Consider the following 62,078-nt stretch of genomic DNA (forward strand, 5'->3'; position numbering starts at 1 on the left):
AAACGGTGCCCCTTCTTGATCCTAGCCACCAGATCTGGATCTGACTGGTCCAGATCTGAGCGTACCGCTTCGCCCTGCTCATTTTGTTAAAGAGACCCTGGCTTTTATTGAAATAAACCCGCAGTCCTAGCGCGTTGAAAAATAATTAGGTTTAGGTCCAGGTTTTAACACTTAGCCCCCTGAGCTCTTTGGAAATTGAACCCGCTATCCAGGCTTAGTCTTTTTGCGAGTTAGACCCTGGAGCTAATGTTTATTTATGTTTTAGCCCTCGGTTTTAGCAGAAAAGCCCCTGGAACCCTGTTTTTGTTACAAATAAGCCCCTGAACCTTGTTTTTTGCCTAGAATATGCGTTTTAGCTCCGTTTTTAGCGTTCTTTATGTCCACGCGATCGTTGTAACACGTAGAATAACTTTAGACTAGTTTAGTGTGCTGTTTTTATGTATTGATGTACTGTTTCTTAGTTTTTGCTAGTGTTTGCTTATATGCTTATTATCGTGCATTGTTTTGGCCATGTGTTCGTGAGTAGACGTTGATCCATCTGAGGAGCCCCAGTACCAGTACCAGGAGCAGCCGTCTTCCGAGCAGTTTGAGCAGCAGCTAGAGCAGTACGAGGAAGGCAAGTGTAACATGAACAACCTATCATTTTAAATACAATTTCATACTGCATTTTAATACTGTATGCCTATAAGGATTTCCTAGCCACTTTATATCCTTTATATATACCTTTGGGTTGCATTTTGGTTAGTTGTGCTAGGTTGCTGCGCTATAACACACTCTGGTCCTTTTTAATTAAATTGATTAATGGTTTACTTGAACTTAATTCTGAGAGTGGCCCTCTGTGTGGAAGAGTGGCTCACGTCTCGTTAAAATATGTTTTTGTAGAAACATGGTTTAGGGGGCCAGCATGGTGCTTAGTGCTTGGTTGGCCACTCTCCATAAGGACCGGTTCATAGAGCGACAACCTGGGACAACAGCGCTACCACAAGGCTAGAATGGGATAGACTTGGCTTACTAATTAGGTCTTTTTGGTTTGGAGTAACTTACCTGCGGGGCAAGAGCAGTAAGCTTCAATGGTCCCTGCTCCTCCGGCTTGGTCTGTGCTTGGATTGCGCTCCTGTGCTTGTACCCCCGGAGGTGGGCCCCATCGTCACTGACCTGACTCTCGCGGTTACGCCTTACCAACGAGATTCTTTGTAACGGCCTCATAGTGAGTCGCTAGTCATCTCACCTAAGGAAGTGTGATGAACCTCTAGCGTAGCTCACGACTTGTGTGTAAAGATGTGCAACCTCTGCAGAGTGTAAAACTGGTATACTAGCCGTGCTCACGGTTATGAGCGGCCCAGATCCTCCTTTTGATTAGTGGAGTTATCTCCTTCCGACGAGGGAGGTGCTTCTCGGGGTTTACCTTGGTGGCTTGGTTTCGGTTTGGTTCTCAGTAGTAACATGTTTAATCTTGATTAATTACTATGTAACTGGGTTAATGGTAATTCATCAACTCGTAGTAAATAGCTTAAATAAAATTTTGCCAAGACTTAAAAGCTAATGCAGTTGAGTCAGCCAACCTTAGAGCCTCATAGTTTGTGTTATACTTGTTGAGTACAAGTTGTGTACTCACTCTTGCCTCTTCTCTACTTTTTCCTCTTGGCTACGTTACTGCTGCTCAGTTCCTGCCGACACGAGGGAGTTCGTCCAGCGCTTCCAGGACTACGAGGACTTCTAGGCGTTCGTCTCCCAGTCGACGTCCCTGTGGCGCCCTGCTTTAGCTTCGGAGAGCTTTTATCGTATTTTGTACTTCGCTTCCGCTGTATCAGACATTTTGTCATTAATGTAATAAATAACATTCGTATTCGCTTTATTATATCTTTTATGTGATATGTGCTATGATATACTGTTCATTCTGTTGTATATACGTGTGACTTGATCCTGGCACAGTATATGATTGCTCGGTTTATGTTCTTTTATAAACCGGGTGTTACAGAGTGGTATCAGAGCCATATCGACTGTAGGACGAAGCCTAGATAGAACTGGTCGAGTTTTAGGACTCCTTCTCTCCAATCCTTGTCTGCTGAAACTATTTTACCATTATACCCCTTGACTTCTATGACTTTTACCCGTCTTGCCTTGATTTCTCTCTCTGAAGAATAGTTTTCGTAGATTTTGGCCTAAATCAGTCATCTGACCACCATGAGTAAGCTAGGTGACCCTTTTACAATAATACGGTAGTACGTTCTGCGACGCGTTGTGTTAGTCGAGTCGTATGCTAAACTCGGCTAAGTTGTGAAAATTGTCTGCTTGTTATTATGCTACATGCTTGATTTGGATTTTTAAATGATTGCATAGCTTAGTAGTTTAATTGGTTTAAAGAAAATCACCCTTATGCTAAAGTTAATTGATCAATAAAATGAGTTAGATCGTTGGGGGTAAAACAGTCCACTCTATCCTAGTCTACTTTATCATGGCTGAGTCTTTTTCCGCAAAGAGTTATCATATCCATCTGAGTTTATTCCTGCAATATCCTTACTCGTGAAATCTTTTGTTCAAATCAGATGGTGAACACCAGGAGCACCGGTTCCGGTTCTGGCCAGCAGCAGGGTCAGAACAACCAGAGTACCGGGATCCCGATGCCTCCGCCTTTGACTCCGGAGCAGTACTTCCAGCTCCAGATGCAGATGATGGCTACCCTGAACAACACTGTTTAGGCTCTTCAGCAGGCTCACACTCAGCCTCCGCCTCCTCCACCGCCGCAGCCTCGCGACAGGCGTGCTGAGTTCCTGAGGGGTCACCCGCCGACGTTCTCTCACACGTCCGACCCTCTTCAGGCTGACGACTGGCTCCGTGCAGTGGAGCGTCAGCTGGACATCGCCCAGTGCGATGATCGTGAGCGCGTCTTGTACGCAGCAGGACAGCTGCGAGGGGCAGCTTTGGACTGGTGGGAGTCCCACCCAGTTCACGACCACGAGGCTCTCACTTGGCTCCAGTTCCGAGAGCGTTTCCGCAGCCACAACGTCCCCGCGGGCGTTATGAAGATGAAGCAGAAGGAGTTCCTTGCACTGAAGCAGGGGACTATGTCGGTCACGGAGTATCGTGATCACTTTCTTCAGCTGGCTCGCTACGCCCCTGCCGATGTTGCGGATGACCGCAAGAAGCAGGAGCACTTCATGGAGGGCCTTGAGGACTACCTCCAGTACGCGCTGCTCAACCTCCGCTTCGACGACTTCAACCATCTGGTTGACAGCGCGCTCAACACTGAGCGCAAGCACCTGGAGATGGAGGACAAGAAGAGGAAGATTGTCCCCGTTGCTTCCGGCAGCAACACTCGTCCTCGCCTCCAGCAGCCCCAGCAGTACCAGCAGCCTCAGTACCGGCCTCCTCAGCAGTACCAGCAGAGGCCCCCGCAGCAGTACCCGCCTCGACAGCAGCAGCAGGCGGGGCAGGGCCAGAGGTTACCGGCACCTCCGGCTCGTGCTGCTCCACCGGCACCGCAGGCTCCACGTCCGGCAGCTCCTACCGGACAGCAGGCACAGGGATCCTCCTCGCACCTGCTTTCACTGCGGCCAGCCGGGGCACTACGCCAACGCTTGCCCCCGGAAGGCGCAGGCGGGACAGCAGGGGCGCCCAGCTCAGCCCAGGGTGCCACTTCAGGGCAGAGTGAACCACGTGACGGCTGAGTCAGCAGCCGAGGCTCCCAACGTGGTTATTGGTACGTTCATGGTTAATTCATATCCAGCTACAGTGCTTTTTGATACTGGTGCTACGCATTCCTTCATTACTCAGTCTTTTGTCGAGCATCATGGTATTCATACTAGCACATTAAAGAGGTGCCTGTTAGTATCTTCACTGGGAGGACAGTTGAGGTCTCACACTTACTGCCCGAGAGTCAGTGTTTCTTTGAGGGGAGTAGAGTTCTGTACTGATCTGATGGTGCTAGACACCAAGGGCATTGATGTCATTCTGGGAATGGAGACTCTGGCCAAGTGGGGAGTTCGGATAGATTGTGCTCAGAGGACAGTCTTGCTATCAGCTTCCAGTGGCCAAGAGGTTGTTATCAGTGCAGTAGAGCCTTCTGGATTTCTTCATCAGATGGAGGCTAGACCCACGGACGGTATTCGCGTGGTGTCTGAATTCCCGGATGTCTTTCCGGATGACCTGCCAGGTATGCCGCCTGAACGTGCCATTGAGTTTTGTATTGATCTCTTGCCTGGCACAGCTCCTATTGCAAAGCGGCCCTACCGTATGGCACCTATAGAGCATGAAGAAGTCAAGAAGACTATTGATGAGTTGCTAGCCAAGGGCTATATCCGTCGCAGCTTCTCTCCTTGGGCTTTTCCATTATTGCTGGTAGATAAGAAGGATGGCTCGAAGAGAATGTGTGTTGATTATCGGGAGCTGAATGCAGTTACTATCAAGAACAAGCATCCACTGCCCCGTATTGAGGATCTCTTCGATCTGCTTCGAGGTGCTCGTATATTCTCGAAGATTGATCTTCGTTCGGGTTATTTTCAGCTAAGGATCCGTCCTGGGGATATTCCGAAGACGGCATTCACCTGCAAGTACGGGCTATATGAGTATACGGTCATGTCCTTCGGCTTGACTAATGCCCCGGCTTACTTCATGCATCTGATGAACATGGTCTTCATGGATTATCTGGATGTCTTTGTGGTGATTTTCATTGATGATATTCTGATCTTCTCCAAGACAGAGGAAGAGCATGAAGAGCATCTGAGGCTCGTGTTGCAGAGATTGAGAGAGCATCAGTTGTATGCCAAGTTCAGCAAGTGCGAGTTCTGGATTGACGAGGTGCCATTCCTCGGTCATGTTATCTCTCAGGGAGGCATTGCTGTTGATCCGAGCAAGGTGAAGGATGTGCTCGAGTGGGAGACACCGCAGACAGTGAAGGAAGTCAGGTCTTTCTTGGGCTTAGCTGGATATTATCGGAGGTTCATTGAGAATTTCTCCAAGATCGCGAAGCCTTTGACTTCTTTGCTGGAGAAGAATGTGGCTTTTGTATGGACTGATGAGCGTCAGAGGGCCTTTGATGAGCTGAAGAAGAGGTTGACTACGGCGCCAGTCCTGACTCTGCCAGACCAGACGAAGAGGTTCACGGTATATTGTGATGCTTCGAAGGATGGTCTTGGGTGTGTTCTGATGCAGGAGGGCAGAGTGATTGCTTATGCTTCACGGCAGTTACGTCGGCATGAGCTGAACTATCCCACTCATGATCTTGAGTTAGCCGCAGTTGTGCATGCTCTGAAGATTTGGAGGCACTACTTGTATGGGCAGCGTTGTGATATCTACACTGATCACAAGAGCCTCAAGTACATTTTCACGCAGAATGAGCTGAACATGCGGCAGAGAAGATGGCTAGAGTTGGTCAAGGATTATGATCTGGAGATTCACTATCATCCGGGCAAGGCCAATGTTGTAGCAGATGCTTTGAGCAGAAGAAGTTATGTCAACATGGCCGTGGCTTTCTAGATGCCTCCAGAGCTATGCGAGGAGTTTGAGCAGTTGAGTCTGGGCTTCTTGCATCATACTTCGAGTGCAGTGTTTGAGACAGTACCGACTCTAGAGTCAGAGATCAGGCAGCATAAGAAAGATGATGAGAAGCTGCAGGAGATCCGTGAGTTGCTCAAGAAAGGCAAGGCTCCTCATTTCAGAGAGGATGATCAGGGTACCTTGTGGTACAAGAACCGGATCTGTGTGCCAGATGTGAAGGATCTTCGGAAGTTGATTCTGAGTGAGGCCCATGATACAGCTTACTCTATTCATCCAGGCAGCACGAAGATGTATTATGATCTGAAGGAACATTTCTTGTGGTATGGGATGAAGCGTTCAGTGGCAGAGTACGTGGCTATTTGTGACACCTGTCAGCGTGTCAAGGCTGAGCATCAGAGGCCAGCAGGTCTGTTACAGCCTTTGAAGATTCCAGAGTGGAAATGGGAGGAGATCACGATGGATTTCATAGTTGGATTGCCTCGTACTCAGAAAGGGTACAACTCCATTTGGGTAGTAGTGGATCGTCTGACGAAGGTTGCTCACTTCATTCCAGTGAACACTACTTACTCCGGTGCTAGACTTGCAGAGTTGTACATCTCTCGGATTGTCTGCTTGCATGGTGTGCCCAAGAAGATTATATCTGACAGAGGGTCTCAGTTCACTTCTCGGTTCTGGGAGCAGCTTCATGACTCTTTGGATACGAAGCTATGATTCAGCACCGCTTATCACCCTCAGATAGATGGGCAGACAGAGAGAACCAACCAAGTGTCGGAGGATATGCTGAGAGCTTGTGCTATTCAGTATGGTACTAGTTGGGATAAGTGCCTGTCATATGCTGAGTTCTCATATAACAACAGTTATCAGGCCAGTCTGAAGAAGTCCCCCTTCGAGGCATTGTATGGCAGAAAGTGTAGAACTCCTCTCTATTGGGATCAGATTGGTGAGAAGCAGCTCTTTGGCCCTGAGATCATAGATGATGCAGAGCAGATGGTTCAGGCTGTGCGAGAAAATCTGAGGATTGCACAGAGCAGACAGAAGAGCTATGCTGATGCCAAACGGAGAGATCTGACCTTCAGTGTCGGTGACTATGTATACCTGAAGGTGTCTCCGATGAGAGGAATCCGCAGATTCAATGTCAAAGGGAAGTTAGCACCTCGTTATGTGGGGCCATTCAAGGTGCTAGAGCGGAAAGGCGAAGTTGCTTATCGCCTGGAGTTACCTCTCAGCCTCTCGGGAGTTCATGATGTCTTCCATATATCTCAGCTGAAGAGGTGTTTGCCAGTGCCCGAGGAGCACGCACCACTGGATGGAGTAGATGTGCAGGAGGACCTGATTTATACTGAGCATCCGGTGAAGATTCTGGAGACATCAGAGAGGGTTACTCGGAACAAGCGCATCAAGATGTGCAGAGTTCAGTGGAGTCACCACAGTGAAGCTGAGGCTACATGGGAACGAGAAGATGAGTTGAAGAAGACATATCCAGATCTCTTTGCTAGCCAGCCCAGCTAAATCTCGAGGACGAGATTTCTTTAAGGGGGTAGGGTATGTAACACCCTAATTTAAATTTCAGCATTTATCAATAAATTTAATTGGCTTTATTTAATTTTATAAGGTTTATTGTGTTTAGACTTGCATTTAATCTAATTTTGTTCCTTAATGATTAAAATTTATCATAGGTTTAATTTTTGTGTTGCATTCATGCTGGTGCATGTTTTTATTTGAGTGTGGTTTGACTTCAAATTTTTATTTGAATTCAAACTTGTTTGAATTAGAAATAGAAGAGGAAAAGGAGTCCAAAACCCTTTAAGCAAATCTGGCCCAAAACTCCAAATCAACCCGGCCCAAGCTGCCAAACCTCAGCCCAACCCATCTCTTCTCCCTCACTCAGCGGCCCACCCAACACTCCCACTGCGTGGCCCAAACACCCGGTCCGGCCCAACCATTCTCCCCCACCCCGCGCCGCTCGCGCAGCCTCCGGCCCAGCCCGCAGAGGCCAGCGCCTCCTCTCTCTGGCAGCCTGGCCCCGCCTGTCGGCGCCCCCTCCCCTCCCTTTCCTTTCTTCCTCCCCGTGCCGCGCGACTCTGCTCGCCTAGTTCCTCTACCCCGCTCGAGCCTCGCTGCGCCGTAGGCCGCCTGCCTCACCCGAGCCACCCCCGGGCATGAACCCCACCTGCCAGCCCCTCCCGAGCGTCGCCCTCCTTCTAGAAACTTCGCCACCAGAGCCTGGGTCCGCGCACGGCCGTTGCGCGACCCGCCCCGCCCGGCCGAGAATTGCGGCCGCTATCCCCTGCCGGGATCACGCTGGGCACGCACGCCCAGGATCCTCGGCCCCCCCTCCTTTAAACACCCCCCGAGACCCTCTGCGCCCCCCATCTCACCCCGCAGCGCCGCACAACCCTAGCTGCCGCCTTTCTTCTGCTCGGACCGGAGCGACGCCGCGACCTCCACGCCGGTGAGCCCCTGCTCCGCCTCAATTCGTCACCTCCGGTGACCAACGGACTCATTTGGCCCTGGACCACCCTCGCAGGACCCGCACGGACCCTCTCCGGCAGATCCAGCGCCCGGAGCACCCCCGTACCGGCCCCGCCACCGAGCTCATGCGCCGACCCGCCGCTTGGACACCGCCGACGACCACCCTGCGCGACATCCCTGACCCAATCCGAACCTCGATGAGCTTCCACACCCCCTCAGGCCCCTTTTGTGCTAGTTTTGTTAGGCCGTAGCCCTTGGAGAACCCCGAACGCGCCGCGCCGGCGAGCTCCGCCGCGCAGGGCCGCCGTCGACGCAGCGCGCCCCGCTACCAGCCTCCCCGAGGCCCGCAAAAGCCTCAGGTGGACTACGCGTGTCGCATAGTCCCCTCCCGACCCAGATCTCGTCATTTCTGACCCCAGGAAGGCCGAGTATGGCCATCTACGGCCGCGCGCCGCCGCGGGGCTTGCGTTCCCGGCGAGCCGCGCTGCCCCCACGCGCCCGACCCGCTCTGGCCGCCCGATATCGGGTGGACGGCCAAGATTAGAACGGTGCCCCTTCTTGATCCTAGCCACCAGATCTGGATCTGACGGTCCAGATCTGAGCGTACCGCTTCGCCCCGCTCATTTTGTTAAAGAGCCCCTGGCTTTTATAGAAATAAACCCACAGTCCTAGCGCGTTGAAAAATAATTAGGTTTAGGTCCAGGTTTTAACACTTAGCCCCCTGAGCTCTTTGGAAATTGAACCCCGCTATCCAGGCTTAGTCTTTTTGCGAGTTAGACCCTGGAGCTAATGTTTATTTATGTTTTAGCCCTCGGTTTTAGCAGAAAAGCCCCTGGAACCCTGTTTTTGTTACAAATAAGCCCCTGAACCTTGTTTTTTGCCTAGAATATGCGTTTTAGCTCCGTTTTTAGCGTTCTTTATGTCCACGCGATCGTTGTAACGCGTAGAATAACTTTAGACTAGTTTAGTGTGCTGTTTTTATGTATTGATGTACTGTTTCTTAGTTTTTGCTAGTGTTTGCTTATATGCTTATTATCGTGCATTGTTTTGGCCATGTGTTCGTGAGTAGACGTTGATCCATCTGAGGAGCCCCAGTACCAGTACCAGGAGCAGCCGTCTTCCGAGCAGTTTGAGCAGCAGCTAGAGCAGTACGAGGAAGGCAAGTGTAACATGAACAACCTATCATTTTAAATACAATTTCATACTGCATTTTAATACTGTATGCCTATAAGGATTTCCTAGCCACTTTATATCCTTTATATATACCTTTGGGTTGCATTTTGGTTAGTTGTGCTAGGTTGCTGCGCTATAACACACTCTGGTCCTTTTTAATTAAATTGATTAATGGTTTACTTGAACTTAATTCTGAGAGTGGCCCTCTGTGTGGAAGAGTGGCTCACGTCTCGTTAAAATATGTTTTTGTAGAAACATGGTTTAGGGGGCCAGCACGGTGCTTAGTGCTTGGTTGGCCACTCTCCATAAGGACCGGTTCATAGAGCGACAACCTGGGACAACAGCGCTACCACAAGGCTAGAATGGGATAGACTTGGCTTACTAATTAGGTCTTTTTGGTTTGGAGTAACTTACCTGCGGGGCAAGAGCAGTAAGCTTCAATGGTCCCTGCTCCTCCGGCTTGGTCTGTGCTTGGATTGCGCTCCTGTGCTTGTACCCCCGGAGGTGGGCCCCATCGTCACTGACCTGACTCTCGCGGTTACGCCTTACCAACGAGATTCTTTGTAACGGCCTCATAGTGAGTCGCTAGTCATCTCACCTAAGGAAGTGTGATGAACCTGTAGCGTAGCTCACGACTTGTGTGTAAAGATGTGCAACCTCTGCAGAGTGTAAAACTGGTATACTAGCCGTGCTCACGGTTATGAGCGGCCCAGATCCTCCTTTTGATTAGTGGAGTTATCTCCTTCCGACGAGGGAGGTGCTTCTCGGGGTTTACCTTGGTGGCTTGGTTTCGGTTTGGTTCTCAGTAGTAACATGTTTAATCTTGATTAATTACTATGTAACTGGGTTAATGGTAATTCATCAACTCGTAGTAAATAGCTTAAATAAAATTTTGCCAAGACTTAAAAGCTAATGCAGTTGAGTCAGCCAACCTTAGAGCCTCATAGTTTGTGTTATACTTGTTGAGTACAAGTTGTGTACTCACTCTTGCCTCTTCTCTACTTTTTCCTCTTGGCTACGTTACTGCTGCTCAGTTCCTGCCGACACGAGGGAGTTCGTCCAGCGCTTCCAGGACTACGAGGACTTCTAGGCGTTCGTCTCCCAGTCGACGTCCCTGTGGCGCCCTGCTTAGCTTCGGAGAGCTTTTATCGTATTTTGTACTTCGCTTCCGCTGTATCAGACATTTTGTCATTAATGTAATAAATAACATTCGTATTCGCTTTATTATATCTTTTATGTGATATGTGCTATGATATACTGTTCATTCTGTTGTATATACGTGTGACTTGATCCTGGCACGTATATGATTGCTCGGTTTATGTTCTTTTATAAACCGGGTGTTACATAAGCTGAACTACGAATCAATTTAGTTCCAAGGGATTCTTGCAATTGCTCCTAGAAACGTGCAACAAATTGCGCCCCACAATCAGAAATGATCGTCTTTGGAACTCCATGAAGACGAACAATTTGGTCAAGATAGATCTCTGCATACTTCTTGGCAGGATAAGTTGTATTCACAGGAATAAAATGAGCTGTCTTGGTGAGTCTATCAACTATTACCCAAATAGAATCATGCTTCCGAGAAGTGTTGGGTAAGCCAACAATAAAATCCATACTAATGTTCTCCCATTTCCAGGATGGAATGGGTAAAGGTTGGAGAGTACCAGCTACTTTCAATTGACTAGCCTTAACTCTTTGACAGACATCGCACTTAGAAACATATTTGACGATCTCTCTTTTCATTCGAGTCCACCAGAAATTTTTCTTATGATCCTGGTACATCTTGGTACTACCGGGATGAATAGAAAACTTCGATGGATGTGCTTCATCAAGGATTTGTTTTCTAAGCTGGTGATTCTTGGGTACAACAAGACGAAATTCAAACCATAGAACTCATTTATGATCCACTCGGAAACACTTGTACTTTGCTTCTCCTTGGGATAATTTTTCCTTGATGATTTTGATACCTTCATCATGTAATTGTTCCATGATGATGCTATCATGAAGTGTAGGTTCGACAGCTATATGGTTCAGACTTCCTTGAGGTACCATTTCTAAATTTAGTTTCATCATTTCCTGGAATAGAGTTTCGTTGAATGGCTCTACAAATAGACAATGGCATTGTGACTTGAGGCTGAGTGCATCCGCAACCACATTAGCTTTTCTAGATCATAGTCCTTTATCAATTCTAGCCAGCGTCTCTGTCTCATGCTGAGATCAGCTTGGGTGAAGATATACTTGAGACTCTTATGGTTAGTGTAAATGCTACAATGGGTTCCCATAAGATGATGTCTCCAGAGCTTAAGAGCATGTATGACAGCTGCTAATTCCAGATCATGTGTTGGATAGTTCTTTTCATGATTCCGGAGAGCTCTTGATGCATACGCGATCACCCGGTTGTCTTGCATAAGTACACAACCAAGTCCCGTACCAGAAGCATCACAATAGACATCAAAAGGTTTGGTACTGTCCGGTGTAGCCAGCACTGGAGCAGTAGTTAGTCGTGCTTTGAGGGTTTGAAAGGCTTCTTCACATTTATCACCCCAAACAAATTTCACTCCTTTCTTTAATAACTTTGTCATAGGCTTGGCTATTCTAGATAAATCGGGAATGAATCGACGATAGTATCCAGCTAAACGGAGAAAACTGCGAATCTGATGGACTGAAGTAGGAGGTTCCCAATCTATCACTTCTTGCACTTTAGTTGGATCAACCGATATGCCTTCACTGGAGATAGTATGGCCTAAAAATTTCACACTATCCAGCCAAAATTCACACTTGGAGAACTTTGCATAAAGATGATGATCTCGTAATCGCTGAAGAACGATGCGTAAATGCTGAGCATGATCTTCTTCATTCTTGGAGTAGATCAAAATGTCATCGATGAACACAACAACGAATTTATCAAGCTCCGGCATGAATACTGAATTCATCAGGTACATAAAATATGCCGGGGCATTGGTAAGACCAAAAGACATAACCAGATACTCATAGAGTCCATATCTAGTCGAGAAAGCTGTTTTCGGAATATCACAGGGCTTGATCTTTATCTGATGGTAGCCAGAACGAAGATCGATTTTAGAAAAAATCTTGGCTCCAGCTAACTGATCAAACAGGATATCAACGCGGGGAAGAGGATACTTATTTTTAATAGTAACCGCATTGAGTGGTCGATAATCAACACATAGCCTCAAACTGTTGTCCTTCTTCTTCACAAACAGGGCTGGACATCCCCATGGTGAAGCACTTGGATGAATAAAACCCTTGTCAAGAAGGTCTTGAAGTTGGATTTTCAATTCTGCCAACTCATTTGGAGGCATTCGGTACGACCTCTTAGAAATAGGGGCGGTACCGGGTTGAAGCTCGATAATGAACTCGATATCTCTATCAGGGGGCATTCCAGGCAAGTCATCTGGAAATACATCCGCATATTCACACACAACATGAATATCTTCAATTTTAATTTCTTTTGCGGCATAGGCACAAGAGTTGGAACACTCTCGTTGTGGCAGATAGAGTATGGTGTCTCCTTGATATGGTGAATCTATCTCGATAGCTCGGGAAGAGATATCTAACAGTACTTTATGTCTAGTCATCCAATCCATGCCCAGAATAACACCCATGCCTTCTAAGTTCAGTAAGATCAAATTTGTCTTTATCAATTTGCTACCCAACTTAATTGGCACATGTCTAATAATTTGATTGGAAGCTATCTTCCCACCAGGGGTTGCTATCATGAAAGATCCCTTGGTATGACAAAAATCCAATCCTAACCTTGCTCCAAATTTGGCACTTATAAAACTATGAGTTGCACCAGAATCAAATAATATGACTGCGGGTTTATTGTGGATAGAGAAAATACCTGACATTACTGGTGCTCCTTCGGGAAGCTCTGCAAGAGTAGTGAAATTAACTCGACCCTGTCGGACTTGCACCATTTGCTTCTTGCCCTTGCCCTTGTTGTTCTGATTGGAGTTCTGCCCCGGATAAGACTTCTTGGGTGGCGGGCAATTCTTGGCAAAATGGTCAGTACTGCCGCAATTAAATCATCGATTGTTGCCATTCCCACGATTGAATTGTGGGGTATTTGGCCTTGGGCCAAACTGCTACGGCTGCTGAAAGACTGGAGGTCTGAATCCTGCCTGTTGCTGAGGCGGCCTAAAAACAAATCTGCCCGTTGGGGCATTTCTCTGTGGAGGTCTGGGTGGAGTATTCTGCACCAGACGATACATCGGTGGCTGAGTACTCGAGGGTCCTGTTGGTACCTTTCGTTTCTTCTCGGCGCGATGTACTGCGATACAATCTTCTTGAGTAATGGCCATATTGATCAGCTCATTATAAGTATTAGGCTGAACCAGGTTCAGGCGTTCCTTGAACTTTGTATTGAGTCCACGACGAAAACGGTCACGCTTCTTGGTGTCAGTATCCGCATGATGGCCCGCATACTGGCACAAATGATTGAAGGCTTGTGCATACTGAAGAACAGTGCGGGTCCCTTGATTCAAAGCCAAGAATTCATTCAGCTTTCTCTCAATCAGTCCCTCGGGAATATGATGTGTCCGAAAAGCATTCCGGAATTCCTCCCAAGATATAACATGTCCAGCAGGCTGCATAGCACAATAGTGATCCCACCAAATGCGAGCGGTGCCACGAAGCTGTTGGGCGGCAAACTGTGCCTTGTTCGCATCAGCACAAGGTACTGCTAGCAAGGGAAACTTGGACTCAATAGTATGAAGCCAAGCATCAGCATCCAAAGTTTCATCAGTTCGGCTGAACAGCGGAGGTTGGGTACCAAAGAATTCCTGGTAACCCGCTGGTTGTGCATCACGTCCTCCATGTTGCTGGCGTGGCGGATTCTGCTGTCCTTGAAATAGCTGACGAAGCAATTCGGTTTGCATGGCCATTAGCTCGGCCAGATTCGGTGGTGGTGGCAGTAGCTGCTGAGATCCACTGCCAGTATCACGGCCGAAGCCTTCAGGCGATCCACGAGTATGATCAACCATCTGTATTTATGGAAGACATCCATTAGATACATCATTCTTGCTCCCAAAATTAATGGTATGTGCAATGATCATACATTGGACAGCAAAAATCAAATCAAATCAGTAGAATTAACAAAATGCAGTGTAACACAATATGCATAACACATATTTGTTCAACCAACATAACTCAGAATTGGTCAGCTGTTAGATGACTTCATACTCTTTCATTTCGATATGCATCAAACAGCCTAGAAATGCACCAATGAAGAGATAACAATTTGGCAAGCAGAAAGATCAAGATTTCCAAACTGGTAGCTATTATTTATATTACATCCAAGGTAGTCTTTATAGTACAAACCTAGCATCACACTTTCTTACCACTCATGCTACAACAAGTGGCACTCCTTCCTAGGGCTATTTTACAACATTTCCTTTCCTATGTACATATACTACAATAGGAAAATCACATGCTATCTAGGACAAGCCTAAGGTGCCTAGAAGTCGTCGAGGTTGCCCACAGAGGAAGCACTGCCGGAGGAAGAGTCATCCGGCTGAGGGTTGGCTCGGCAAGCGCATGCTCTGAATCTATCTCTGAGACTCCCTCCATCACCTCTAGGTCTTCTTCTTCTGCTGCAGGCTCGGCTAGAACAACTAGGGGTATTGGTTGCTCATGGAGCATACTAATATGGGTCATAGCATCATCCAGATCCACTTGGAGCTCATGAACCTGCTCCTGAAGAAAACCAATCACCGTGTTGCGCTGCACTATCTCAGCACCATGCTCCAGAACCTGAAGCTCAAACTGTGCAATGGCGTGATCTCTCCCAGCAACTGCCTCGTTAAGCCCCTGAATCTGAGTGTCTCTCAAACTAAGACCTCACTGGAAAGTCTGGGCCAAGTCCATTACCTGATCCATGTGCCTCTGCTAAAGAATCTGATAGTGGGACTGGGCATTCATATACCTGATCACCGCCTGGATAGTCTCCTCAGCTACGTCTCCAACTAAGTATCCAAAGTGGGTGGTCCTGAAGAGCCACTCTGCGTTGCCAGCACTGACTGCCGGAAACAAGCCAATAGGATAAGTGGCTACTTCATCGAGATGATGCTCACAGAAGGTAGTGATACCTTTGAGAGCTGTTGTCTCAAAAGCATCCACAAGATGATATCCAACCACCTCAATCTCAATAGGTGACCAAGCCAAGGTGGGGTGCTGAGGAATGGTCATGGTGACTCTGCTCTTCTGAACTCCATCCTCAGAAAATTGCCGTCCCTTGTAGCGGGGTGGGTCTAGGTAGTGGAAAATACGGAGCGTATCCCACAAAATCCTCGGAAAGCCCTCCTAGTATAGGCAATCAGTATGAGCACATCCATCCTCATCCCAAAAGACATTGTGACCGTCCGCCATCTGAATCAAAAAGGATTCAAATGTGAGTTATACGCTTATCTCAAGACTTCTCAAATAAAGCTTTTAAGAAGTCTGCGGAAAAATGTGAGTCTGATTCAAAAGATTATACGGTTTCACAAACTCAAGAAGCAAACAAACCATAATTAGTACTGGTTCACCATTTGAGATTCTATGGAACGAAAAGATCATTATAACATCGTGATGGGGCTAAGGATGAAGGCATGACTCAAATCCATCTTTTCATCCAAGAAAGTCTAAGAGTTCTAACAAACATGCTCCTAAAATCAAGATTTAACTCAACTTATTGTTTAAGCATACTAAGATAGATTCATGAAGATCCATACTAGAAATTCCTTAACAAGGCTCATGTCACAATTTCAAATTCTAGGAATTAAATCAAACATATTCACACTATGCATGCACGTCCAATTCGCCCTCACAAGATAAACAATTGCCAACTATTATTGGGCTTACGCGGTTAGTACGGTGGCATAACATAGATACGTCTCTCCCTAATATATCTAGCTGATAAATTCTAACCGTTCTTAACTTATCGAATCGCGGTTAGTGTACCTGCAGAAGTTTGACAGAACATATATATGCATTGAACCTTTCATGCCAGCACTCATGAAAGTGTTCCCATACATTACCGCTCACTATAGAAGCGGCAGCCATACAATTTCCTCCGTATGGCCAACGTTAACATACGCCACTGAGATAGCGTATTCAAAATTTCCTTTACTCCCAATATAATCGACCGAGGGTCGGTATATTGGCAGCAGCTCAAGTAGGCCACTGCTTGAGCGCAGCGTTCGGTTCGCATCGCCGACGGGAAGGTCAAACTCCCTCAGCTGACTGAGTACACTTTACTTCCAATATAGTCAACTAATAGTTGGTATATTGGGAGTACCTCAAGTAAGCCACTGCTTGAGGGCAGCGTTCGGCTCGCATCACCGATGGGAAGGTCAGACTCCCTCAGCTGACTGAGGATCCTTACCTTCTTACCTTAGCGTTGTTTGTGAGTATGGTCAGACTCCCTCAGCTGACTGAGGATCCTTACCTTCTTACCTTCGTTACAGAAATTAAGGGTTGCTTGTGAGTATGGTTTGACAAAAATGTAAAGTGCTGGAAGTCAGATATAAATAAACCATAAATAGATAGCCACCTAGTAACTCCCGTAAATTCCCTAGGACTTTACGTTCTATGCATAACCCTTAACGAAACCAACGTAGTTTTTAGAAATACCTTGTTGGTCAAATTTTATACGGAAATCGAATTTTAAGGTTCCAACACCTCTGGTGTACGCTTGCAGCTCTGATACCAGCTGTGGTAGAACCACCTGAATTATCCCGGCTCAAGTGCGCTGGCCATCACCATAAGGGCAACACTGACACAAATGCATTTCAAACGGAACAATTCTTGGTCTGTCGGGTAACGTCCCGATACAACCACCGGTTCTTGGATCAAACAAGCATACCCCGCACGAAGGCGAGTCCAGAGATATTACAACCATACATATTTTACAACACAGGCATAGTAGTTATTACACAAGTTCAAAGTAATATTACAGGTCCAAACTTAGTAAAACAGTTATACAAGCCATAAGTTTAATGTTCAGAGTTTAAGCAATGGAAAGAAAACACGACGGCTACAACACATCGCAAAAGTATACCAAGCTAGCCCAAGCAAGGTATCACTCGTCAGTCATTGCTGGCCGAAGACGGATCCCTTTCTACGGACCAGCCAGGAGGCAAAGAGCAGGGCCAAGACAGACTAGCGATCTGGTCCTCAAAACTCATACCTGAAAAAGGTTTCAACAGCAAGGCTGAGTATTCTAATACTCAGCAAGACTTAACCGTCAACGGATATACTTAGTCCACCTAGCTAGACTATGCAGGGTTTTGTAGGCACTGGTTTTTCTTTTGCTGAAAAGCAATAAAGAGTAGGTCCTTACTTTCAAATTTTAGCTTCCAAGATTCTAGTTGATTAACCATTCTATGTAAGCAACTACTCCTATTCAACCATGGTAGAACTTTAAGAAAACATCAAGATTGATCATAATAATGTTACTCTTATTACTCTGTGTGGCAAAGGGATCAAGCAGTCCCAAACCGGGAGAAGCGGACGATTCGAATCGAATTTGCTAACCTGGCCAGGCAGACCTAACACACACATTTGGAACACCGTCGGGTCATTCCCAAACAACCGTTTACCTTTCATTCCGACCTGTGGATAGGGTCACTCTCCCCGACTACAGGGCACCATCTTCCTCCCTAGTAGCCGCGGTGTTGCGCAACATAAACATAAATAAAAACCTATCTCTAAGAGAAAGTGAAAGGTATATCCACTCACCGGTCCGATCGGCTACTAGGCTTACCACGTACCATATTTACAGCATGTGGCTAGTACGTTCAAAAACTTAACCACCGCTACCACATACCGTGACCTTAGCAAGTTCACCAACACAGATGGGGTCTCACACAAGGTCTCGCGATAGTCGCTAACTAGATTAGCCTTGGGCTCTTCCGGACTTTGGTCCGGGGCTTTGATCAGTACAGTGGCGTTCACCTGGGCTTTTTGTTCACCTTCTTCGGACTCCGGGATCAACTCGTACGTCCTGTTCGCTAGAGCAGTCGTATATATATGTGATGCAAGAACAGTATTACATAAACACACTTCACGATAAAGTTGTAGTCCAACATTTAGCAAACAAACATTCATATGGGCAAGCATTTATAGGGTAGTTATTTAATAACGATTACTACACAAAACAACAAGATCAACTTCACAAAACAATTTGATTAAACTTACAAAGTAAGTGTAAGTTAGTTTATATAGCATATAAATCATGGTTTGCAAAGAATTGAGTAACTTAGTATACAAACAGTATCTAACTTCAGTAATATTACTTAAAACAGTAAATATAGAGTGCACTCTACCCTGTAAAATTCATTCCATTTCATGCTACCAATTAATCAGAATAAAACAGTTATTCAGACTACACCTAGAGCAAGATCAAATTCTACAGAACAAACTACAGCACTTATGAAGCTCAAACTTTTTCAGAACAGGTTTAAAATGATTATGAACTCCTCATAAAGTTTTCAAAATGTATATAGACATAAAACTGAAGTAATAATTTTGACAAAATTAAACCACATATGAAAAAACTAATTAGTACAGGAAGTTATATAGTGTTTATGTATCCTAAATTTTACAGACATGAACATATGACCAAAATAGACTTCTACAAAAATTCTCAGAATTTTCTAAGCAAGGAAACTATTTATCACAATTAAAGTTTACTTAACAAGCATTAAATCAAAGATATAGCTAGACAGCTCTAAAATTTCCCAAACTTGCGTAAAAGCAAGTTTGTAGTTATTCATAAGTATGGAAAAAGTTTCAAACTCAGAACTCTAATATTTCTAAAAGCACAAATATATTAGCATAACTAGTAGATCAAGAAATCTTGAAACTTGACCTAGGTAATGATGTCAAATAGGCTTCAAATTTTTACTAGATGCTAATCATGTATATCTTTCACTTAGGACCCTGAAATAGGTCTGGGAAGGTGGTACCGGAGTCCTTGGCCGAGTTAGAACAGAGCAGGGGAGGGCACGGCTTTTCCCGGCGAAGAGAGGCACCGGCGGTGGGGGCCCCGCTGGGGAAAAGCGAGAGGGGACCGAGAGCTACCTCTAGAAGGTCTTGTGGCTCGAGATGGTGGCCTGCAGCGGTGGCTCCACGGAGAGGGGCGGACGGTGGCGGTCTACTCCGGCGCGGCGGCGCTCCGGTGGCGATTGGGATGAAAAGCCAGGCCTAGGAGCTTCACTGGAGGTCTGGGAAGGTGGTAGCGGGGTTCAAACGGGCAATGGGGTGGTGCAGCAGCGGCGCCACGGCGAGCTGGAGTTTGCCAGTGCCAATGGCGGGCAGTGGCGGCTGTGCACGCGCGCAGGGGTTCTACCCCTTTTATAGGCAACCAGCGAGGGGGAGGGCGTTCCTGGGGCACATTGCGATGCCTGGGGAACAGGGATTTGGCCCAGGGGCACTCAACGGTGACGGCGACGGCGAGGTGGCGGCCGTGGAGGCTTCGGGGTTGCGTGGCAGGAGCGGGAGAAGGCCAGCACGAGGAAAAGTGGGCGGCGAGGAGCTCGAGCATGACGCGTGGAAGGCCACGGCAAGCAGGAGGTGGCCAGGGCTGGCCTTGAGCGGCGGGCGGCGCTGGACTGCCGGCGGCGGTGAAGCAGAGAGGCAGGAGGTTGAAGAAGGGTGGACTTCTTTGTGAATTCAGAAAATTTCAAGGACCCTCTTGTAAATCAACAATAACTTTTAAACTGGGGCTCAATTGAAAATGTGTCCAACATGAAAGTTGTTCAACTTTTCAATATCTACAACTTTGATGTTGTGCAAAAAATGATTTGACCAAAGGTTAAAGAGTTATTTTGAAAACAAAGGACGGATTTTGAATTTAATGGACTTTTGTCTTTTCCATTGCAAATTCACCTCAAATTCAGACTTAAGAGTAAAATTTTTTGCCATGTAATGATTACATTGAATTTTTCAAATACACCCTCCACCAAAAAAATAATCACACATCCTATTCAAATAAATAAGAATGACCTTACATCAATTCATATTTACACAAATGGGCCTAATATTTTAAAATAGACCCTTGCTCAAGCAATTTCGCACATGAAGCACAGAAAATAAATGCTAGTCTACTATGCAGACACCTAGGGTGTCACATTTTCTTTCTCATGTTCTTCGGGGCCTCGGTTTTTCAGTTTCTGATTTCTTCCGGGGCCTTCTTCATCTTTGGGGGGGTTCAGGTGCATCACTTGACCCCTAATTCTATTCTTCACATCTCGATCTTTGTTCATCTGTGTGAAACTTTCTTGGGATTGAGCCCCACTTTGATCTTTTCCAATACTTCTTCCATCTGAAATCCCATCCCAACGATTCTAAGGTAGATGTGGTTGGGGGATCCGGGCTGCAGTTTTGCCAAGGGAAGAAAACCAAGTACATCCCTTACGAGTTGAGCGGCAAGGTCATCGACTGGAAGGAGATGTGGTTCTATGTTAGGAATCTTTCCTCTTCCCTTCCCCTTTGTACTCCTGGTCCCCCTGTGAAGAGACTGAGTTGGAATTCCAGGGGAGGTAGGGCGGATGTAACACCCGGTTTATAAAAGTACATAAACCGAGCAATCATATATGTGCCAGGATCAAGTCACACGCATATACAACTGAATGAACAGTATATCACAGCACATTTCACGTAAAAAGATATAATAAAGCGAGTACGAATGTTATTTATTACATTAATGACAAAATATCTGATACAGAGTATGCGGAAGCGTAGAATACATATACGAAGTCTCTCGGAAGCTGGGCGCCACAGGGACGTCGACTAGGAGATGAACGCCAAGAAGTCCTCGTACTCCTGGTAGCTCCGAGTGAACTCCCTCGCGTCGGCAGGAACTGAGCAACAGTAGAGTGTCCCCAAGAGGAAAAAGAGTAGAGTAGGCAAGAGTGAGTACACAACTTGTACTCAACAAGTATAACACAAACTATGAGGCTCTAAGGTTGGCTGACTCAACTGCATTAGCTTTTAATCTTGGCAAAATTTTATTAAAGCTATTTACTACAAGTTGATGATTTACCATACCCCAGTTACATAGTAATTAATCAAAATTAATCATGATACTACTGAGAACCATACCAAACCAAGCCACCCGGGGAAACCTGCCTCGTCAAAGGAAGATAACCCCACTAATCAAAAGGAGGATATGGGCCGCTCATGACCGTGAGAACGGCTAGTATACCAGTTTTACACTCTGCAGAGGTTGCACATCTTTACCCACAAGTCGTGAGCTACACTAGTTGTTCATCACACTTCCTTAGGTGAGATGACTAGCAAGCACACTACAAGGCCTTTACAAAGAATCTCGTTGGTAAGGAGTAACCGCGAGGGTGGATCGGTGACTATGGAGCAGGTCTAGTGGGCGTCAAGACACGAAGCACAGACGAGGCCACTCAGCACGAGGGCCATAGAAGCTTTACCGCCCCTGCCCCGCAGGTAAGTTACTCCAAACCAAAAAGACCTAATTATTATGCCAAGACCGTCCCATTCCAGTCTTGTGGTAGCGCTGTTGTCCCAGGTTGTCGCTCTATAAACCTGTCCTTATGGAGAGTGGCCAACCAAGCACTAAGCACTGTACTGGCCCCCTAAACCAAGTTTTTATCAAAACATATTTTAACGAGACGTGAGCCACCCAAGCACGAAGCACGGAGGGCCACTCCCAGAATTAAGTTGCATAAACCATTAATCAAATTAATTAAAAAGGACCAAGTGTGTTATAGAGCGGCACCTAGCACAACTAAATAGAATGCAACCCAAAGGATATATATAAAGGACATAAAGTGGCTAGGAAAGTCCTTATAGGCGTATAGTATTAAAATGCAGTATGAAAATGTATTTAAAGTGATAGGTGGTGTTCATGTTATACTTGCCTTCCTCGTACTGCTCCTGCTGCTGCTCAAACTGGTCGGAAGACGGCTGCTCCGGGTACTGGTACTGGGGCTCCTCAGATGGATCCCCGTCTACTCACGAACACATGGCCAAAAGCAAGGCACACAATAAGCATACAAGCAAACACTAACAAAAGCTAAGAAACAGTAGATCAATACATAAAAACAGCACACTAAACTAGTCTAAAACTATTCTACGTGTTACAACGATCGCGTGGACAAAAAGAATGCCTAAAACGGAGCTAGAACGTGAAATCTAGAGCTAAAACAAGGTCCAGGGGCTAAACTGTGAGAAAACTGAAAGTTCTAGGGGTTCTGTGCAAAAACCGAGGACCTAAACATAATTAAACAACAACTCTGGGATCTAAGTTGCAAAAACAGCAGCCAAGGACGGCGGGTTCAAATTCTAAAGAGTTCAGGGGGCTGGGCTCTAATTTCTGAACTAAACTGCAATTTCTTTTGAATAGAGGTGGACTGCGGGTTGATATCGGGAAAGTCGGGGGTCTCTTTAGAAAAACTTCCAGTCGAAGGGGTATCTTTGAATCTGGGCGCTTGGATCTGGATCGGATGGCTCGGATTTGATGGGCTTTGGATCTAATCGTGGCCGCACACTCTTGATCGAACGGATCTAGCGGTTTGGGCGCATGGGGCGGCGGCGCGGCCTGCCGGAGCTCTGCTCCGCGGCAGCGACCTCGCCGGTGAAGGCCAACACGGCGCTACCGAGCTAAAAAATGAACGGATCTTGGTCAGGGAGGATCTAAGCGCCACGCGTAATTCACCTGTGCACCTAGAACAGGGCTCCCAGGCTTGGACAGGGCTTGCCATGGTGAGGGGCGGACTGTGCGGTGGCGCATCACCGGCATGTGGCGTGCTGGCAACTAGAGGGTGCTACGGCCTACGGGATCTAGCGAAAAAGGAGTAGGAGGGGGTGCTGAATCTCACCGGGGGCCTGTGGTGGCCAGAGTTGCAGCGTAGAGGAGTCGACGGCGAGTTTAGCGGTGGCGCAGAGGCGGCGCTTGACCGGAGCTCGTGGGGGAGGCGCTGCAGGGCTTGCTCCGGGCCTCGGATCTCCTCAAGAAGGCGCGGGGTCGTGCTGCGAACGAGAACCGGGGGTCAGTGATGCTCGGGACTCGCCGGCGGCGGGTAGACTTACCTGCGGTGGCGTTCAGGGGAAATCCCGGTGCGTGTAGGGCTTCGGGTCGGGGCAGTGTCTTTGGTGATGCCCTTGGAGTCGAGGCGAGGCTTCTGCGCGGCTCCGGTGGGGCTGGGGTGCGGCGGAGTGGCTTGGCCGTGGCGGCGCAGAGCGGCGGCACGGCGAAGCAACGCAGAGGCGGCGGCTAGGGTTTGTTGCGGCGCTGCGGGGCGAGATGGTGGGCGCAGAGGGCCGCAGGGGTCACTTTAAGGAGGCCCGGGCATCTTGGGCGGGCGTGCCCCGGAAGGAAGCTCGCCGGGAATCTAGGCGGGACGGGCGCAGCCGTTGTGCGAGGAAGAAGGAGAGTCTGGCGCGTGGGGTCGCTCGGTCAGCCACAGAGCGGGGGCGAGAGCGCGGGCGCAGGGAGCTGCTGACACGCGGGACCGAGCTGTCAGGGAGAGGGGGCGCGCACAAGCAGGCTGGAGTCTACCTGCTGGCGTCCTGGGCCGGACTGAGCGGGGAGACGGGCTGGCGCGCGGGAGAAAAGAAAGAGAGAGTGGGCCGCCTGTGGGGAAGGGAGAGAGTGGGCCGCCGGGAAGGGCTGGGTTGCTGGTTTGGGCTGGGAAAAAGGAAAGTGGGCCATGGGCCGCTTCGGGTTTTGGTGGGCTGACTGGGTTGGGTTTCTAGGTTTTGGTTTTGGGTTTCTTTCTCTTTTCTAATTCCTTTCCTCTATTCCTTTTCCTATTTCAAACCAAACTAATACTATTTGAATTCAAATTTGAATTTGAATTCAAACCACACTCAATCAAATAAAACTATGCACCAGCATGAATGCACAAACATATTTATCCAAGAAAAATTTTAATTCCTTGTGAAAAAAAATTAGATTAAATGCAAGCTAAACAAAATAAACCTTAGTAAACTAAATAAAGCCAATTAAATTTATTATTAAAAGCTGGAATTTAAATTAGGGTGTTACAGCGGACCAGGTTAACTTTCTCCTTGGGGAGATTGAAGGGTTGAAGGCGGATCACCAGATTACTGGAGCTTTCGTGGTGGCGCATTGGATTATTCAGAGGGTTCAGCCTCTGCAGCGGCGGGTTCATCTTGCCTTTGAGTATACGGGTGAGGAGGATACCACTCGATATACTCGGGAGAAGATTTCCGAGGATGTGTTGGAGGATCGGGTGGCCGTGCTACTGAAGAATGTAGACTGGAGGCCCAGTCTCTCTGGGGCATTCAGGGCCGGCAGGCGTCCTCGGGAGGTACTGCTTCGAGTAGTAGATTGTAGTTTGAATCGAGTACTTTTGTCGAGTAGTTGAGTTGATATGGTGTCTTTCGTGCAGATTAATCCCGAAAATTATCAGAGTAGGCCTCCGCTGCCTGAAGATGTGCCTCCGGTGCATACTGACTCAAGTGTGAATCTGACTACCTCTATTTTTGCTCTTTTTCTTGTTTGAACTGTTGGATCTTCAATTGATCATGGTTGTTTCTTGCTTGCAGGTCCGTCGGCCAATCGAACAGCGTCAGACGTTCATGACAGGGCGGCAGATGAGCCGGCCGTCGAGTCGACAAGGACTCAGAAGCCGAGGGCTGCCTCTGCTGGTAGCAGTGATAGGTGAGTACAAACTGGTACTTTTATGGAGTCTTGCGTTTGTTTTTTATGGCTTTTCTTCTTCTTAGGCCTCGTTCTCCTTCCAAGAGGCAGGCGGTGAGCTCTGTTGTGAGCCCGACTGTCACGACTCCCGTTGTGCCGGCTGAGTCTGTCGGGAGTGGCTCTGCCAAGGGGCAGAGTGCTTCGGGGCTGAGCGGGATCCCAAAGTTTACTAAGCCAAAGAATTTCGTACTGAAACATTCTTCTCAGTAAGTGCAACTGTTGATCGGCTGCTTGTCTTTGCTTTTCTTCTTTTTTTTTGTTGAAGTTTCGAGTACTTCCTTTGTTCTGTAGCAACCCAGACGCTCTTGGAGTTGATGAGTCAGAGAAGGGAATCTTTGGTTCCCTTAAAAGCATTTCCCAGTTGCCCCCTAGCCCAACGAAAGATGGTGATCGGTTGGGCGATACTTCTGCTGGGATGGCGGAGAGTCCTGCAGCCGAGGGGGCGGGCAAGGAGTCTCCTGTCGCTGACACTGGTGAGTGGCTTTATGAGGTGTATTCGACTAGTTTTCTGTCGTGTTTTTGCTGATATTTTTGTGTTTTTCAGAGAAGCAGACTGAAGATTAGCCGAAGAGTTCTGCAATTGCCACCAACATTGATCTGATCCTGCTAGAGACGCCACGGTAGGAGGTGGAGAAGCTAGTCGAGGGGTCGACTGCTGTAGCCCAGGGGATTTTGGGCTACCATTCTTCTCTTGTTGTAAGTATTTTTTGTACTCAAGTACTTTTGTTGAGTTGTCGAGTGCTCTGTCTTGACTGTGTTTTGTTGACAGAATCTGGCTAAGCAAGTCGCTGAGCAGGCCAAGTTCCTTCGGCGGACTGGAGAGGGTCTTCAGTTGACAACTGACCAAACGCAGCAGCTTGGGAAGATGGCTGCTCTTGAGAAGTCTTTTCAGGAGCAGTCAGAAAAGGTCAGGCTTTTGGAGGCCAGGGTCGAAGCTTTGAAGCAGAACAATTCTGTTATGAAAGATAAGGCCTCCAAGCTGCAAGAGAAGGCCAAGGCTGCTGCCAAGGAGAAGAAAGGTATTATTTTCCTTCTTTGATGCTTGTGTTCTTCGAGTAGCTTCTTTTGTGCTCATATTTTCCTTGCTTTGACAGAGCTTAAAGGCTTGTTGTTGCAAAGGGATGAACTGGTGACTAATCTTAAAAATATTATGTATCGTCACACAGATGATGTGGAAAAGCTGACCAAGATCAAGGCATCATACGTAGTTAGACTATAGCAGTAATCAATAGTAGACGTGGTGTCTAGGCTAGGGGTTATCCTTCGTTTGCCTTATATCCCACGGTTTGTTAGAGGTAGGCCGTAGGTGGTGACAGCCCTATTGGTCCTTCGTAATCCTCCACGTTCGGATATAGCGTAGAGTTGTTGGCCGGAGTCGACTGGCAAACCAGTTGTAAGCCGGTGCCCGAAGCGAGTATTGTGCCCGAGAGATCGACCTTTAACTCAGCAGTAGCACTATCTTAGGAATCCTCTCTACCCCTCTACCTATCTTGGTGTGTCCTTGGACCGATAAGAATAGAAGAGAGTGCACACACATTCCCTGTGGATTCGATAACCCTTGGAATACTCTGAGGTGAAAGCTACAACGGTATCCGTGTGCTTGCGAATTTATTCGTGATGCTAAAATACCCAACAGGGGGTACCCGTCCGCCTCCCGCCGCAATGTGGTGGGCGGCGCCGCCTTCTCTCTGCGCCAGGGTGGGACAAGGAGTGGTTCGTGGTGTTGAACCCGGCTCCCTGTCTGCTCATCCGCACCAGCCGTGCACCGGAGTCCCGCGTGTGCTAGGAGGAGCGTCCGACTGAGGAGGAGATGGTCCAAGTGAATCTCCTCCTCAACGAGATTGCCGGCCTGTCGGCCCAGGGACTGACAGGCGCTGTGGTGGCCCTGTCCTTCAGTAAACGGCTGGTGCAGCCGATTCGGGACAGGGTGCACCCCGGCTTCAAGTACTGGGGTCGCCAAGACCCGACCCGGGGGCAGAACCGGAAGGTCCCCCGGGAAGAAGCTTCGAACCGGGTCGCCCGCATGATGCAAGGGGCGATCCGCGACAAGGGGTGCCCGAATGCACATTTCTTGAAGTGGCCGACCAAAGCTGTAAGTATTCTTCTGCCTTTTCGTGTTGTTCTGCTTTTGTTCTGAGTTGTTCTGTTTTTGCCTTGGAGTTGTTTTTGCCCTACTTTCTATATGCAACACACCCGTTGGGTGGTAATCAACTCGGAATATCTTCATCCTTGTAGGCTAAAGTTCTGGAGTTCTGGTCTCCCTCTCCCCTGCCAGAGGGGGATGCAGGGAAGGACACCACCGCCCCGGCTAATCTGAAGGAGCCGGAGGAGGCCGATCTGGACGTGTCGTCTGACTCGTCCGTTGTGGGCGAGTCGGACATTGAAGTTGTAGGGGCCACCGTCCCTCTAACCCGTCCGCACCGGGACAACGAAGGAGGAGGCGGGCCATCCGGAAGATCTCATCCTCGAAGGCCGGCATGTGGGGTGCCCTGCCCAAGGGGGGCCCTATTTCTGCCTCGAGGTCGGGCAGCGAGGAGCCGGGGGTGGTGGATGCACCCGAGTTGTCAGGTGAAGGTGCCGGCGCCGGCGCCGGGCGCGCGGAGGGAGATGCGGCGCTAGGGCTAATGCGCATGGGGGCCATCGGGCCTCCCCTGCTCGAGCCCCGGTCGTAGCCGCCTGCCGCGCCACTGAGACTGTCCTTCATTGCACGCTACAATGGAGGGTAAGTAGAATTGTGATCCTTTTCGCTTTGCTTTGAATCTTGAGTTTCTTCTTGACGATGCAGGAATTTTGACTTCACAGGAAGAGGAAGGCGGAGGAGTCCGCTGATGAGACCCGTCGGGTCAAGACGGCTACATCTCCTCCATCAGTGGGGAGCCCACCGCGGACCCACATTTGCCGAGAGGCGGCGCGGGCTAAAGATGAGGAGGCCGAGGAGGCTGGGCGGTCCGCGGGTCAGAAGGTCGTGCCGCTGGAGGGAATGGAGACGCCACCCGTGTCGCCATCGAGTCCGCCGTAGGAGGACCCATGCTGGGAGCTGTTTCCCACTGGCCGGGATCCCGTCCTGCCTGAGGTCGGCCGCACGGAGCAGCAGGAGGCCGGGTGGGAGGCGTCGGCCGGGCTGGTGGAGGAGCTCCTCGCCGCTGCGCGCCGTGCGAAGGAGTCGACCGAGGTGAGTTTTCACTCTCTGGCCATGTTGTTTCCTATGTCATCTAGGCTGCATTGCTGATTGCCTTGTTCTTGTTAGTTGCTGGCCGGCCTGAGCCAGTGGCCAACCGAGAGAATACGGGTGGTGCCGGCCGCAGATGGCCGGCTGGAGCAGCTCGAGTCCCGGCTAGCCGAACTGGAGGCACATAACCGCCTGCTGGAGAAGCAGCGGGCAGAGACCGAGAAGTCACTCCGATGAGAAGCAGGGTAAGGAACGTGCCGTGTCCCCCACCGACCCCTTTGCGCTTGAGCTAATCAGTACCCTCTCAGGGCTGGAGAAGGAGGTCCGCACCTTGAAGCGCGACCTGGCGGCCTGTGAGAAGGCCAATACCGACCTGCAGAAGGGTTGGGAGGCCGCGGAGGCTAGGGAGGATGCCACCAAGGGCAAGCTCCGCCTGGAGCGCCAAAAGCGCGAAGGTATGGTTCGAAAACCACCCTGTTTTCCTTTCGGACGAACTCGTGTGGAGTTGAAATGAGACCTTGCTAGCAGGTGCGGAAACTCAGCTAGCTGAGGTGCTCGCGGCCCTGGGGCGGCTCGCCAGCAAGGTGGATGCCGTCCTTGCCGCCTTTGAGCCGGAGGGCGTAGCCGTGGCGGAGGATCTGGAGGCGCGGCTAGAGGCGGCGCACGGGCGGCTGGAGGTCTTCAACAGGAAGGTTGCCGAGGATGCGTCCCAGTACACCCTAGGACTTGTGAAGTCCCACTACCCGGAGGCTGACCTGGAGCCGATGGGTGACGGGATGGCGCCGGAGACCTCGGACCTAGCCTGGTCCGACAACCTCATCGACGCCTGGCCGATCGCGGAGCGCGTGGCGGCCGACCTCAACCTGTGAATGTAGAGACTAGGAAAATGGTCAGCGGATGGCCAAAGAACAATATTTATTTTTTACATAAATAAATTTGCATTTGTTTGTGTTTGATTTTGTAATCCGAGAGGCTGTCGAGTTAGCCGAGTAGTTAGGAAAGGCGACCCTGCGATGTGCCTCTACTTGTCGGGTTGAGAGTGCGCGAGTAGTAAGAGGTGACGCTAGGTGGTTCCAGGACTAGCAGGGTTGTGCTCACAACGACTGGTTACGTTGGGGGTGTCTACGCTGGGTAGACTTGGGCCGATCGGGCCGGCTGAGCCCAGCACCCAGTATGGCAGGCAAGTCGGGCTGACCGACACGTAGCCCCCGAGTGTGCTGAACAAGTCGGGAGAAGGATAAAGAACAAGTGCAAGTAACTGAGGACTTTGAACTTTATTAGTAACTGATGAGTTGAGTACATAGCTTTATTTTTCGTTCTTCTATAGGTAGAAGCGACAAAGGTGCTCGATGTTCCATGGGTTGCCCATGTCCGTTCTGTCTTCACGCTAGAGCCTGTAGGATCCTGGGACAACTACACTGCTCACGATGAAAGGGCCTTCCCATGGGGAAGTTAACTTGCCTCCAGGGGACTGGACCCGCCTGAGTACCAGGTCGCGGATGTTGAAGTCGCGCTGCTAGACGTTTTTGTCGTGATAACGACGGAGCTGCTACTCATACCGGGCGTGCTAGAGGGCTGCCGTTAGATGGTGCTCCTTGACCAAGTCGAGATCGGTTCGCCGAGTGGTTTCGGCCTCACCTTGGTCGTAGTTCTAGGAGTGCGGAGCACCAAAGGCGATATCCGTCGGGAGGATGGCCTCGGAACCGTAAACCATGAAGAAGGAGGAGCAGCCGGTGGCCCGACTTCTCTGCGTGTGCAGCCCCCATACTACTCTGTGTAGTTCTTGGATCCATTTGGAGCCATATTTTTTGATCGGATCGAATATTCTGGCTTTGAGCCTCTGAAGGATCAAGCCGTTGGCACGCTCCACCTGGCCGTTGCACCGGGGGTGAGCCACGGAGGCGTAGTATATGTCGATGCAGCTCTGCTAGTAGAAGACCCAGAATTCGGATCCGGTGAAGGAAGAGCCCAAGTCTGTAATGATCCGATTGGGCACTCCGAACCTGTGTGTTATTTCTTCAATGAACTCGGCTGCCTTGGCTGCTGACGTAGATGAGACCGGCTTCACCTCAATCCACTTGGTGAATTTGTCGATGGTGACAAATATATGAGTATAACCGCCTTGTGCCACCCTGAGTGGTCCCACCGAGTCGAGTCCCCAACAGGCAAATGGCCAGGATGGAGGGATAGTCCGCAAGGCTTGGGCCGGGACGTGCTGCTGCTTGGAGAGGAACTAGCACCCTGAGCATCGTCTGATGATGACCTGGGCGTCGGCCAGGGCCGTCGGCCAGTAGAAGCCTGATCTGAAGGCTTTGCCAACCAGGATTGACGCTCCTGCTTGGTTTTCACAGATTCTCGAGTGGATCTCACCAAGGAGTCAGACTCCATCTTGCTGGGAGATGCACTTGGAAAGGGTTCCTAAAGATGCCGAGTGCCTGAACAACTTGGTTCCGATGATGACAAAATTTGCGGCTCGGCGGACGAGTCGCTTGTCTTCTTTGTCCTTCGGGTAGGACTTATTGTTGATGATGAAGTCGAGTATCGAGGCTCGCCAATCTGGATCGGCGACTAATACTTCCTGACCTAGGGCTCGCACAAGGTCAGGCTTAGTTGGGGGTTCCTCCTCGATCTGGACCGTGGGGGAGTTGAGAGCCTGCACGAAGACTCCGGCCGAGACGAGTGCCCACTTGGAGCCCAGCTTGGAGAGCACATCGGCTGCCACGTTGTAGTCCCGGAGGACATGGTGGAATTCCAGGCCGTGGAAGTGGGCTTCTAGCTAGCATATCTCCTTGCAGTAGGGGTCCATCTTCTCCTGAGTGCAGTCCCAATCCTTGTTGACTTGTTGGATGACGTCTTTGGAGTCGCCGTAGGCAAGGAGCCTCTTGATGCGGAGAGAGCCCGCGATCTTGAAACCGTGGATAAGGGCCTCATACTCGGCTGCATTGTTGGTGGCCTTGAAGAGTAGCTGCAGGACATACTTTAGCTGCTCACCTCTCGGAGAGATGAATAGGATGCCTACGCCGGCGCCGACGAGGTTGATGGCGCTGTCGAAGTACATGACCCAATTCTCGGGTCGTTCCTCGGGTGGTGGGTCCTGAATTTCCGTCCATTCAGCAATGAAGTCGGCCAGGGCTTGTGACTTGATAGTGGAGTGGGGGAGGAACTCGATGGATAGGGCCCCTAGTTCCACCAATTACTTGACAACTCGGCCGTTGGCGTCTCTGTTGTGGAGTATGTCGTCGAGTGGGAAGAAGGAGACCACCTTGACATTATGTGCCTGGAAATAGTGGCGCAGCTTCCTGGACGTGATGAGGATCGCGTAGAGGAGTTTCTGCACCTGGGGGTAGCGCAGCTTGGACTCGCCGAGTACTTCACTGATGAAGTAGATAGGTCATTGCACTTTGTAGATGTGGCCTGGCTCGTCTCGTTCGACGACCAGGGCGGTGCTGACCATGTGAGTGGTTGCCGCGATGTAGAGGAGTAGCATCTCCCCGTCTTCTGGAGCTGTGAGCACGGGTGGAGTTGTGAGGAAGTCTTTGAGCAGCTGAAAGGCTGTCACAGCTTCCTCGTTCCACTCGAACTTGTCTGACTTCCTGAGAAGTTTGAAGAAGGGCAGGCCTTTGTCGCCGAGCCGACTGATGAACCGGCTCAGGGCCGCCATGCACCCTATAAGCTTCATCAGATCCTTCTTACACCTGGGTGGCTTCATGAACCTGATGGCGTTGACTTTCGTTGGGTTGGCTTCGATGCCCCGGCTGCTTATGATGAAGCCTAGTAGTTTCCCGGTCGGGACGCCGAACACGCACTTGGTGAGGTTTAGCTTCCATTTGAATCTCCTGAGATTTTCAAATGTTTCTTAGACGTCGACAATGAACTGATCATTGGACCTTGTTTTGATGATGACGTCATCTACATAGGCCTTGGTGTTGCGCCCGATCTGCCCATGGAGGCATTTTTGGATGGCCTTCTGGTAGGTAGCACCTGCGTTCTTGAGGCCAAACATCATGGTGTTGTAGCAGTATGTCCCACAGGGCGTGATGAAGGAGGTCTTCTCTTGATCCGACTTCTTTAGAGTGATCTGGTGGTAGCCGAAGTAGCAGTCAAGAAAAGAGAGGAGCACGCACCCGGCTGTTGAGTCAACAACCTGGTCGATACGTGGGAGACGGAAGGGATCTTTAGGGCAGTGTTTGTTGAGATCTGTATAGTCAACACATATTCTCCATTCACCGTTTTTCTTTTTTACAAGGACTGGGTTTGCCAGCCATTCTTAGTGTGTGACTTATCTAATAAAACCAGCGGCTAGGAGCCGGGTTACTTCTACCCTAATAGCCACCTTCCGATCTTGAGCGAAGCGACGCAACCGTTGCTTGACGGGCCGCGCCTTCTCGTTGAGATCCAAGGAGTGCTCAGCCTCCTCCCTCGGTATGCCTGGCATATCGGAGGGCATCTATGCGAAGATATCCCAGTTGGCGCGGAGGAAAGAGTTGAGCACGAGTTCCTATGCGGAGTCGAGCTCGGCCCCGATCAAGGCGGTCTTGTTGGGGTGGTCGTCCCCGAGGACGACTACCTTTGTCTGGCTATCGGAGTGCAGCTAGGACCCCGATGCCGAGTTGTTGGAGGGAATCTGGAGCTGATCCTTCGGAAGGGCCTTTGCCGCCTGGGCGACCAAGGCCTAGTTGCTGCTCCTCTCCAGGGCTTCGGCGGTGTTGATGTTCTCCGTCTCACATGTGTGAGACGTCTAGATGTCGCCGCGGATGGAGAGGACTCCGTTCGGAGCCGGCATCTTCAAGAGAAGATACGTGTGGTTTGGAATTGACATGAACTTGGCGAGAGCTGGTCTCCCAAGTATGGCATGGTAGGAAGTCTCAAATGGTGCCACCTCAAAGATGATGGACTCGGTTCTGTAGTTTTCCCGAGTGCCAAAGGTGACCGGGAGGGTGACCGTGCCGACTGGAGTCGAGCCAGCACCCAGGATGATGCCGTAGAAGGCCTGGTCCGAGGGTACCAGCTTGGTCATGTCGAAGCCCATGTCTTCGAGGGTCTTGGCGAAGATGATGTTGAGGGCGCTTCCACCGTCGATGAGGACCATGGCCAGACGGATCTGGCGGATCACCGGGTTCACCATGAGGGGGTAAACACTCGGCCTGGGCAGGTGTACCCAGTGGTCGCGTCGATCGAAGGTGATCGGGATCTCCGACAAATGAAGTGGCTCAACCGGGTGCCTGAACACCGAGTTGACATCGCGGTTATGCAGATTGGTGCTACGCCGGCAGGATGGAGCGCTGGAGCCTCCAAAGATGATGTTGACCACCCGTTCTTCCTCCTGAAAGTTGCCGGGTGATCTGTTGGCATGTTCATTGTCGTCGTCTCGCCTGGGCGAGCGATTTCAGCGGCCGCGGCCATGGGAGCTTCTGGAGCCGCCCGGCCTATCGCGATCGTCCAGCCTTGGACGCTTGGGCTCCTCTGGGGCAACACTGTTGGAGAGCACGTGGCACTCGCCTGCCGTGTGTTTGGCGTCCTTGTGCCAGGGGCACTTGGCGTCAAGGAGCTGGTCGAGTTCCTCCTGGTCGAGGGAAGTGCGTTGTTGGGGCCGATCGGTGACGGTGATGGTGTTGTCAGGGCTGCGGTTGCGCTTGCGGGCCTTGGACGACTCGGCACGGTCGCAGTTCTTGCCATGTCATGGAGGACGATCGCGGCCTGGGCGCGCCGAGTCGTCGTCCCTTTGACGAGGACGATCAACGGGGTTGTGGCGGTCCTTGTGGCGGCGGTGTGCACACTTGGCGTCCTCCATGTCGGTGTGCTTGTTGACGACAGCCATCATGTCGGAGACGGGCTTAGGGTTGCTTTCGAACATCTTCCTCCATAGTTCCATACTATGGAGGCCTTGGTGGAAGTGGTAGATCACATCCCTGTCATCAACCTCCGTAATCGTGTTATAGTTAGCAAAGTACCTTTTGATGTATTCACGCAGGGATTCGGAGGGACGCTGCGTGATGCTGCCCAGATCCCATCTGGTTTTGGGACCCGAATAGGCTGCCTGATAGTTTTGCACGAAGGTGGTGCAGAGATCCTGCCAGCAGTTGATCAGGCCGGCAGGAAGAGATTCGAGCCAGTTTTGTGCTTGGCGGCTCATCATCACCGGGAAGTAGGCCACCATGATGTCGTTGTTGTCATTCGCAGCCCGGACGGCGATGGCGTAGGTGCACAACCATGTCTTGGGGTCAGATTCGCCATCGAACTTCCTGATGCCGACCGGCTTGAAGGTCGCAGGCCACTGGATGGCTCACAACTTGTCGGAGAAGGCGGAGAAGCCATCGAGGTCATCCGCCGGGTCGTAGTCATTGGCGCGAAGTTGATGATCGCGGTTATTGCGGTTGGCGCCAGGTGCGCCGTGTTCCTCATCGTAGCGGCGACGTCGTTCCCGCTCGGCGTTGTCCCGCTCACCATGAAGGTTGTCTATGCGGGGTCGGAGATCATGGCGGCCGAGGCGATCACGGAGATCCGCTGGTCGACCTCCTCGTCGTGGCGATGGGGGTGTACCGAGTGGTTAGAGCCTGATTGTGCCCGATAGTTGGAGTACTCCCTCCTCAAGCCCTGAGCCTGGGTTGCTGCAACGTGGAGACGAGCACGGGCTTTTGCGATCTCAGGAGTTTGAGGAAGACCCTCGAATACCTGAAGTACAGCATCCATGTTGGCAGATGGTGTGGCGAAGACTTGGTGGCCGTTGTAGTCTAGGACGAACTCGTGTTCTAGGTTCCAGGGCCTCGGTGGAGATGGACGCCTCCGTCCAACCCGGGGGTTGCGACGCTCTGCGTTCTCGAGATCTTCTTTGCCCTGGCGGATGACTTCCTCGTTTGCCTGGCGATCGGCGCGGAGGGCGCTGCGGTGAAGACGCTGTGCCCGCTATTCGTCATCCTCACTGATGGACTCGGAGTCCAGCAAGACGACCGAGATCTGCCGTCGACCGTCGGGGTTGTTGCGGTTGGGCGGGAAGGTGAAGACAGCGACCTGATATTCAGCCTCAGAAGATGAGGTCGAATCAGATTGGATCTGCTCCGAGTCGGACTGATCCAGCTCGGTGATGCACAGGTTGCCCATATATACTCGGACCTGTCCAAGTACACCGCAGAGCTGTTGCGGAGCCCGTGTGGTACGATGGCCGAGTTGCCTGAATGACATAGCACGCTCTCGCCGAGTTGTATGCACTCGGCGATGGATCTGGTAACTCGATCTATTCCTGAGATTAGATCGGTATTGGAGATGACAGGGCAACGCGTTGCCCAGGGGCGAACGATCGGAGGATCGTTGATGTCGAGTTCAGAGACTCGACAAACGATGGAGCTTTGTGCCGTCAGATCGGATCTGACGCTTGTAGAGTTGCCGCTCTCAGTGCTCGAGGGGCTGGTGGGTGGGTTCCGGGGAACCGTAGTTTATGGGAAACTACCGAAGGTGAAGGAGAATCCGGCGACGGCCTCTATCTAAATGCTGACGTTGGCGGAGAAGAAGACGTCGGATCTTGATGCAATCGAACTCACTGTAAGGACTCCTGAGAAATCTCCCCTACCTGGCGCGCCAACTGTCGGATTGCTTATCCGGCAAGTCCACCAGGGGTATGCCCGGCAGTAGATTTGTAGGTGAAGGGGGGATTCCGGAGCCAAGAGCTAGATGGTTGCGAGATGACGCTAGGGTTTAGACAGGTTCGGGCCGCTCGGGAGCGTAATACCCTACGTCCTATGTTGTGTGTATTGTATTGACGATGAAAGAGATGCCTTGATGAATTGTGTTCTATGGGTCTCCTCACGGTGCCTTTATAGGCCAGGTGCCGTGGGTTACAAGTAAGGGAGGATATCTACTCGGGTTGTTACATGGAATCAGGTCGGTAGAGATCCCTAGATATCCGGAATCCATATCCGTGCCTTGATCTTGATCCTCGGAGGAACCTTCCGACGTCCAGCCGAGTGCCTGTTCGCCGGGTAGTCGTGCAAAGTGGTCCTGGCCGAGTAGGTACCCAGTCGGGAGATAACTACTTGGCTGGAAGGTACCCGGATGTACCTCCGTCACCAGGATCCGACAAACCCCCCGCCACCCACCCGCTCCTACAAAGCCTTTTTCAGGGGTGGGCGGAGGTGACCCTCCCCTACAACCATTTTCAAGGGCGGGTCATGCCCTGACCCGCCTCGGAAAATGGGTTTTTAGGGTCGGGTAACGTTACCCGCGTCTGCAAATAGCCATATTTAGCTACGGAAAGCAGGGGCGGGTGTGCATCCGCCCTTAAAAATGACTTTTTACCCACCCCTATAAACGCTTTATGTTGTATTGTATCTTTACCTATGGTTTATCTGCAAAATAAGAATCATTGACTGATCGCAAGTCCGGAAGCTTTACCGACTGATTGTTCATCGGTAATGTTGGAGTTTTACCGACTGATGTTCGTTGCTAATTTGGTGCTGCGGTGTAGTGCCGGCGCTATGTATGTAAAGATTGCAGCATAACCGAGATCAGGATGGTAGGGCTGGTAACAAGAGAACCCAAACCGATGTACTATATTACAACTGGAGGGTTCCGTTTTACTGCAAAAGCATATAGGACTGACTATCAATGTTGTGCCTTGCAAAAGGTCCCGCTATATGGTGGTGGTGGTGGTGGGGTGGGGGGAGCCAAACCGCGAAAGCACACAGTTGTTCATCAATAAATTAAAGGTTTTTAAGATGCGCGGTTGCAGTCTCGGATGGTGCCGTGCGGTATTACTTGCTGCCGTGTTTCTGCAGGGTCCACCATATCTAAAAGGTGCCGGCCAAGACCAAATGGGTTTCGGAGTCGAATTGAATAACAACTACTAGGCTCAGGCCTTAGGCCAGATATGCAACTTCGTAGTTGATTTTTTTTTAAAAAAATGGAGTCATTATTTGGATGTCCCAAATTAGACCACATTAACGTTTTTAGCAAAGTGAGACGATAATATGACCGCCAAGGGGTGGGGCAGAGGGGTTTTTCTAACTGCTCGTGATCATTTAAGGATTTATATTATTAGGACTTCCAATTGGCGAGACAGCATTATGGGAAACATGCATGCATTCTTGAAGCCTGACCGCGGTGCTATTTAATTTCTTATCTACTTCTATATCTGCTGCCCCTAAAAGAAAACTATTCCATTTCTGCTGTGTAAACTTCCTGATTCAGGTACCACTGGTTGCGTCGTCCAGATCATGGACATGTAGCAGTCCATGTTGAGACACAGGCTCGCTCTTTTGGGCCGTGGAGAGCATTGATTAGTAGCAACCAGCAAATTCGGCGCCAAATGTTTGGAGACCTTTCTCATCTGTAATCACTCCACGTACTCGATCACCCGATCGTTCGATATGCACACATCCTATATATACCAAGCGTCGCCTCTCAGAGCTCTGCACCCAGCCCCTAACACTTCACAACAGGAAGCAAGCTAGCAGCAAGTTCGGTCAACTTGTTCCTGCGATCATGGGATCTGCATGTCACAGGCTTCTCGACGTTTGCGCCATCATGCTGATGGCGATAGCCGTCGCGAACGCTGCCTCCGGCGAGGTGGCATCGCTTGTCGTTACGTCTGCTAATGGGGTTGAACCCATAGTCACAAAGTTCTTGGGTCGACCGGGTCGAGGAACGGGGTCGAGGGTCGAGGGACATCACTTTATAAAATTGTGGTACGAATGGGGTATATCTCTATGGAACGATAAATTATTATGTGGAACGCGACTCTAATTCATCCGGGTCGATATTTTCGGGTCGATGCGTCTTTAAAAGACAAAAACTATATATATATGTGCTACTAATGAAGAAACTAATCTGCACAAGCATATAAGAAACATACAAAATAGTACATTTAGATCATACTACACGTACTCAGCTTATTATCTAATAAAAACCACCTCAATCCGCTATCAATAACCTTCTTATCTCAATTAAATCTGCTAGCATTGGGGCTGCGACCCCTCTCAAACCGGGACGCGATCCAACCTTGAATGGGACACTGACCCTCTTCGACCCCGACCCTCGAATCGGAACGGCGTTCCCGGATCGTGGGACGAGGCATCGACCCCGAATTCTGTGACTATGGTTGAACCCACCCCAAATCCGCCCCTACCCATATTTCAAGAGCCTTAACTACCACCCGCCCCGACCCACCCCGTCGGCCCAATGCCCCAACCCGCCCCAACCCGAAGTCACGATGGAAGATGATATGCGACTTACGTGCCGATCTACTACCATAGCGCCCCAACCCGTCCCAACCCGTCTATGTCGTCAACCCAACCCGCCCCAACCCATTTCATAGTGTCACCCGTTTCCACCCATCCAATAGTACCCGTATTAAAACCCACCCAAAAAACCCATCAAGCCCCGCCCCATTAGCAGGAGTACTTGTCGTCGGCCAGGCCAAGTGTGCCGACTGCACGAGGAAGAACATGAAGGCTGAGGCGGCTTTCAAGGGTAAGATAGACGTATATATAGTTATGTTGGCTACACTATTAAATGATGATCAATTGATCCTTTGATGTCCTTATGGCACCGTAACCTCATCAGGTCTTAAGGTGGCGATCAAGTGCAAGAACAGCAATGGTGAGTACATGAGCAAGGCCGTCGGCGAGCTCGAAAGCTCCGGCGCATTCAACGTCCCGCTCTCCGTCGATCTCCACAGCGCCGAATGCTTCGCGCAGCTCCACGGTGCGGCGGGCACGCCGTGCCCGGGACAGGAACCGTCCAGGATCACGCCGCTGGCCGATGGCAGCTTCGTTGCCGTCCCTGGGAATATGCAACAACCGTCAGCAGAGTGTGCATCTGTGACCATCTGCGGCCCGATCAGGAAGCATTTCGGCAGCCACTTCCCCAAGAAGGGCGAGCAGCCAATGCCTGAGCAGCCCAAGCCCGAACCAGAGCCCAAGCCCCAGCCAGAGTACAATGCCCCAACGCCATCCAACGGCGGTTCACCGAACCCTCCAGCTATGCATTTGACCGGCCATTTCCACAAAGACCATGAGCTGGACCACTACTTTGACCACTTCTTCCACCACTTCCACAAGAAGCCAGTGCCACCAGAGCCTAAACCCGATCCCAAGCCCGAGCCGCAACCGGAGAACCCCTCCTCCGCACCACCGCCGACTCCGATCTATCACCCTCCGGCCAAGTATTGAACTCGTTTTGGTTGGTATCCCAAAGTAGCATCCATGGTAATCTTGCGTGTGACTTAATTTGCAGTACTACTTATTAGTTTCTGCAGAATAATGGCTATATATTACAAGTGTGAGACTTTTTTTTCTTTTTTCTTTTGTTCCCACAAAGCCAACTGTGAGACTGGAGCCATGGATTATCATTCAGCTACAAATAGGGGTGCTATAATTTATTGAGAATAATTCAGAGGCATGGCATATGTAATGTTTTCTGGCATATATAATTTATTGAGAATAATTTATTGTGCTGTATGGTTTATGTATCCTTTTATCTATGTTTAAGCCATGCTGATCGTTTAAAAGCACTACTGAATTTGATCAACCCACATGGGTATAAGGGTATTCAACCGACAGTTTATTGCATTGCTGATGTTACCTTTTCTCATATATACCCTTCTGGATCAAGAAACAGACACTCCATCTCAGCCGGTTTCAAACGACAATGCAGCTTGCACTACTGCAACTGAACGATAGGAAAAGAGGTGATTAAAGGAGGCATTGTGTACAAGCAAATAGAAGTCTCTTTCATAAAGGTGATCATATGGAACACCGTGTCTGCTCTTATTGAACGTCGTCCATTCATTGTTACACTGTAAACTGTCCCTTTAGTACAGTGCACCCCAGCTAACCATGCATAAGCTTTTGACAAAGAAAAGTACTACACTTTTTGCCAGCGTACAAGTTGGCCCAGACAACCGATTTTCTTTTATACTGCAGGACAACCCATTTGGTAGCCCACCTAAAACTCAGTGATTTTTTTACTTTTTATGTAATATTTAGAAACAACCTATCCAAAATAAATTTTAAAACAATCCTTTTAATTTGGCGGAGCCTAACATTATCACACCACATGCCCTATATTGATGGATAAGGTGTTGTTCCGATATATCTATCTATATTATAACGATCGAAAATAATTGAAAACTTTTTTTACTCGAATTGGGTCTACCTTACCCCACGCCGGACCCGTCTGTCGGGTGGAGGGAGGTGAAAGAAAGTGTAGACCTATAAAAACTGCGAGTTGGAGAGTGTTTTTGCCAAAAACCAAATTTTTTTCTCACCGGACAATTCCTTAACCCCCGCGCGTACCCGCTGGGCCGCTGCTGGGCTCACCCAGTCACCCTTGTCTGCTGCTGCCGTTTCCTTCTCCCTTCCGCTGCTCTGCACGGCCATGAGCCTCCCTGCAGCCGCCATGTACCCGGAATCGGCCGCGGGTCTTCACAATTTAGATATAGCTCCGTCTTCCCTGTCACTGGGCCCGAGTCTTCCCTGCCGCCAGGGGGCCCGAGGCGGCGCCGCCCCTCTGCTCAGCCTCGCCTTCACCCTCGCTCGCCGACGATCCGTACTGGTCCGACCTGCTCCACCGTACGGGTTTGCTTGCTTATGGACCCGTTCTTGAAGCATGCTTGCTTATGGACCCATTCTTGAAGTAGGAGGTCATGGCTTGCTTCTGGATCCATTCTTAACCCTGCTGTTGGTTAGATGCCTTAATTTCTTGCTGTGTTCATCCTAGATTGCAGGTCGTTGTATGTTCGTCCCTGCACCAAGGAGGACGCCCACCATCTGTTTGTTGAAATGCTCAAGCTGTGCTGATGCTGCAGCATCACGCCCCCTTGGGCCTTGGCACACCGCACAACGCCATCGCAAACTCAGAGAGCACACCAGGATTGGGGTAGACTGATGACCTTGAGTACGCCAGATGAATCGAGACCAGTGCCCTGAATATATTTTGTTGCTGTTTTGCCTACCTTAACAATTCTACTGCTTATTACCTGCTACTGAATATATTATTCAGCCTCCTGATCAAATCAATTTTTTCAGCCTCCTGATCAAATCCATGGTTTGCTTGAACTACATTTGTGATGTGATGACAACAAATCTTAGTGAATTAACTCATCATTCTGAAAGCAAAAAACACACACGCAATTTTAGAAATCGCTTGCACTTTACAGAATGACATACGGAGTATGTTGTTTGTGTTGGTATTATATCATTTTTGGTTTGCACTATAGTTTTTTTTAATTTACTATACTATTTTAAATATGTGTGTGCCGCACATACATCTATGCTAGTGTACAACAAAAGACTCATGAGTACGCAAATCGAATCCCGCGAGAGCGAGCCTTGCAGCGATTGATCCGGCCGCGTGTAATCATTAATGCCCTTCCACCGTACCTGCAACTGCTTTTTTCCCTTCGTTGTTTTTTTCACCAAGCATCTGTTCCCTCAAATCCAATTATATAGTCGGGCGTGACTCGCTTTGTAAGGCACAAGCTGTAAACGTATGTAAGCTTGTCGTTCATATATAGTAGTAGGATATATAAGAGCCTCGTTGTCTAGTTGGAATCCACATGTCCATACCGGTTGCTGGACGCCACCCAGAGCCCCCTGCGTGAAGCACACCCCTGGATGCCGCCGCCACTGCTGGACGGCGAGCGGCGGCAGCAGCCCCAGCGGCGCCGAAGCCGGCGCTCGCTCGCACCACTGCTACCCTCGTTTTCCTTCCTCTCCTGCTGAAATTTCCTTCTCAATTCAATATATAAATAAACCTTGCAACAGAGGGGTACCCTCCATGCAGTCCTCCGTCACCAGATCCTGCCTCACGAGGTCTGAATCTAAACCCTGTCAGCGCAGGCGGGACAGCCATGTCCCGATCTAAACCAGAGCCTGCTGTGTCCTGCGGCGGTGGCGGGCATTGGCAGTTCTTTGGGTGAAAATCATGCTCCGGTTTCACGACCATGGCGTCTTTGACGTCAGGTGTCCTACTCGTATGCGTCGTCTAATGAGGTCTCAAGGTAACTGCAGCTAACAAACTCAAGGGAAGCCATGGTGGTGATTGAAGCCTGGTCGTTTAGCCACATTTTGCCCTGGTGCTAAGGCGGAAGTCGTTATGTGTCATCTCATACTTTTGCTAAGATGAGGTGTTGTTATGTGTGGTACGGTTATGCCACAAAGTGTGTCCTCGTGCTAGTGATGTGTGTTGATGTTGGTTAAGACCTAGTTTATCTTGGTAGCTTATCAAGGTTTTATCCCAGTTTTCTTAAATTAACCTGTTAAGACCCATTTTTGCTAAAAATGAGGCCCATGATTTATGGTCAGCCACAACCTTCAATACAGTTCGGGTGGGGATGCTCTCCCTCGTAGACACATCAAAAAAAATTTAATGGGTTGCATGCCGCCATCCGTCACTGCCTTTGGCTTGGTGGCCGATAGGTGGGTCACTAGGTCCGTTAGGTGTGTCTTGTGCTGTTATAAGGCGGTTAAGTCCTATTTGTGCACCCTTGAATCCTTGTACTTGCTCCTAATTGGACGAAAGTGTGTTCCTTGGATCTTTGTTGTGCTTTTTCTTCGCATTTCATACATAAACACAACTGCATAAATTTTTATACCAACACTTGTGGAAATGGTTAGATGTAAGCTCTATTACTAGGAATGGTATAAGTGTTGGTACTTTCTTTTGTATTTATATGCAAATTTTGATGGTAAAAATTGGTACTTAATAATGATCATCAACAATGAGCTAGTAACCTAAGGGGATATTTAGACCATGCTAAAACTTACAGAAATCTTTTTTTCTCTTTCTTTTATAGCATGGTAGCTGCTAGGCAATGTCTTTCCTTGTATCCTTTTACTGAGCATAAAGCTCTCACATTGTGACTATCTTAGGACCTAGTTCGTCCTCGTATCTTCTTTTTTCATTTCCCTTGATTCTACCTCTACCCCCCTACTTTAGTTGTTAACTGCATTTTGTTGGTTTCAGGCCTGAAGAATTGATGCGTTGTTGAGGAGGCTTCTGTTTTTTAGAGTAAAGATCCAAGAAGTTGTGTAATGAATGTCCACAGCCAGAACCTAAAGCAAACGTGAGAAATCTACAAGTCGTGTTGTCCCACGGCCATAAACATGTTCTGTGCCATGCTGATATTTAGAGTACATTTGTTTAGGTATGCAATTCCTTGTTGACCGCATTGAAGGCTAATTATTTTGTTAGGCATTTTGATAATTAAGTCTTTATGACAATGGTCGGGCGTTTGTAGGACCATTCAGATTACACAGTCTTAGAAAGTAAAAATAACACAATATTGTTTGCATGATTGAAGATCTCTTTTTATTTTATTTCTGCAAACAGGTTGCACATTCTTTTACTACTACAAAAATGATTTGTAGGAACGCCTCGACTTTTCTTTAGAGACGAACCAAAATTTCACCCGTTCCTGCAATGGTGCTCGATTACTGTAGCAACCGACCCACCTCTGAAAATGCATTTGTGGGGGCAGGTCACCCCCTCACCCGCCCCTAAAAATGGGTCCATTTTTAGGGACGGGTGAGGGGGTGACCCGCCCCTACAAATGGCATTTTTAAGGGCAGGTCATCTCCTCACCCGCCTCTGAAAGTAATTTTCAAATATTTCAGAAAATTGTAGAGGTGGATTAGCATAATACTCCGAAGTATCTGGGTATTTGATCGAATGTCCGAACATATGTACCCGGATTCTCCGGATATTCAATCGGATGCCCGAACATGAGTCTGGAGTATCGTGTATTTTCTATGAACTAAATTGATTTTTAGAATAAATAGTTGAATGCCCATGCATTGCTACGGGAGTTGATTTTCTTAACGCAGAAAAAGAGTATACAAGAACAAATTATAATGCAAATCAAACATCCAACTGGATACCAATAGTCTGAGCTAAAGATTCAATTATAAAAAGATGCAAATATGCCAAGAAATATTCACCATTGTCACCAAGGTCAACTGAATATTCAAACAAGTGTACACTATATTCTATTTTATATCTCTTCCTACGATGCGGCTAAGATAATTTTTTACGTCCGTAGGAAGTAAACTTTTATAAGAATTCAAGTCCGACATCAACAGAGAGGTATAATACAGCATTTCTTTTTTTGCTAACTGAGATATGCAAGAAGCAAAGGTTGTATAACCAGAGAATCAAACAGATGCAATTCTACATTCTTGTGATTTATGGTGTTGATGACAAAAGAAAAAGGCAAGGAGGTTAACATAAAAACAATCACACAATAGAGTTCTCTACCTCGACCAAGGAGAATGGTGAACCAGTAGTGCCTCTATTAGCTGCTGGGTTGACACTGCAAACTGCTTGTTCCAGGTTCATTAATATTCACTTCCTTCGGGCTCTTACCTGCAAGAAACAATGGATTAGGTAAGAAAAATGTTTACACAAGAAATCAAGGAAAAAAACATGGGGGGAATAAGGTAGATCAACATAAAGCATGAAAAGTACAGCTTCCGGTTTATTACCATAAGTATTAAATGGTGTTGAATAGCCTTTATATGCAGTTTGTGCTTTCAACACAGCCAGTTAGCTTTGTTGTGAGCTTCAATCAGGTACTGCTCTCGCAAAGCTATAAGTGTCATCTGAAACAAAAACCAGACACACCGATGAGCAAGTGGTAAAAACTTGCCAGCACCAATATAGGTCAAGGCTCACTGCCTTTGCAGATACCCATTACTCTATCTAGATAAGGTAATAGGATTAGCATCAGCTAAATACCAGCGGTAGAATGGATCTAATTGTGTTGCATGTAAATGCCTGAGTGCAGGTCCTTACACATGTTCCTTACCCACGACAAACTCAATGAATCATGATAGTACTGATTTCAGTTATTGGCTAGAGAATTCAAATAGTCTTAACAGCCAGCTGTGACGTGGGAAATGTTTTATTGCATCATCCAATAGTCTTAATAGCCATCAGACTATCAGAGTATCCAATTTTTAAGTTTCTATGAAATAATTTTGTATATATTGGCTTGCGCGAAAATGATTGTTAATCTAAACACATAAGTGAATGTTGGTCAAAACCTTGGCAACTTGGGAAACCTATATAGACATACAAGGTTACAAGTAGCAAAAATAATATAAAAAAATCTATTCTGAAGCTAATTTTATTCAGAATAAAAAAATAGCCAACATGGGATAGCTCCAATCCATAATTCAACCACCATTGGTGTTAAGCGGCCAGAGGCACTCTGTAACCATAATTCAACCACCATTTTCAATAAGCGCTCTCTCTAGAAATAAGGATCGATTATTACTCTAGCCAGTTCTAAAGTAGCAGTCTCATATATGCATCCACATAGTAGTCCTCACTGCCATCTAAAAGTGTTCTACTTCAGACAGATGCTAACCTCCACTGCTACCCTCTAAAGTAACTCCAATCAATAATTCCATAGACTCTGCAGGAACATCTAAAAAATATTCTGATTTCTTTCTAACATGTCAAACAGTCAAAGTATCAATTCTTCAGAAATTGTAAACTTGAATAAATCTAACATTTGAGATTATTTATGCACGCGCTTACCAGAATTTGAGGTATTTTAGAAGTAGACAGTGCAATATCCAGCAAGAACCTTCCTACAAACAAATCTAACAGCCATTTTAGAATTTGAGGTATGAAGTGAAACTTAAGAGAAGCTTGAAATCTACAAACAAATCTAACAGCATGCCTCCTATCACTCTATCAGTAGTAAACCTATCTCTAACTTTGAATCTGAGTCTCTTTCTCAACTGCTTGGTAACATTACTCTGAATCATACCTGCTGACCAACAGCACTAGACTCTTCCTTTTCAGGCTATCTTAGTTGCTCTGAACCATTGCACTGAATCACCGTATCATGATAGCAACATTCAGCTAACATAAGCATTATAACTTTCAGGCTTAGTTTTGGAACACAGTTGCTGTTATAAAGCTTAGAACACCAAATTCTATGCAAAGCATTAAGTTCCTTACCCATTTGCAGTTTTGTATGACAGCAGCCTAACCCATGTCCAAGCAGAATGTAAAGATCCATTACCAGTCAAATTGCCAAGCCTACAAGACAGCGACAAGATTTGAAGCACCATCATCTCAATGAGCAATTGAATTCAACTTTCGATGGCCTGAAATTGGGACAACTGCACTGAGGTTCCAAAACTTCTAACATCATCAGAGCTATCAGGTCGTTGATAACAATTCCATGAACAAGTTGATGTGGTCATCATGAGAGAGGAACAGGTTGTCCACTAGTGATAGTGAATCATATTCATGGAATACATGAACCGGCAAACAAAAAGTAAATGGCCATTGTTCAGAATTTCAGAAAAAAATGCTAATGATATATCACTGGTCAGAGCTTATATAGCCCCCACCACCTCCCAAAAAAAGATCATGCTAACATATTGCTAAACCAAGAGGAATACTTCATTTACAAGTAAATTCCCAATCAATCTGGTAAGAGGCCTACATAATGCAGCATGATAAATTGACAATGCAAGTAAAACTATTTTTTTAGTCATATGCAGATAAATTGATAATTTCCAACCAAAGAATGAAAAGTGGGGAGGTACTCATCGCAGCTCGCCGAAGACTTGCTGTTGGCAGGTGACAGAGGTACACATGCGTGCCCTGGCCGGGGGGTGGGGGGCGTCGCCGCGCGGCCTCGATGCCGTCACATGGGCGTCCGCGGGAGGCTGCGTCGCGCGCCATCGCCGGGTGGCCGGCGTTGCACGGATCCTGGCTGTGCCGCCGGGGGGGAGGCGTGCCGCCGCTCACCCGCGCCGCTCGCGCCGAGATCCAGGCCGTGCCGCCGGGGGGGGGGCGTGCACCCTTACAGGGGGCCGCCGCTCGCGCCGGGATCCATGCCGTGCCGCCGGGTACCACAAAAACGAAGTCACTCGGTACTGCTTCCACTTTCTTACCAAGCCAATGCTTTCATGTAGACCAAACTTGGCCAACTTCAATCGGCCACAAACTCCAAATCAAGCAAACCATATGTAACCTTCTCTCCCGTGACACCATGCTGCAGAGTAGCCAATAGGTACACGTGCATAATCTACCAGAACAATGTGCAAAAAGAATCCATCTTCGAGTAAGAGAATTTGTGAATTGAAACCAAGATAACTCGAGTCTCTGGAATATATGAAGAACACATATGAAAATGAAGATGTCGTGAAGCGCCCCGACCCGAAGATCAAGGCTAAACCATGTATTATTTACCGAATTAAGTCTCCGTCATAATACATGTTACATCAAGTGGAGTCCAGAGTCATACAGAGCTTTATTTAACACGTACATGAGAAGTAAAGTGACAACACAAAGCTACACAGAACAACCATAGGATAACAACTAGCATAACGACATGCAGGACTAGCTCTTCATCCATCATGGCTCCACTCGAAAAGCTTGGGTGCAGACACGATCTACTCGCAGTCTTCTGGCACAAAGTCAGGATCCTCTGGAGAAAATCAACAGGGGTGAGTACAAAAGTAATCAGCAAGCTCCACCTCGCCCTACGGGAGGGGAATGACATGCATGATACACATTAAGCACAATGCATTAGCAATGCAACTCATGGTATGCAACTCTTCCCAACACAACCCACAGTAGGTAGCTCACTAGTTGTCAGGACCACACCGTAGCCTGTCCATACCGTGGACACGGACCATTCGAATGGATTATACACTCTACAGAGGTCGTACACTGTACCCACAAGCTCGACTGCCCGAACGGACAACCGACATAGCCGACACCCAGCCGTGGTCACGCCTCAGCCTGGCCGCACAAACTCTCGGGCCCTGACCCCAAAGGTCTATACCTGTAAACCATCCCTGCGACCGTCAGGCTAACTAGTGGGATTAGGCTAAGTCCGGCCCATACCGGAACCTGTGGTCGTACTAAAGTAAGCTAGGTGAGATGTCAAAACAACTCGGTCCTTATGGTTCACCAGGGCAACAACCATCCCTCAACATGTCAACTCGAGCCTACCACCACGGTAGCACTCACCTGCCAGTCTACCACCACGGTAGCGCCGGCTCCAGCATACCCAGCTGTCCTAGCCTCAGCCAAAACCCTTCATATCCTAGTCTCAACTCTGGATATGCATAACTACTCATATGCATGTATGAGCACACACAATCACTCAAGTTCCGGTATATGTAATCGATCGTAAACTAGGGCTACAACTAGATGTCCTCACATGGATGTCCGCTCACGTAGGGGTCGATGAAACTTGCCTTCGCTTACGTACGCGTCGGCTGCGGCAGCTTCCTGCTCGCGGTACGGGTCTTCTGGCTCCGGCTCGCGGTACTGGCATTCGTACTCCTTGGCAGGCTCCTCCTCGGTCACTCCGTGATCTACGGGCGAAAACGGCACAACCGGCAAACAAACACAAGGAAGCTATAAAATAAGCTCAAATGGATATGAAAATAGGAGGAATAGATAGTATATGATTTGAGGAGAGTTTAGGAAAAAGAGTTACATGAAAAGGAGTTTATATGAATGAGATATTGAGTTTACAGTATTGGTTGGTGTTTAATTTCGAAAATAGAATGATTTGGATTAAGTACTCACGGCCTGGTGGGTGTTTTGGGCCTTTATTAGTATTGTGGAGTTAATGGTTGGGGAGCTTCCTCCCATCTCACCTTGGCGCGGAACAACTCGAGGAAGAGGGTCAACTGTTGGAGCTTCGTCTCGTGAGGGAGCTGGGCTCGTGAGGAGTGGTTCAGCTAGCGGAGCAAAGCAGCTCGGTGTGCTTGGGCTGATGATGGGGCTCGTCACGGCCTCGCTCCTTTTATAGGCGAGGAGAGCAGCGGCGGATTTGCGCAGGGACGGGCGACGGCGTGGGCTGCGTCAGCTCGTCATCAACGCGAACAGTGGCAGTGCTGAAGGCACGAGCGTCGAGGCGGCAAAGCCGGCGAGGACGCTGCAGCGGCGTGGCGAGGTGGGGACGCGGAGGTGGGCGGCACGGCGTTGTGATGACGGCAGTGTGCGGTCCCGTCGTGGGGCTGGCGTGTCGCGCGTGCGCGAGCGAGAGCGAGCGCGGGTGAGGACGGCAGGGAGGGTGCGTCGGCTTCTTTTATAGACGAGGTGAGGCGGTTCGCGCGGCGGAGAAAAAATCTCGGCCGGCACTGTGCGCGACGACCCCGATTTATGGCGAAGTGGGTGCCGCCATGTTTGCATGATGGGTTATTTAATATTGTGAGCACTCTTGCCGGTTTCTAGGAAATGGAGTGAGTGATGCCATGACGGGTCATTTCTAGGTCAATGGTGTGGGTACTCTGTGGCTTCCATGGAATGATGAAGTTATGGCGCAGGAGGTAGGCGCTGTCATGATTGTCTGAGAATTATGGCGTGGTACGGTGACTCGAGAGGCTTCTATGGGAAGAGACAAGATGATTTTTGTCATAGGTGCAAGCATGCGAATGCTGGTTATTGAAGGGAACGAATGTACTATCGCAAGGCAAGAGTATAAAATAGTTTGCCTAGTAGTTATGTAATACTTCATATAACGTTAGTATTATTTTACGTTACTAGTTTAATTGCAACATAAGTTTTATTTTAGTGATTGTTGGAAATTGAGGTGGCCCTAATACCCACTAAGTTGAGGATCTACCCCTATGACACACCAACTCACTTCAGAGTCGGTCAGCTTCTAGTCACTTAGTGTACCGGGTCCTTTTGACGGCAGAGCCGCCTTTTGCTTCCGGGAGGCCGAGCCTACCAACAGATGAAGCTGGATTCCGTGTGACAGAGCCAACCTTCGATGAAACCCAGACCCTTTTGTGATCCCGGGTGGCAGAGCCAACCTTCGATGGATCACAACTTTATACACTAAGTACTTAAGTTTAACCGGGAGACTAACACTTATAAAGACACTTACCTTATTGGAGCAACAAAGTTACAAAGGAACACACACCTTTAAGTGGCTAGCCTAGCACTCACCCTTCTAGCCCTACCACAACTCATCTACCTTGCTCATGGATGGATGCCATGCCAAGGAGGGGGGGCTCTATTTATAGGTCAAGGAAAGCCATGGTATTAGGACAAGTGTCCCCCTTCTAGAGAATTCGAAAATATTCTAACATTTTCAAAATTTTACTTATTACTAATTCTAGAGTACTCCATAGAAAATATCTCACTCTTTCTTAGTGGAGAATGTTCTTGAGGGTTGTCTTGCATTTCTTTCAATAGTGATGAAAACAGGGATGTTACAAACCTACCCCACTTAGGTTGAATCTCGTCCCCGAGATTCAGCTTCACTACTTGTAACACCCGGTTTATAAAAGGACATAAACCGAGCAATCATACACGTGCCAGGATCAAGTTACACGTATATACAACAAAATGAACAGTATATCAAAGCACATATCACGTAAAAAGATATAATAAAGCGAATACGAATGTTATTTATTACATTAATGACAAAATGTCTGATACAGCGGAAGCGAAGTACAAATACGATAAAACTCTCTGAAGCTGAGCAGGGCGCCACAGGGACGTCGACTGGGAGACAAACGCCTAGAAGTCCTCGTAGTCCTGAAAGCGCTGAGCGAACTCCCTCGCGTCGGCAGGAACTGAGCAGCAGTAGCGTATCCAAGAAGAAAAAGTAGAGAAGAGGCAAGAGTGAGTGCACAAGTTGTACTCAACAAGTATAACACAAACTATGAGGCTCTAAGGTTGGCTGACTGACTGCATTAGCTTTTAAGTCCTGGCAAAATTTTATTAAATCTATTTACTACAAGTTGATGAATTACCTTAAACCCAGTTACATAGTAATTAATCTAGATTAATCATGTTACTACTGAGAACCAAACCAAAACCACCAAGGTAACCCCGAGAGGCACCCTCTCGTCGGAAGGAGCTAACCCCACTAATCAAAAGGAGGATCTGGGCCGCTCATGACCGTGAGCATAGCTAGTATACCAGTTTTACACTCTGCAGAGGTTGCACATCTTTACCCACAAGTCGTGAGCTACGCTAGTTGTTCATCACACTTCCTTAGGTGAGATGACTAGCAAACTCACTATGAGGTCTTTACAAAGAATCTCGTTGGTAAGGAGTAACCGCGAGGGTTGGATCGGCGACTATGGAGCAGGTCTAGTGGGCGTCATCGACGAGGCCACTCAGTACGAGGGACATAGAAGCTTACCACCCTTGCCCCGTTGGTAAGTTACTCCAAACCAAAAAGACCTAATTATTACGCCAAGACCGTCCCATTCCAGTCTTGTGGTAGCGCTGTTGTCCCAGGTTGTCGCTCTATGAACCGGTCCTTATGGAGAGTGGCCAACCAGGCAGTAAGCACCGTGCTGGCCCCCTAAACCATGTTTCTAACAAAAACCCATTTTAAATGAGAAGTGAGCCACTCAAGCCACACAGAGGGCCACTCTCAGAATTAAGTTGCATATACCATTAATCAAATTAATTTAAAAGGAACATTATGTGTTATAGCGCGGCACCTAGCACAACTAACCAAAATGCAACCCAAAGGATATATATAAAGGATATAAAGTGGCTAGGAAATCCTTATAGGCATACGGTATTAAAATGCAATATGAAATTGTAATTAAAATGATAGGTGGTGTTCATGTTATACTTGCCTTCCTCAAAAGTTCTCCTGCTACTCAAACTGCTCAAAAGATGGCTCCTGGTACTGGTACTGATGCTTCTCCGGTAGCTCAACGTCTACTCACGATCGCAACGCCAAAACAAGTCCACAATCATATACATACATGCAAACAAGAGAAAACACTAAGAAACAGTACATCAATATATAAAAACAGCACCCTAAACTAGTCTAAAACTATTCTACACGTTACAACGATTGCATGGATATAAAGAACACCTAAAACAGAGCTAAAACGCATATTCTAGGCTAAAAACAAGGTTCAGGGACTAAACTGTAAGAAAACTAAGGTTCCAGGGGGTTTTCTGCAAAATCCGAGGGCCTACACGTAATTAACTGTTAACTCCAGGGTCTAACTCATAAAAGAACAAGTCAGGACGATGGGTTCTATTCTGGGAAAGTTCAGGGGGTTATCTGCTAAAATCTGGGCCCAACTGTAATTAGTTTTGCATACAGATGGATGGCGGGTTGAATCTCGAAAAGCTAAGGGGCTCTTTAGCAAATGTACCAGACCGAACCGGTATCTTTGAATCTGGGTGCTTGGATCTCGATCGGATGGCTCGGGTTTGATGGCCTTTGGATCTAATCGTGGCCGTAAGATTCGGATCGGGCGGCTACAGGCAAAGGGGAAGCGCGGGCGGCGGCGGGACTCGCCGGCGGCGCGCTCCGCGGCGGCGCACAACCGGAGAAAGCGTTCTGGGGGCTGCAGGGCTTCGCTTGGGCTGGGGTTTGGCCGTGGAGGATGCTCGTGGCACGTGTAGTCCACCTGAGGTGCGGGTTGTGTCTGGGGAGGTCCGGAGCACGGAGTTCAGCGGCCATGGCGGCTCTAGACGGTGAGACCTCGCCGGAGCAGGCGGTTCGGTAACTCCAGGGGGCTACGGCGACCAAAATTAGCGCGTAAAGATAGGGCAGACCGGGATGTGGCTCACCGAGGGTGCGGGACGGTCGGGTTCGCAGCGCAGGGGGTTGACGACGACAAGCCCGGCGGCGGCGCTCGGAGCTGCTCACGTGGTTCGGGTGCGGGGGCGCTCCTCCGAGCTTCGGATCCCCTCGAATCGACGCACCGAGGTGCTGCGGAGGTGCACAAGTGGTCAAGATAGCAGGAGGGTCAAAGGCGGTGAGGAAATCGGGCGGCGGAACACTTACCGGCGACTGACCTCAGGTGAAATTCCGGCCGTAGCACGGAAGTACTTGGGGCAAGCGGGCACGGGCTAGGTCTTGGGCACGGGGCGGAGCTCCAGAGGTTGTTGGCCGGGGCCGGGAGGCCGTGGCGTGGCCGGTCCGCGGCGGAGCATTGGAGTCTACACGGTGGAGCAACTCTGTTGCGGCGGCTAGGGTTGTCGGGGTGGCGCTGGTGGATAGGAGAGGGCAAGGGGTGCGGCGCGGGTGGTTAAAAGGGGCAGCGCCGAGGATCTCGGGATCCGGGCTCGGGAAGGGAGGCTGCGGGGATCACGGCGAGGTCAGCGGCTTCTGTTGCGCGAGCGCGTCGCGGGGAAGATGGAGCTGACAGCGGGCCCGGGGCGTCGGTGGGAGAGGGGGGCGACGCGGCTGCGAGGTGAACAGCGCCGACAGGTGGGCGTGGGTGAGAGTTGAGAGGGACGCGGGGCGTGCGAGCGTGCTGACCTGCGGGGCCCAGTTAGCAGAGGCGGGGGCGCGTGAGCGGGCGACGCGCTGGGGCGAGCGGGGTCGGGCCGTGCGTGCGGAGAGGGAGCGGGCCGAGATGAGGGGGGCGCGGTGCGGGCGCTCGGGCTGAGCGGGGCGTCGCGCGGAGCGGGCCGAGCGGGAGGCGGTGAGCTGAGGGGAAGAACCAGCTGGGCCGCGGCGGGGGTGCTTGGGCTGAGCACGGGAGGGCGCGGGCCGGCGCGTGGGGGCAAGCCCGGGAAGAGGGGAAGTGGGCTGTGTGGAGGAGGAGAAGGGTTGGGCCGGACGGTTTGAATGGGCAGTGCGGGAGCTGGCTGGGTTGGTGTGGGTTTTGGGTTTGAGGAAAAGGGAAGTGGGCCAGCGGGTTGGGCTTCCAACTGGGTTTGGGTTTGGTTTCTTTTCCTATTTCTTTCCTCTTTTCTATTTTCTAATTCAAACAAAGTTATAATTCAAATACAAATTTGAATTCAAACCACACTCAAATAATTAAAACTATGCACCAGCATGAATGCAACAACAACATTTAAACCTATGGTAAAATTTTAATTACTTAAGGAACAAAAATTGGATTAAATGCAAGACTAGCACAAAAATCCTTAGAAATTGAATAAAGCCAATTAAATTTATTATTAAATACTGAAATTTGAATTAGAGTGTTACAAATCCTACCCCCTTACAGGAATCTCGTCCCGAGATTCTGGGCTGGCTAGCAAAGGGATTATGATATGTCTTCATCAACTCCTCTTCCTTCTTTTTACAAGTTCTCCGCAAAGACATCCGGGAATTCAGACACCACTCGAATACCATCCATGGGTCTAGCCTCCATCTGATGAAGAGAACCAGAAGGATCTGTAGCACTGACTATCACTTCTTGGCCATCAGATGCTGTCAAGTGAACTGCCCTATGAGCAAAATCAACTCTGACTCCCCACTTGGCAAGAGTATCCATTCCCAGAATCACATCGATACTCTTGGTGTCTAGCACCCTCAGAGCAGTACTGAACGTTGCCCCCCTTATGGCTATACTGACTCAAGGGCTAACAATATGGGATCTCAACTCCCCTCCCGGTGAAGAGACTAGCCGATACTTCTTTAATGGGGTGGTAAAGAAACTATGCTGCTCAACATATGACTTGGCGATGAATGAATGAGTAGCACCAGTATCGAAAAGCATTGTAGCTGGATGGGAGTTGACCATGAACGTACCAATAACCACGTTAGGAGCCTTGGCCGCTGACTCGACCGTCACGTGATTCACTCTGCCCTGTGCTGGCGTCCTGGGCTGAGCTGGGCGCCCCTGCTGTCCCGCCTGCCGTGGAGCCGGTGAAAGGCGCTTCTGAGGACAACCTTTGGCATAATGACCTTTTTGTCCGCACTAGTAGCACTTGCGGTGGTGGTGAATGGAGCTACTTGGTTGACTTCCCTGTGAACTTAACATCGCATCTTGCATTATTTCTGCTACTTGCTCTTTGGACTCCTTGCGACCGCGTGGCTGAATCACATTCATAGTGATAGTCAACCCATCAACATAATCATGGAGAGCTTGATTCTCGACCTATGCATCTCTAGAGCACTTAGGATCCTTTCTCTTCTGGATGGTCTGTAGCTATTCGACCGATGGACTAAGGAAAAGGGAATCCTCTGCTAGCTGCTCCTGATGAGACCTCTTCCTCTTCGTACTGGAGAACAACCTCTGGTTCCTCCTAGTTGTGGCTTCATCTTCAGTCGCACCGACTTGATGACAAGGGACACCATAGAATTGGCAACACGGGCATTCTTTCTCACCATTCTTCGGATGGTATGTTGTTTGCGAAGACTGATCTTGTATCATCGTCGGCTGCTTCACGGAAACTGTTGCATGAACACCATCACCCATTGCACTGTCTTCAAGGCCTTTTTGTTCTGCCGACATCTGAGCTGGGTAAAGAGGAAACACAGATTGGTAAGTTCAAGGAAGAGAGAAAAACTCCAGATAGGTGTTACATAAATCCGGGAAAAAGGAACTATAGCATAACTCTTCTGCCTCGTCTGAGAGATTCTCAAATTCTCTAGTATTATCTGTAGGCTGGGGTGTCACATCCCTACCCCCTTACAGAAACCGACATCCTCGTCGGTGAATCTCTGGATATCACCTTCTCTTCGCGCTATCCTTCTTCTCAACAAGACAGAAACCCAAGGCATGATAAGGTAGAGAGGATAGAGTGGATGGTTTTACCCCCAACGATCTAACTCATTTTATTAATTAATTATCTTTAACTTAGGAACTGATTTTTCATTAAACAAATTTAAACAACTAAGCTATGCAATCATTCAAAAATCCAAATCAAACATGTAGTATAATAACAAGCAGACAATTTTCACAACTTAGCCGAGTTTAACACACAACTTGACTAACACAGCGCGTCGCAGAACGTGCTATCGTATTATTATAAAAGGGTCGCCTAGCTAATACTCATGGTGGTCAGATAACTGATTTAGGCCACGATCCACGAAAACTATTCTATAGAGATAGAAATCAAGGCAGGACGGGTAAAAGTCATAGAATTCAAGGGGTATAATAGTAAAATAGTTTCAGCAAGCAAGGATTGGAGAGAAGAAGTCCTAAAACTCGACCAGTTCTATCTAGGCTTCGTCCTACAGTCGATACGGCTCTGATACCACTCTGTAACACCCGGTTTATAAAAAGGACATAAACCGAGCAATCATATATGTGCCAGGATCAAGTCACACGTATATACAACAGAATGAACAATATATCATAGCACATATCACGTAAAAAGATATAATAAAGCGAATACAAATGTTATTTATTACATTAATGACAAAAATGTCTGATACAGCGGAAGCGAAGTACAAATACGATAAAACTCTCCGAAGCTGAGCAGGGCGCCACAGGGACGTCGACTGGGAGACGAACACCTAGAAGTCCTCGTAGTCCTGGAAGCGCTGAGCGAACTCCCTCGCGTCGGCAGGAACTGAGCAGCAGTAGCGTATCCAAGAAGAAAAAGTAGAGAAGAGGCAAGAGTGAGTACACAACTTGTACTCAACAAGTATAACACAAACTATGAGGCTCTAAGGTTGGCTGACTGACTGCATTAGCTTTTAAGTCCTGGCAAAATCTTATTAAATCTATTTACTACAAGTTGATGAATTACCTTAAACCCAGTTACATAGTAATTAATCAAGATTAATCATGTTACTACTGAGAACCAAACCAAAACCACCAAGGTAACCCCGAGAGGCACCCCCTCGTCGGAAGGAGCTAACCCCACTAATCAAAAGGAGGATCTGGGCCGCTCATGACCGTGAGCACGGCTAGTATACCAGTTTTACACTCTGCAGAGGTTGCACATCTTTACCCACAAGTCGTGAGCTACGCTAGTTGTTCATCACACTTCCTTAGGAGAGATGACTAGCAAACTCACTACGAGGTCTTTACAAAGAATCTCGTTGGTAAGGAGTAACCGCGAGGGTTGGATCGGCGACTATGGAGCAGGTCTAGTGGGCGTCATCGACGAGGCCACTCAGTACGAGGGACATAGAAGCTTACCACCCTTGCCCCGTCGGTAAGTTACTCCAAACCAAAAAGACCTAATTATTACGCCAAGACCGTCCCATTCCAGTCTTGTGGTAGCGCTGTTGTCCCAGGTTGTCGCTCTATGAACTGGTCCTTATGGAGAGTGGCCAACCAGGCAGTAAGCACCGTGCTGGCCCCCTAAACCATATTTCTAACAAAAACCCATTTTAAATGAGAAGTGAGCCACTCAAGCCACACAGAGGGCCACTCTCAGAATTAAGTTGCATATACCATTAATCAAATTAATTTAAAAGGAACATTATGTGTTATAGCGTGGCACCTAGCACAACTAACCAAAATGCAACCCAAAGGATATATATAAAGGATATAAAGTGGCTAGGAAATCCTTATAGGCATACGGTATTAAAATGCAGTATGAAATTGTAATTAAAATGATAGGTGGTGTTCATGTTATACTTGCCTTCCTCAAAAGTTCTCCTGCTGCTCAAACTGCTCAGAAGATGGCTCCTGGTACTGGTACTGATGCTTCTCTGGTAGCTCAACGTCTACTCACGATCGCAACGCCAAAACAAGTCCACAATCATATACATACATGCAAACAAGAGAAAACACTAAGAAACAGTACATCAATACATAAAAACAGCACCCTAAACTAGTCTAAAACTATTATACGCGTTACAACGATCGCATGGATATAAAGAACACCTAAAACGGAGCTAAAACGCATATTCTAGGCTAAAAACAAGGTTCAGGGACTAAACTGTAAGAAAACTAAGGTTCCAGGGGGTTTTCTGCAAAAACCGAGGGCCTAAACGTAATTAACCGTTAACAACAGGGTCTAACTCGTAAAAGAACAAGTCAGGACGGCGGGTTCTATTCTGGGAAAGTTCAGGGGGTTATCTGCTAAAATCTGGGCCCAACTGTAATTAGTTTTGCATACAGATGGATCGCGGGTTGAATCTCGAAAAGCTAAGGGGCTCTTTAGCAAATGTACCAGACCGAACCGGTATCTTTGAATCTGGGCGCTTGGATCTCGATCGGATGGCTCGGGTTTGATGGCCTTTGGATCTAATCGTGGCCGTAAGATTCGGATCGGGCGGCTACAGGCAAAGGGGAAGCGCGGGCGGCGGCGGGACTCGCCGGCGGCGCGCTCCACGGCGGCGCACGACCGGAGAAAGCGTTCTGGGGGCTCCAGGGCTCCGCTTGGGCTGGGGTTTGGCCGTGGAGGATGCTCGTGGCACGTGTAGTCCACCTGAGGTGCGGATTGTGTCTGGGGAGGTCCGGAGCCGGAGTTCAGCGGCCATGGCGGCTCTGGACGGCGAGACCTCGCTGGAGCAGGCGGTTCGGTAACTCCAGGGGGCTACGGCGACCAAAATTACTGCGTAAAGATAGGGCGGACCGGGATGTGGCTCACCGAGGGTGTGGGGCGGTCGGGTTCGCAGCGCATGGGGTTGACAACGACAAGCCCGGCGGCGGCGCTCGGAGCTGCTCACGTGGTCCGGGTGCGGGGGCGCTCCTCCGAGCTTCGGAACCCCTCGAATCGACACGCCGAGGTGCTGCGGAGGTGCACAAGTGGTCAAGATAGCAGGAGGGTCAAAGGCAGTGAGGAAATTGGGCAGCGGAACACTTACCGGCGACTGACCTCAGGTGAAATTCTGGCCGTAGCACGGAAGTACTCGGGGCAAGCGGGCACGGGCTAGGTCTTGGGCACGGGGCGGAGCTCCAGAGGTTGTTGGCCGGGGCCGGGAGGCCGTGGCGTGGCCGGTCCGCGGCGGAGCAAGGGAGTCTGCGCGGCAGAGCAACTCTGTTGCGGCGGCTAGGGTTGTCGGGGTGGCGCTGGTGGATAGGAGAGGGCAAGGGGTGCGGCGCGGGTGGTTAAAAGGGGCAGGGCCGAGGATCTCGGGATCCGGGCTCGGGAAGGGAGGCTGCGGGATCACGGCGAGGTCAGCGGCTTCTGTTGCGCGAGCGCGTCGCGGGGAAGATGGAGCTGACAGCGGGCCCGGGGCATCGGTGGGAGAGGGGGGCGACGCGGCTGCGGGGTGAATGGCGCCGACAGGTGGGCCTGGGCGCGGGTGAGAGTTGAGAGGGACGCGGGGCGTGCGAGCGTGCTGACCTGCGGGGCCCAGTTAGCAGAGGCGGGGGCGCGTGAGCGGGCGACGCGCTGGGGCGAGCAGGGTCGGGCCGTGCGTGCGGAGAGGGAGCGGGCCGAGATGAGGGGGGCGCTGCGCGGGCGCTCGGGCTGAGCGGGGCGTCGCACAGAGCGGGCCGAGCGGGAGGCGGTGAGCTGAGGGGAAGAACCAGCTGGGCCGCGGCGGGGGTGCTTGGGCCGAGCACGGGAGGGCACGGGCCGGCGCGTGGGGGCAAGCCCGGGAAGAGGGGAAGTGGGCTATGCGGAGGAGGAGAAGGGTTGGGCCGGACGGTTTGAACGGGCCGTGCGGGAGCTGGCTGGGTTGGTCTGGGTTTTGGGTTTGAGGAAAAGGGAAGTGGGCCAGCGGGTTGGGCTTCCAACTGGGTTTGGGTTTGGTTTCTTTTCCTATTTCTTTCCTCTTTTCTATTTTCTAATTCAAACAAAGTTTGAATTCAAATACAAATTTGAATTCAAACCACACTCAAATAATTAAAACTATGCACCAGCATGAATGCAACAACAACATTTAAACCTATGATAAAATTTTAATTACTTGAGGAACAAAAATTGGATTAAATGCAAGACTAGCACAAAAATCCTTAGAAATTGAATAAAGCCAATTAAATTTATTATTAAATACTGAAATTTGAATTAGAGTGTTACACTACTAAAGAGACTGGGGAACTCGGCTCGGAGCGCGTCTTCTCTCTCCCAAGTTGCTTCTACTTCCGAATGTCTACTCCACTGGACTCGACAAATTTTGACTGCTGAGTTGCGGGTTCTTCGCGTCACAGTATCTAGAATTTTTACTGGTACTTCTTGGTATCTAAGATCATCTTACAGGTCGATTGTTTCTGGGGCCACTTGTTCTTCTGGTACTCGCAGACACTTTCTGAGTTGGGACACATGGAATACATCGTGCACATCTGACATCTCTACAGGCAACTGAAGCTTATAGGCTACCGTTCCCACTTTCTTGATAATTGGGAAAGGTCCAATGTAACGTGGAGCCAACTTTCCTCGTACCTGGAATCTGCGTGTCTGTTACACCCTAATTTAAATTTCAGCATTTAATAATAAATTTAAATGGCTTTATTCTATTTCTAAGGTTTATTGTGTTTAGCCTGGCATTTAATTAAATTTTGTTTCACAAGTAATTAAAATTTGACTAAGTTTAAAATTTTGTGTTGCATTCATGCTGATGCATTGTTTTCATTGTCTGATTTCATAGGGGTTTGAATTCAAAATTTCTTTTGAATTCAAATAGTTGAGCTTGAGTTAGAAATAGAAAAGAGAAAGAAATAGAAAAGGCAAAACCCAAAACCCAGCCCAACCCGAAACCAAAACCCAACCCAGTCCGGCCCATCACTTGCCCCTTACCTTTTCCCCTTTTCCCTCCCTGGCCCAGTGCACCGGCCGGCCCAGGCTCCCTCTCGCTTCCCGCGCTTGGCCCAAATCCCCGCTCGCCCCGCTGCCTCAGCCTGGCCCGCGCTCGCCCGGCCCAGCACTCTCGCAGCGGCCGTCCCGCGTCGCCCAGCAACCAAGCCAGCGCCCCGCCCCTGCCAACTGGGCCCCGCTTGTCGGCGCCCCTCTCCCACAGACCGCGCGCCCCGTCGCTCTCACTGCCAGCCCGGGCCCGCTCGCCAGGTCCGTCCTCCTCCCCCGCGCAACCGAGGCCGGGATCCTCGCCTGAGATCTCGCCGGCCTTCCCAAACCGGGCACGCACGCCCAAGTTTGCCGCCGCCCTATAAGTAGCGCCCCCGCGGACCCCCTACTCCCCACCTCGCCTCACAATCGCCGCCGCAACCCTAGCGCATCGCGCCGCCTCGCCTCCGCTCGGAGCAGAGCCCTCACGCCGCCGGTAAGCACCTCCGCCACTGCAATTTCTCGCCGCCAATGACCCCGGAGCCCCCCTGACCCCCGTATCCTTCCCGCAGGGCCGCCTTGGGTCAAGTCGTGCCACCCAGGAGCCCGGAGAGCCCCTGCGCCGACCCCGTCACCAAGTTCCGCCCGTGCACCGCCGCCGGTCCACGACGTTGACCCCACTCCGCTGCAGCTCCGGCCCGATTCGAGTCCTGGGTAAGCGCCCCAAGTCCCCCCTGATCGCTTGCGCTAGACCTCGTAGACCCTGGCGCGCTCTAGGCGCCCAGGCATCGCGCTCCGGCGAGCTTCATGGCCGCCGAGCCGCCCTCGCCGTCGAGGAACCCGTTCCCAGCCCCGCACCGCCCGTCCGAGCCCGCCAGTGGACTACTCATGCCACGGCGGTGCTCCACGGCCGAACACCGGCCGAAAATGAGCCCAGGAGCGCCGGATTCGCTCACTCCGGCGACCCCGCCGCCGCGGGAGCTCCGCTCCGGTGAGCTTCGCCGCCGCCTGAGCCCCAATCGCCTAAGAGCCGTCCGATCCGAAACCTAGGGCCCAGATTAGATCGCATCCCCGCTAAATCCGAATCGTCGGATCGAGATCCAACGGTCTGGGATCAAAGATACCGGTTCGGCCTTGACTTTTGCTAAAGAGCCCTCAGTCTTCTGCTGAATTAACCCGCAGTCCACCGCCTTTGAAAAATAATTGCAGTTAAGCCCAAAATTTTGCACGGACCCCCCTGAGTTTTCCAGAAATCAAACCCGCCGTCCACCCTTGGCAGTTTTGCGCGTCAGCCCTTAGATTTAATGTTTAATTACGTTTAGGCCCTCGGTTTTAGCAGAAAAGCTCCTGGAACTTAGTTTTTCTTACAAATAAACCCCTAGAACTTGTTTTTAGCCTAGATTATGCGTTTTAGCTCCGTTTTAGGCGTTCTTTTTGTCCACGCGATCATTGTAACGCGTAGAACAGTATTAGAGTAGTTTAGTGCGCTGTTTTTATGTATTGATGTACTGTTTCTTAGTTTTTGTTAGTGTTTGCTTGTATGCTTATTATTGTGCATTGTTTTGGGCCATGTGTTCGTGAGTAGACGTTGATCCACCTGAGGAGCCCCAGTACCAGTACCCGGAGCAGCCGTCTTCCGAGCACTTTGAGCAGCAGCCAGAGCAGTACGAGGAAGGCAAGTATAACATGAACAACCCATCACTTTTAAATACATTTTCATACTGCATTTTAATACTGTATGCCTTTAAGGATTTCCTAGCCACTTTATATCCTTTATAT

General features: G+C 49.3%; 2 protein-coding genes and 2 long non-coding RNA genes across 6 annotated transcripts; 2 read left to right on the plus strand and 2 right to left on the minus strand.

Annotated features, from left to right (window-relative positions):
* Positions 1-32,751: 32,751 nt before the first annotated feature.
* Positions 32,752-33,138, minus strand: LOC120647971. The gene has a single exon (XM_039924765.1). The coding sequence runs from the start codon at positions 33,136-33,138 to the stop codon at positions 32,752-32,754; it is 387 nt and encodes a 128-aa protein (XP_039780699.1).
* A 4,279-nt stretch (positions 33,139-37,417) lies between these two features.
* LOC120651348 (proline-rich protein 4-like) lies at positions 37,418-39,474 on the plus strand. The gene is made up of 3 exons (XM_039928826.1): positions 37,418-37,580; positions 38,405-38,474; positions 38,568-39,474. The coding sequence occupies exons 1-3, from the start codon at positions 37,488-37,490 to the stop codon at positions 39,173-39,175; spliced, it is 771 nt and encodes a 256-aa protein (XP_039784760.1). The 5' UTR covers positions 37,418-37,487; the 3' UTR covers positions 39,176-39,474.
* Positions 39,475-40,320: 846 nt separating this feature from the next.
* On the plus strand, positions 40,321-41,062 carry LOC120651355. 2 transcript variants are annotated; one of them, XR_005666144.1, is made up of 2 exons: positions 40,321-40,647; positions 40,725-41,062. It is a non-coding gene; the product is annotated as an uncharacterized LOC120651355 (long non-coding RNA). The 2 variants fall into 2 exon arrangements; XR_005666143.1 differs by having other exon boundaries at positions 40,732-41,062.
* Positions 41,063-43,973: 2,911 nt separating this feature from the next.
* LOC120651354 lies at positions 43,974-46,747 on the minus strand. 2 transcript variants are annotated; one of them, XR_005666140.1, is made up of 5 exons: positions 45,978-46,747; positions 45,784-45,878; positions 45,549-45,601; positions 44,489-44,605; positions 43,974-44,369 (listed from the first exon to the last, which is right to left on the minus strand). It is a non-coding gene; the product is annotated as an uncharacterized LOC120651354 (long non-coding RNA). The 2 variants fall into 2 exon arrangements; XR_005666141.1 differs by having other exon boundaries at positions 45,549-45,613.
* Between the last annotated feature and the right edge of the window lie 15,331 nt (positions 46,748-62,078).

Source organism: Panicum virgatum, chromosome 9K (assembly GCF_016808335.1).
Source record: "Panicum virgatum strain AP13 chromosome 9K, P.virgatum_v5, whole genome shotgun sequence".
In the NCBI taxonomy this organism is placed as follows: Eukaryota; Viridiplantae; Streptophyta; class Magnoliopsida; order Poales; family Poaceae; genus Panicum; species Panicum virgatum.

Excerpts from the sequence above, each read along its gene's own strand:
- LOC120647971 (XM_039924765.1), bottom strand. The coding sequence starts at position 33,138 with ATGGTGAACCCGGTGATCCGCCAGATCCGTCTGGCCATGGTCCTCATC.
- LOC120651348 (XM_039928826.1), top strand. The coding sequence starts at position 37,488 with ATGGGATCTGCATGTCACAGGCTTCTCGACGTTTGCGCCATCATGCTG. Across the intron at positions 37,581-38,404 it reads CCTCCGGCGAGGTGGCATCG|CTTGTCGTCGGCCAGGCCAA; the intron begins CTTGTCGTTACG and ends TTAGCAGGAGTA. Across the intron at positions 38,475-38,567 it reads GGCTGAGGCGGCTTTCAAGG|GTCTTAAGGTGGCGATCAAG; the intron begins GTAAGATAGACG and ends TAACCTCATCAG.